The sequence below is a fragment of the Gossypium raimondii genome, chromosome 3 (genome assembly GCF_025698545.1).
Source record: "Gossypium raimondii isolate GPD5lz chromosome 3, ASM2569854v1, whole genome shotgun sequence".
Lineage (NCBI taxonomy): Eukaryota > Viridiplantae > Streptophyta > Magnoliopsida > Malvales > Malvaceae > Gossypium > Gossypium raimondii.
The window spans coordinates 59047369-59118233 of NC_068567.1; the positions used below are offsets into that span (position 1 = coordinate 59047369).

Below are 70865 nucleotides of genomic sequence, written 5' to 3' on the forward strand. Positions count from 1 at the left end.
ATTCCCAAAGCTTTTCTTTCTCCCCTGCATTACTGAATCAATTCTCAATTGAGGATTTCAAAATAGTCCCTCTCCTCTCGGTAGATCGTCGATCTTCTCATCCAAATTTAGGTTTTTATGTCTCCAAATCAGGTGTGGGATCTTAATTTAAAATCATTATATATGATTGATTACATTGAATCATTAAGAAATTAGGATTAAATGCGTAAGGAATAAACATACGAACCCCTCTTTTATAAGTAAACTTGCGAACCCTAATGTGATTTACTGTGCAAACTGCATGAATTGTTAAGCGAACTCTAGGAGGAATATATATATATATATGTGAACCCTTGGAGAATTGTTTGAACTGGATCAGATCGATTAGACCAAGAACTGACAAGAGCACTAGTTCGAAGAAAACCATTAGATTAATTGAATCGAGAACCAGTACGGACTGGTTGAACTAGATTTTTTTTTTGAAAATTTTAATGATTTATTTAATTGAACCGGATGGGTCGATCGAACTGGTGACCCGGTGGCCTAACTAATTTAACCACTAGTTTGGTTTTGAAAATCTTGGTTAAAATATTTCATGTTGACATATGCTAATATTTTCAACTATTGGAAAATTATGATTACTTTATATCAAGGCTGAAACTAGTATGCTATATATAAAAAATTGGAGATAAATTTTAAAAATAATAATAATTTATCAATAAAAATGAGAGGTTGGTCTTATTTGTAGAAGATGGAAAATAACCTGATGATCTTACTATCCCCGTTATTTAATGGTTGATTTTTCAACAACCGTTATTCAAATTCATAAATAACGACGTCTTTGTATTAAATAATATTACCTTAGCCAAATAGCTAAGTTAATATTTACTTTATATTTAGTCTAACTTTAAATATGTTCCGGTTATTACTACGATTTTGTTTTATAATTATTTATTTTATTTGTGTAACTGTGAACTTACTCGTATTTGCATTTACATCTTCTAAAAAAACAAAATACTTTCACCAATTTCATGTCACAAAACAATTAGGAATTTAGAAAATAAATGCTATAATTTTGAAACACAGATTTGATGATTTATGCTATATAAATTCACATTGTGTCTAAATTAATTGAGATTTAATCTTATGTATTTAAAATTTATAAAAATAAATATATGGAAATAAATAGTAGACTTTGAGGCGCGGATGACGCTTTCCAAAGAGAACTATTTGCCCCCACATAAAGTTGCTAGAGGGTTAAGACAAAGGTCTTCCCGGGATACAACGAAAATTTAAATTTCTTTTAATTAGCAAAATTGAGGAATTTCCTAACTCTTACTCTAGTCTCTGAAAATAAGATTGAGCACAATAAATCATCTATTTATATGTAATCAAATGATACTATTTTTGAAGGACCACAACCCTTCATGTTGGACATACTTCTTAGAAGAAATATGTCTCATGAAAATGTATCCATTGAAAGATAAATCATCGCTTTCGAAATGTATCTATTGAATGATAACTATCACTTTTTATTAAAAATTAAATTTGCAATCCATAATTTCCAATAATAATGAGTAAAAAAAATGTTTTATTTTGCGTTTAGGAAACGGAACGAGTTTAGAACGTTGTTGAACTTGAAAATATATATTTGGCACCAGGAGTGGCAGGCCCGTAAAAGGATTTTTTATTTATTTATGTTTTTTAAATTTTTTAAAATTTTAAATTAATAAAGATAAAATTATACTTTGTCTCTTTTAAAAATGATAAAAAATTAATTTAATCTTTTAAAAATTATAAAAATATAAACTATTTAAATAATAAAATTAAAATTAAAATTTAATTTCGAAGTTTTTTACCTTCAACCCTGTTTCCCACACCTATTATAAAAGTTTGAAATTAATTGTGGCGGATAAGATTGAATATTTATAATGATGAAACTGTGCGTGGGTGTGTTTTTCCGAAATGTGAAACAGTGCTTGTTTGATAAAGAAAGAAAGAAATTGGCATGCATGAATGTATGATGGAAGAGAAAAATGGTGACTGAAATTATATTATACTTTTATTTTCAAAATTGACAATTTCTTTCGAGTAAAATTTATTGACTGTACATAATTTTGCATCCATCTTTGATGTTTTATTACTATCTCGCTTCCATCCATGACGTTACTGATATTTTATTTTTATCCATGTTGAAAAAATAAAAATAAAATTTTATTTGAAAAATACAGTAGTTTTCACTCACGGTTTTAGTGATCAAATTTCCCATGCACTTCCAGCACGCACACATATCTAATCTTTACCAAAATTTGTAACACTTCTTGTTAACTTTTACCAAAATTTTTAATGTTTCGTTAGAAATTAGCATATTAATTGGAGCGTACCACACAACTTTTCAGCTTCGCTTGCTTGTGTCACATATGTCTTCACATGGAATGCTTTTTTTTCTTATATATTTTTTTAATCCTTTATAATTATGTCTAAATTGAGGTAATATGTAGATATTGTGAGTTAAATTTATTATTATATCAATTTGTAAATTAACTTCGCCTTCCATTAAATACTTAACACAAAATTGACCAAAATAAAAATAAATATGATTAATTAGGTGAACATTTTGAATATTTTAAAAGTAATAATTATATAATTGAACAACTTGCAGTAATGTTTTTAAAGAAACCTTGCTCGATATACCTATGACATAGTTTTGAGCAAAAATCATATGTAAACAAATAAGATATATGATATATAAAATAAATGGTTTTTTTAAATAATTTGAAGAAAATTATAAAATATTGATTTTGAAAAAAAGAGTTGAGTTTGGATTAAAATTAAGTATGCTAATTATAAATTATATCAATACTACACAACTTTTTTCCAAAAACAAAAAAAAACAATATATATTAAATGGAATCTGCTTGCGGAATTATTTATTATGTTATATCAATTAATTATTCATATAATTATTTATTATCACTTATATTTTCATAAATAATATTTGAATTTGATTATCTATAATATTAATAAAATCTCTGATATTGAGTTAGTATTACATGTTAGCTAGATACATTTCAGTTAGAAAATGATTAATATATTCTTTTTATTAAATGGTTATTGTTATTATTTTGATGATTTTTTGTCTTTTCATATTTTTATATAGTTTTTAAATAAAAGAACTGAAATTAACATGTCTAGAGGTTGAACCTATATGGTTAATGAATTTATAAACAATTTTTTTACCATTACATCAATAATAATTTTTAAATTAGCTTTTAACACAAAATGTTTTCTCTCACCAAATGTTTTAACACAAAAGGTCTTCACTAGATTGATGTCACGAGCCAACCGAGCACCAACTTGGTTAGAAAAATTACAAAAATATCCAACTTGGTTAGAGAAATTAGAAAAATAACCTTCAGTATTTAAAATAAGTTATATTTTTCGAGGATACTTTAGTCTTTTTAATTTAAAAAACAATAAGAACATGCATATGATGAGATTTGAATCCATGCCAATTACATTGGAAAAACTTTAAATTTACCATTTAACCAAGACTTTGTTTTAAATTTTTTACATTTTAATTTTATTATGCACATTCTATTACCTCAATTAATTGTATATATTAATAATTAAACACTTGTAGTGCTTTTAATATTGTTAATGTGATATATTTACGTGTTTAAATTTCATTTTACTCACAATTTAATCTATTTTTATTTTATATCATACATATTTCATGTGTTATTATAATTAATTAATTTCAAACCACACATTTATTTACTTATTGTATATTATTTTAATTACGCATTTATGTTCTAAACTTATAATTTTCACATGCACTGTAATAAAGTTTCTTATTTGTAATAAAAACTTTAATGTTTGATAATTAGTATTTTAAATATTTTATTAAACCATCTTTTACAAAATTTCTCTTCATTCAAGATGTATGAAAGGTGTTTTTTATATTTTAATGTTTAAATGGAAAAAAATTAAACTTGAGTATGACATTTTAAATATCAAATTAAGAAAAATTATACCATAGACCTTTGTGACCACTTAGGATATAGGCTCAATCAATGAAAATAATCCATGTCAGCTTTTTTACGTGTCATCTCTACATACAATTCTTAATTTTTAATCTTAATAATTAGAAAAAAATGTCGATTGTGTAAAAAGAATAGTAGATTACAAAGTTTTTATTTTTTTAATAATTGGGTAAAAAAAAATCAAGGATTACATGCAGAGATAACATGGTAAAAAAACGAATTGTTTTTATTGGTTGAGACTAGAGGTGCTCATGAGTAAGGTTGAGCAGGGTTCGGGTCGTGTCTAAGTATAATATTAACATATTTTATATTTGCCTAAGCTTGACCTGACCCAAAACCTAGGCCTAAATTTTTTTTAAACTTGCCCATATTAGGCCTAAATTTTTTTTAAACTTGCCCATATATGTGAAAGACTAATCTAAACCTATTTTAAGTCCACTCATATTATTTTAATTTTTTATAAAATATTTATATTATATTATTTTAATATTTAATAATTATATATATATATATTATTTATTTAAAATTTTTATATAATCATCTTAACTATTTTAATGTTTACATTAGAGTAGTATTATATATTTAGTATAGTTTAATGTATTCTAAATTACATAATATATAAAAATAACATAATATAAAATATTATAAACTTCAAATGGATCAAGTTGGATTCGAGTCTTGAATGTTCAAACCCGAGCTCAACCTATATTTTAAACGGGCCTAATTTTTTGTCCAAACTCTCAAATTTTGGGCAGGCCTTCGAGTCTGGGTGGGTAGCCAGACCCATAGGTAGGTCTAATTGGGTCTATATCTTAGGTGGTGTGAAGGGCTTATGATATAATTTCTCCATAGTATTTATGCAATTAAAAAAGTAAATTAATTTAAGAACCTTATTAAAAGGGTCAAATTGGGAGGCTACATAAAATAAGGTAACTATTGTTAAAAATATATAAAAATTAAAAAAATAAGAAGAGAATTGTAGGGATCACTTTTGGCATGGTATTGTCATTGAAGGGAAATAAAAACAATAGTAGACTTGGATCTACTTTAGGGACAGTGAGATCAATTTTAATAAATTTTAGATTTGAATTCAATAATTATAAGTTTGACATTTCAATACCATAGTGATATATGTATAATTGTTGGAAATATATAGATATTAAATATATATTATACAAATAATTAGATATTATTGGTTAAAAAATAATTATATATTATTATTTCGCATAATATATAATTTGATATTTTAAGTTTGACTATTTTTCTAATGTGGTATATGTGTTATTTTTGATCCAATTTGGTATCTCAGTATTTGATAAAAGTTATATATTTTGGTACCAAATGTAATAAGATTAACTTTGTAGTATTTAATTCGAGTTTTAGGAGTTGATTTGATAAAAATACAAAGTTAGCTATTAATATTAGTAATTAACTTTCATCAAATAAATCCAAAACTCATATTAAAGTACATTCATCGGATTGTATTTGATAAATTAAACGTAAAATTAATCAAATTCACAATTAACACTAAATTTATTCTATTAACAAAATCATGAAAAAATCAAACTCAATAATATTATCGATTAAATTTCATCAAATTAATCTTAAAACCCGAATTAGACACTAAAAGTTAACACCATTACATTTAGGTACCAAAATAGATAGCATTTGTCAAATACATGTACCAAATTGGATAAAAAATAACACAGCACCGTGTCGAAAAAATAGTCAAACTTGGGTACTAAATGATATATTAAACCTTGCTTTTTACTATCATAAAAAGTTAGTCTAAATTAAAATAACCAAATACGATTAAATTTTATTGAACTTTAATTATTAAATAAAGTATAGATAATTATATAATTAATTTCTAATTGATGGTGAATTAATTAAAAATTAAGATTAATATACAAAAATTATATGTTAAAAGTTAAATTCCAAAACCATGCCAAATAACAAATTATTGTTTATCAGTGTATTATGAAAATTATTACCAACAAAATGCAGAAGTTTTGCCTACCATCATTTTCAGCAATCAAAGCACCTTTATGGAAGGAAACTTGTGAGTAATGTTTTGCTTAGGTGATTAATGGTTATGGTAGAAGGAATTTGTTTGGACGGTGTGCTTTGAAAATTGACTTTTAGGAAGTATTTGATTTTTTGAATTAATAATTTATTCCTTATATTTTGAGAATATTTGGGTTTTAAAAAGTGTCTCAAATAAGATTAAAGGTTTGATAAATGTATTATAAGGTGTAATAATTTTTAAAAAAATTAATCATATAAATAAATGTGATACTTGTCACACCCTCAATCCGCATGAGGTATAATTTAAAAGATTAGACACTAACAGTTGACACATAAATCTTTTTTTTTTGTTTAAATTGATATTTTGATTTTTTTTGTTGTTAATTACAATGAGAGGGTAAAGCCTTAATTAACAAGAGTATGACTTGAACTCAGACCATATTTAAAACAGTAAACACCCTAACCATAAAGTCAATACATGAGATTTAAGTCTTACCCTATTTCGAGACACTTTTAGATACCCATATACTCTCAAAATTTAGAGAATAAATTAATTGAAAAAATCAATGCTCTCTTAAGGTCAATCCTCAAAGGACACCGTAGAAACTAATTCCTTCTACTATAACCATTAATCACCTCATGGGCAAGTAAAACATCACTCACAAGTTTCCTTCCGTAAAGGTGCTTTGATCGCTGAAAATGATAGTAGGCAAAACTTCTGCATTTTGATGGCAATTATTTTCATAATACACTTATATTTTTTAAACTTAATCTCTCAGCCTATACTTTTAAGAATTTAGTTTTTATATTTATATTTTTTTCACTTAAATAACGTTTTCTTTTTAGAATTTACGAAAATAAATATAATATAATCATAATTGTATATACGTATTAATAATTACAAATTAAAATCAAATCAATACAAAACACAATTATAAAAGAATCAAAATCTTAAAAAAAAAATTCATTAACTATTACAAAAGACTTAAATTTTAGGGCCAAACACAATTTACCTGACATTCCTTTATTGATCCAAAATATGTCAAAATACTAAAAGAATTGGAGGGGGCCGAGGCCCCCCTGCAATCATGGTGCCAAATGTTATTCACCTAGTGTATGCCCAGAAAAGCAGCGAGAGAGTGAATGAGCCGTATGGCTTAAAGGTCCAAACTCGACAAGATTCCAAACATAGTACAATAATTTGTCAGTTCCCGACGCTTCTTTATTATGTTTTTTCTCCGGAACACAGTTTTGGAATTTCCAAAATTCATGGTTTTTTTTTTTTTTGCATTGAAAGTTGATATACAGGCAGAGCAGCTCCCCACCTTTTTTTTTGGATAATAATGGAAGACCTATTCAAGGTCGGAAAGTGGAAGATGATTACAAAGCACTCCTGCAATCGGGAAAACACTGGTGAAATGTCTCAATCTTTAGCTTTTGTCTCTTTTTTATTTGGTTTTGTACGATACTTTCCAGGTTTATGATTAGGTGCTTAGTTGTTTTCATTTTCCCGTCATTTTTGTTCCTATCTACTATTTTCTACATTTTTTGTTCTGGTTTTATGCAAATTTCTCCGTTTAGAAAATGCATAATTTAAAATGAAATCTAAAACTACTTGGTTCTTGTTATTTTCCATGTTTCAGATCCTGGTTTCTGTCGAATACTAATTTATTATTCCTCAACTTCAATGACCCTTTCCTTTCATAAATATTTTAAGCCATCTCTTTTATCTTTATTAATTGGAATGGGTAGAAAGGTAGGTGTTTGCTCATTGCCTTCCCTGAAAATGCTCTTCATACCATCAACATGTCGTATTCCATATAATTTCTTTGTTATTTCAAAGCTTTGATACATTAAATACTATAGGGTTGACCAAATATATGGAAGTCAAAATGGGATTCTTTTTCCACAATAATTTGGGTAGACTAAAATTGCATTTGAATATGTTGACAGTTTTAGTCAAGGTTTTTTTTTTTTTTTTCGATTGATGGTTGGTTGTTTGAAGTTTCTTGGAATTTTGGTTGTGGCATGCGAGGATGACCTTTTAAGATATTGTTTTTTAAAAACATTTGGAGAACTTATGAAATTTAGATTGGAAAATTTCAACTTGATACTTGGAATGAACTGTGTGGTTGTAGTGGAGATTGGTAGATACTTTCTCCTTGAATTAATTTGGAAAAAATCGGTTTGAAAACGGTGTTTTATAAAACGGAAAAATAAAAATTTTAAAAATATTTTTTATATTTATAATAATAAATTTTTTGAAATAATATTAGTTTTTGAGCGAGATTAATCCTTGTCATTTTTATTTTAAACCGAAATGACCTTTTTCACTATTCTCATACCACAAATTACTTCTCTCTTATTGAAATCAATAGAATTTTATTTTCGAAAATATAATTTACACCTAAAATAAATTTCAATTATTTTGGGGTAAAATAATATCTCAAAAGTTGTGTATAATTTATCATATTTTTAGCACATCTATTTATAAGGAGAGGAAGTAAAACATTAGTTGAATTAGTAAAAATAATATTTATTTAATAGGAAAAGGCAATGCCCTAGTTGAACTAGAAGAGAGGAGCGACTAATAGGGTGTGCTTCCCTTCATATGTATTATAATAGAGATTCAAGTCTCTCTTATATTGGGTCCAATTATATGTGCTTTTTAGACTTTTAACCAAACACTTTATAATTTAACTCAACTGAATACATGTTTTTCTATTTCCCCAAATAAATATTATTTTAATTTTTCCAATTAAATAATTTTCTTAACTCAATTCTAATTCCATTAAAATCATAACAACTTTACATAAAATTTTTTTATGAAAAATATGTTTAATTTCCATATTCAATGGATTCATAATGAACAATTAATTTCATTTCATTTTAAACTTCAATTATTTAAATAATAATTTTAAAAAATTAAATTAATTTTCAGGTCATTTCCATACTTAGTAAAATCCCACATTCATTTCCGAATGTAACTCATTTATCTAATTTTATCATTTCTATCCATTTCTGTTCATTTGATTCAATATGCATTTCATTTCTGGTTTTAACAAGTTAGCGGAGGGACCAATTGGACATAAGTAATTAGGGCTCAAATGTTTTATAATTAAATTCCAGCTTTTCGCCTATTAATTATAAACTCATTTAATCACGAAGTCATTCTACTTTAGTATCATGATTGAGCTCTCCTTAATAACATACCATTACGAAAGCTACTCAGTCAGTGCTCGTCCAATGTGTTGGGAAATGTGCCCATTTGTATTAAATATGTAACTGTTTTCTATGTATTTGAATGATAAATAAATAGATAAAGTTAATTTCACATTTCACTATTATACCTTTTGTGTTTCTACCTTTCATGTTTTGCATATATAGCGAAATTGTGACAAGTAAATATTAGCTCATTGATTGTCTAAGTTCAAACTGATGATAAATGACACTATAAGAATGTTTACATTGCAAGAAGAATAACTTACTTCAATAGATAATCTAAACGAGTTCATAATCCCGTGCAATAATCAAAGTGAGCATTTGATTCAAATACTTAGAATGATTATTATGTCATTTGCAATTTCAATTAGGGAGATGACTAATCTTGGTTGAGCCGTTGACTTCACTGGTAAATACATAAATATACTAATTGGAAGAATGATACATTGGACTAGATCCAAGTTGAGTTAATCTTGAATTCGTTTGTAAATTGATTCATTTGTGACGTTCATGGTGTGACTTACCTAAATCCCAAGTTAGTAATTGACTATGTGTGTGTAACTCATGTGCTTTGATATAAGTGGAGGCTTATGCTCTAAAGATGATCGTGTCGATAACCAATATGTTGGGTACATAACTTGTGTATTGTATGACTTTACTAGCAACAATAGAATTCATAGCTCGATTAAAGAGTTAATGATATCCTCTCATCGACATTATGTGGATTGATAAATATGGAATGTAGCCACGTGTTGCTTATTTTGGAACAAGCAATTTATCAAAGTTATTAGTTGGCAGTGATCATATTAATCATTAAGAAGACACAATAATGACAATGAGATAAAATAAGATTGTATTTAGTGAACATATTTAACTTAAAGGAATAAAGGATATCATATGAGGGTAACACACACATGACAAGGTTATCGGACAAATCAATTGGATGAATTCAAGGGCAGAGCCATGTAGAAGCCCAAGGGGCCATTGCACCCCCCAAAGTTTAATTTTTTTAATTTAGTCCTTTGTAAATATATTATGGTCTTCCCAAAAATATAAATAGGCCCCCAAAGGTTTAAGATTTTTTCAATTTCTCCCTTTATATATATATATATTAAAGCCCTCCTCATGAATTGTTTTCGTAAAAATATACAAAAAGAATTTTTCAATCATGGTACTTCTTGTGGACTGACTCTACGATTAAGTAAATTGCGAATTATCGGAGCGATACTTCTAGACATAACTGCAATTACTCAAGCTTAATTGTATATGTCTGATTGGTCCCTCCGCTAGCTCAACAAAAGCTCGATCGGACTGCATTTGAATTAGAAGAAAATTCTACGACTTTGAAAATAATTTAATTGAATTGATTTATTCGATGGGGAATTAATTTAGACGATCATGAGAATTTTTTAAACTAGAGATTTCATTAAAAAATATCTTAAAAAAGTAATTTGGAAAATCTTAATGATTTTTAGAAAAATTAATTTTTATCATGTAAAATTGAATTAATAAAATTAACTAAAATAAATATGATATTTTTGAAAATTATTTTTCAAATCAAACAATTGGCTCAATGGGTAATTGGACTTAAAAATTGGACTCGAAAATCAAAAATCAAGATTGAGACATTAAACTAATTGAACCGGGTCTGGCATATGAAACTGGGTCGACGGTCCAACCGGTGGCTGGACCGAATTGTTCAGGCCATCACTGGCCTAGATTGAACTGGCAAGAGCCGAATCGACTATCCCACCAGCCAGCCAGGCATGCAAATGCCTAGCTGATGATGCCTCGACCATGACAGCAAGCTGTTCGAATAGCCTGCTAGGGGTCTCGACCAACCCCATCAGCAACACCGGGCCAGGCATGCAAACACCTAGCTGAGGGATGTTGCACCGCGTTCGGCTGGTCATGCGAATGACCGACTTGGGCAGGCACCTGTTGATCGGGAAAAAGGGGATATCATTTACTCATGTCTATTACTATTATATAGTAATTAAGTCATTTATCATAAAGACAAATGACATGTTGCCACACTTACTTTTCATTTATTATGTAATGTCAATGAGAGGATATCATTTACTCATGTCTTGTATTATGAATTCCACTATTGTTAATGATGCTACATACTGCAGAAGTCATATGTCTGAAGCACCAGCTTTCGATTAATTATTTTTTGAACTCAAACTTTTATTTACATCAAAATATACGATTCACACATGCATAGTCCATCATCCACTTAGGATTAAGGTATGCCACACTATGAACATCACAATTGAATAAACCCATAAATGGATTCAGGATCTATTCTACTTAGGCCTTATCCGATATATTGTTAATCCAGTTAGTCACATTTATGTTTCTATCTTCTGGGAGTTATCCGCTTCGATACGCAAATCCGCTTCGATACGCAAGAAAAAGTATCTCTCCAATTGGACTTGATAGATAATATATTAGTCTTTCAATCGGTTTGCTCATTTCAGATTAGACTAAGGACATGTTTAGATTCGTTTACTAATATAAGTTATCTTTTCATATTACGGTCCGACCACATAATATTGCATAGTATTAATTAAACATTAGACAACTAATGAGCTAATATTTGTTTCTATTTTACTTTACATACAAAAATTACGTAAAAATAATATATAAAAGGGTATTAATATAATTAATGAATAATTTTATTAACAAATTTGATCGAAAAAATTACTAATATACAAACGAATATATTATACTTAGTACACCAAATCCAAAAGTTAATATTAGGAGTAGATATGTGTTGTTTTATTTGAATGACAAGAAACTTTTGAGTCAAGATTTTCCTATGGTGCATGCATTTACATGACGCGAGACATGACGGAGGGAGTGCTCACTTGACTTATCAAAGAGGATAAAGGACTCTTATCAATTATGGAGTCAATCCCTGTAGTTGGCTTCTAGATTGTGCTACATTGCTACTTTTAACATTCAAGTGGCAATATGGTTTTTCCAACAAGTAACAAAGTAATCAATTAGACAATGGTTGCATGTAAATATTTAAAGGTTGATTCAACTGGCAGCTCTGATGAAATAAGTGGAAGCAGTCCTTGCCTAAACTCTAATGGGAGTTAGAATAATGTTTAGGGGTGACTTATCATTCACTCTATAGGTAATAATATATTCGAAGACTAGAGTAACTGAGAGGCCATCATGCATAAAACTCTGTAGATTCTAAGTTTTAAGTGATGGTCGGTGAAAAGAAAGATCTTATTGACAAAAAGGAATCCCTATGTTCCTTTTTAGAACATTTAATTTGGACTGGTATATTGTGCTTTTCCTTTCAAAAGAGATGGTGGCACTTCAGTTGTTTCAAATGAAACACCTCGGAAAATTTTGGATCCTCGTATGATAAAAGGCAAGTGCATCATGGAGATGAGGAAAAAGGAAAAAAGGGAAGATATTAGGCGAAGCTGTGGAAATAGACATGTCACTCTTTGCTGAATTAATATTGAAAGATCAATGCATGCTGTAGTGCAATAACTACTATCAAAATGAAAATCTCTAAATAATGACTTTTGAATAGGTCACCTCCTCGATATCCATAATAAATCTAGGCTGAGGATGAAATATACCCTTCAATGTTAACTTTTAGTTGACTGACTATGTCTATAACAAAAATGTATAAAAATAGCTTGCTATTAGAGGTTGATTGACCTTTCTCTATATAGAAAAAAATTTTGAGACTAAACTATACATTTGGGCACCTTGTATAAGTAAAGAGCATCACGCAAATGGGGAAAAAGAAATAAAGGACATTAGGTGAAGGTGTGGAAGATAGACCTCTCTCTCTATGTCCAACCACTACTACCAACAAATTAAAAGCTATGAAAATTGACATCTGGTGTGAAATGATCGATTTCACACGCGTCTTCTTCCTGGAACTGGCTTCTGCATGGGTCACTTCCTTGATGTTTTTAATATATCCAGGTTGAGGGTGACGTATGGCTTATTATATGAACTTTTAGAGTGTTGTTTGACTGTGGCATGGATCTATATATTTGTCAAAGCGGATGGGTTGCATTCTTACTACTCATCCCGCATAAAAGCAAGAAGGTTAAAGGAGCTTGTGTTTTTGCAAAATATCCGGAACCAAAATGAACAAGCTATCAGCTTGCAGTTCTATGGCCTGTGGAATTTCTTTGCAGCCTAAGATGGTCCTGGCGAGGTATATGTTCTTGAAACATGGATAAAATTTTCTGACATCCTGCTATTATTTTATGCATTTCACTCTCTAAAATTGTGCCATTGTTTGTTGATTGGCATACAGTTTGAGAGTACGTAAGCAGGGAAACGGTACGTGCCATGTATTGCATTTGTCTATATCCCTCTTAACTTGTTGTTTTTCTTTTTCATTTTCTTATTAAGGTTTCTTTAGCTACAAACTGGTTTGAACTGTTTAACTTGTCTGATCGCAGGTCGTTGCACAAATGTACCCCGTAATGTAAACTTGGAAAAGCTGCAAAATAACTATTTGTTTCCTGAGGTGTTGTTAAAATCTCATATTAATTACATCCTTTTTTGCTCCGCTTTTAAGTCCGCTATTTTTACCATTTTAAAATTTTAGCTTCTGCATAGTAGCACTTCAATATAATAGGAGGGGAGAATACTTGTAGCCCTTCTTTTTTCACTGGTGATGGACATTTTATTTATTCTCATACCGTAGGTCTTTTTAAATGATCAAATTGATTCTTTAAGGACAAAATATTGTTGCCTTTTCAGCTTGTTTCTTGGTTACATTCATTCTACCAAGCTCTTTACTGATTTTAAAACTACCACTACTTGGATTTTCTCTTGGGTGTCCCAAGGTGACCCAACATTTTACCATTTGATGATTCTAACCAGATTTCAAAGCGGGAGCTGCAGCACCTGGAAAAGTACCCAAATGCAAAAGTGATTAGCCTTGGAATTGGTGATACCACAGAGCCAATTCCCGAGCAAATCAGCCTTAGCATGGCTAATGTAAGTCTTGGTCAATTCCAGCCTGTTGTAATTTGTGTTGCTACGGTCTCTATGCAACTGGCTTATGTTATCATTAACTTCCAAAATTTCCAAACGTATGGCTGTTAAACTTGATGGTTGGCAAGTTGATTGCTGTCTAATTCAGGGTTCGTCCCAGTGCAACCAAACCCATAAAATTGCAACCCTACATACGAAATGTTCATTTTGAACCTATCCATATGTTTTGGCAGTCATCAGTCTGTTCTGAGTTTAAGCTTTAATACTTAAGAGGGCTGCTCCTGATAACGAGTCCATGGGATAAACCACCTCTTGTCCCGCTTGAAGAAAGTGTTTTGTACCTAAGGCCAGCGTTGTCAAGGTGCACGCCTAGGTGCTGCACACATAAACAAAAGCGCCTACGCCTTCTACGGCTATCTTAAATAATCCAATGTCTGTCTTTGTGACGGGAGCAAAGGAAGGTTGCTTCATTTATTGAGAGATAAATATTTCACTTCTTTGTTATTTTGCAGTATGCACGTGCCCTTTCAACTGCTGACGGTTATAGGGGCTATGGAGCTGAGCAAGGGAATCAGGTATAGGTCTTTGTTTCACCTGTTCTGGTTTATTGTAAAGAAGACTTGTTTGTTAGCTGATTACTCTATCGGATTCATTTCTTGAGGTTCATCACATCTGTTACTGCCATTAGTTATGATTCCTAGACCTTTTTGTCTCTTTGTAGCCGACTCATGCCAAGTATTTGACAGTAGTATGACTTTCTCCCGTATTAGATTTGTTTTCTAAGCCTAGTTGGAAATTCAGTGGATAAATCATTTACTTATCCTGCTTCCAGTAGACGGCATTATACAGTTTTGAAACATAATGATGCTTTGTGGAAGTTTAACACTGCTCTAATATACTGAATTCCCTTCTGATGCCTAAGTTGTAACTTTGCGCTTATTGTGCTTTAGTAGGAATTAGACCTGTCCATGGGCAGGGCGGCCCGGCCCGGCCCGGCCCGATGGTCCGCCCAAAATATGGGAGGGTTCGGGTAAAAATATAGGCCCGAAATATGGGTTTGGGCAAAAAAACGAGGCCTGTTTAAAAAACGGGCCGGGCTTGGGCTCAACTTTTTTAGCCCGAGCCCGGCCCGACCCGGCCTGAATATAATAAATATATATTTTTTATTTTTATTTTTTAATTTTAAAATACTTTAAAAATATTTTTTTATTTTTAAAATATTTTTTTGTGTTTATTAAAAATCGGGCCGGGCTCGGGCTTATTATTTTTTTCCCTGGGCCTGGGCAAAATTTTAGGCCCATATTTCGGGCCGGGCCGGCCCCGGGCCTAAGAGTGGGCCAAAATTTTTCCGGGGCTGGCCCGAACCCGGCCCGGCCCGGCCCATGGACAGTTCTAGTAGGAATGATTGTTTAAACAATTATTTATCAGGTAAACTTTTCAAATATTAACGTTGTATGAATAACAGGCATTGAGGAAAGCAATTGCCGAAACATTTTACAAGGATGTCGCCATAAAGGACACAGAAGTTTTTGTATCAGATGGTTCTCAGTGTGATATTTCCCGCCTTCAGGTGACTCTTCATATAAGATTGTTTTTTTTTTATGCCCCTCTTTGTTCCTTCAGCCAGCTGCCTGCATCTTATGCAAGTAATGTTACAACTGAGCTAACCTGCAGATTTCCTGTGTTAAAAGTACTAAACGCTTTTCTCTGTCGATATTTGCAGCTGCTTTTAGGTTCAAAAGTGACAATAGCCGTGCAGGATCCATCTTTTCCGGTGATGTTATCATGCTTCTATTTGTTTAACCTTATGTTCCACTGCATGTTGCTTTTTTAATAGCGGAAAATATCCTCAAGCAAGCTAAATATGGATATAATTTTAGTAATAAACTACCATAATTAATCAATGTCTTGCTTGTAACTTTGAAGATGTTCTATACTAATGTGGGGCACTTGCATTTGAAAATACAAAAATATCACAAAACGTGAAACTAATTTTTTCATAGAAAGAAATTAGAATTCTGCCCAAAGATTAGGTGTTACAGGAACCAAAGTAGTGTACTTTTCACAATTTGGTTGTGCCTATCGTCATCATACTTTTTGTTCTGTCTGTACCATTTTCTTAATTTAGTTTCCCAAAATTGAACTAATCTTTAAATATGATCAAAGGGAAAAAAAAAAAAAGGATATCTGATCATATTTGCCTTTTGCAACAATTTACGATGGATCCTTGAATTAGAGCTGTAATATTTAATATGGAAGATGTACTTTGTAACAGGGTTATATAGATTCAAGTGTCATAATCGGCCAGGCTGGTGATTTTCAAGACAAAACTGGGAAGTATCAAAACATTGAGTACATGCAGCTTGGCCCTCAGAATAATTTCTTCCCTGATTTAACGGTCACTCCAAGAACGGATATCATCTTCTTTTGTTCACCAAATAATCCTACAGGTCATGCAGCTACAAGGAAGCAATTACAGCAGCTTGTAGAGTTTGCAAGGGATAATGGATCAATTATTATTTTTGACTCCGCTTATGCAGCCTATATCTCTGATGACAGTCCTAAATCAATCTTTGAAATTCCTGGTGCCAAAGAGGTACGTTGCTGACATGTCATCTAGCTAAGAAAAAAAGTCCTGCTTCAGTCTTCTGAATGTCAGGGTGTAATGTTTCTATAATTGAGGGCTAACCAACGACATTTGACCCTTTTGCCTTTCAATAGATTAAGCTCTAATGAAGTAGAACTAAATCCTAGACACCAGTCAACATTAGTTCGAGTACAGTTACTTGCAAGGCTTTGGCTAATGATTAGTTATTTACGAATGGTATATAGAAAGCATTTGAAGAAGAATCTCTTCATTTTGGGATTGTTAAATAGACTTGATAAATCTGCTTATGGCAGCTTGTAAAAACTGATTCTCACCATTTTAACAAGGATTTGCATTTTCAAAAGTATAATTGTTTCTAGAGGGTTCATGAGAACATAAATTTTATGTTTATAGATTAATGAAATACCTGGATGGAAAAGTGAATTTTAAATCAATCTCTCAGGGTCCTTGAAACACAGTATATCAATTTATGTAGTTTTGAACCTACCCTTTTGTCTTGAGACTGAAAAAGAAAAAAAAATTTCCTCAGGTTGCAATTGAAATTTCATCATTCTCCAAATTTGCTGGGTTCACTGGAGTTCGTCTTGGTTGGACGGTAGTGCCTGAAGAACTCTTGTTTTCAGGTGGGTTTCCTGTCATACATGATTTCAACCGCATTGTATGCACCTGCTTCAATGGAGCATCCAATATAGCTCAGGCTGGTGGACTAGCATGCCTTTCTCCAGAAGGTTTCCAGGTAAGTCCAAGAAAGCCTTGCACATAAATGTTCAGCTTTTCAGTCAAATGTGTATAAGGAGTATGACGGTGTGCTGGTATTCTGCTTGCGGGAATAGGTATGTTTGATGATGGTAATGAATCGTAATGGCCAAATTAGTTCTGTTGAAATGACTGCAGTCGACTCTGATTTGAGCAAAACCTTTGAGGAAGAAACAACAGTTGGTGAAAGAACATTATTTTGGCATGCAACTCTAACAAAATACAATCTATACTCTTTTAACTGCTCTATGATTGAGTATTCTAGAGGACTGCTGAATTTGTATTTTTTATGATTCTCAGGCTATCTGTGCAGTGATCGACTACTACAAGGAGAATGCAAAGATATTGGTAGATACGTTTGCCTCTCTTGGCTTAGAAGTTTATGGCGGTGTCAACGCCCCGTATGTTTGGGTGCATTTTCCTGGTTCAAAATCATGGAATATATTTGCAGAAATTCTTGAAAAGACTCATATAATAACGGTACCAGGATCTGGTTTTGGCCCTGGTGGTGGAGAGTATATCAGAATCAGTGCTTTTGGGAAAAGAAAGCACATCATAGAAGCATCATGGAGGCTGGAAAAACTTTTCTCCAAGGGAAAACCCCTTTTTAACTGTCTAAAATAAAATTTAAAAAATATGGTGTGTTTCACCGGCCATGCCATCTCATGGTATAATCATTGTGTAAAATAATAAAATTACCAGTGCCATGTAAGTTGGATCCCTTGGACTGATGATATTCAAGTGTTAAATATTGGTTGGCTATAAATCTTTCTTATAATCCTTTATGTTATTTGCAGGAATCCTATTTGTAACTTAAGCTATTCTACAGGAATTACAATATCCATTATCTGGTGGTTCTTTTCAATGTGTTGCATAAACTGGGCTTAATACAGGCGTATGCATAATTTCGAACTACAAATGTGGCTAAATACGTGGGCCACTAGAAAGATCAATTGCCAAGTCACAAGAATACTGAATATTGTACCGTCACTTAAAGGAGCCGTGAAATCAAGGTAAGATAAACAACAGGCACTTGTTTTCCAGTTCAAGAGAATTCCTTTGCTTTATATTATACAAGGATACAAGAGTAAAGGTTATAACTTACATAAATCCCAATTTCAGTGTGCCGCTTGTAAAATCAACAGATCTAGTGAAACAAATAAGGGCAACCAAATAATTTTCGGAAAGTTGAAACTTAGATCCCTAAGTAGTCCAACAGTGGCGCTAGATATTGAGTGCCTGACAACTTACTAGTTCGGAAGATCCGGTCGTCCTTGTGGCAATAACCCTCCAAAGATCCGTTTCAAATGCTGTTGCAGGTTCTGCAGACTCGGGATGTGCACCAGGTGAGCTATCCAATGAATGGTTTTGCACATCAGCCTGCAAGACTGAAATATTGTTGTTGGCATCTTTAGTGATCACATGAAGCTTTCCCAGTAAACCAGAAAGTAAATAGGGAAAATCTGAATCAGTAAAGTCAGGAATGGGGACCTCTCCCACTACAACTTTCCATGCATCATCTTGGTAATCATATACCTTAATCCTCACACTTTCAGGAGAATTAGATGGATCGAGTGCATACAGCTCACCATCCACGGTGACACTCAATTTTGTTCCTGCCTGTCTTGCAGGCCAACCATCACCCATGCCAGCTGGCATTTCAACCCAAGAATTTACATCGGGATCATATACCTCCCCTCCAACATCAACAAAAAATGGCCAGCAATATAAACTTTGAGGCACAAATAACCTTCCCCTATATGATGTCATTCCTGTGGCAATCGGTTTGAGTAGATCAGCCAGAAAGGCCGTGGGTAGAATCTGAGCTTTTGAAAAGGGCATGCTTGGTAGTTGGGACCATATACCAGTATGAGGATCAAACACTTCAGCAGACTTAAGTGGAGTTAATCCACCATGGCCCCTGGTAACCCCTCCAACAACATATAGCTTATTGTTTAAGATGCCAGTCTTACAGTAGGCTCTACCAGTTGACATTGAACTTACTTCATTCCACGAATTTAGAACTGGATTATACTGCCAAACACAGCTCAGGGCTGACGCTCTAGAGAATCCTCCTAACACGTAGAGGCAGCCATCAACAGCACCAATAGCACACCCACAAAAAGGCATTCTGTCCAATGCATCCTTCCTCCCAAGCCAACCCCTAATGGCATCTGCAATTTTTATGCCAGAGTCAACCACATTCCACATCCGAAGGCTAGCTAAACGTTTCCTGGATTCAGCTTCAAAAGCAACATTGGGCATTTGAGGCAACCTCTGCCACCTTCTTGACAATGGATCCAAAGCATACCACAAAAGCTTGTCACCTTCAACCTTAGTCAATATATAGAGCCATTCTTCTGTTGTTCCTAGTTCTTTCCTTGTATTAAAAAGTTCAGTACTCATGATGGCAGCTTTCCAGGCTCGAGATACTAACCTCACATTCAAGTAATTAATCCTCGGAATTCTGGCAAGAATCTGATAAGATATCTCATCCGGAAGGCTAGGAATCAATCTTGAATTCTCTTCAGAAAGACATGATGACAACTTCTGCCTTTTGCATGTTCCATTTTGTGAAACATCTAAGGGCTCACTCATTCCAGCCCTGGAATTGTTTAGACTTAAGAATGCCCCCATCAATATCTTACTGGTTGCAATATATTAGTAAATCAATTCCAGGACAACCTTTGATGGCTAAATATCTTAATCAGAAGAAAAGGTTATCCTAGATGAATCTGCTCAAAACCACCAAGACTCTATCTAGTATCTGAGATAAGAACAGAAAAAAGCAGAGTAAAATGGAAGGTGTCAGAGTCAAATTAAAAGGCCAAAACCTTCAATTTATTTCAGTACAACCATTTACATGAAAGAAGACCATCAAAAAATAATATAATCCACCAAATTGTAAAAAAGAAGAAGAAGCATTTAACAATCAGTACCAATGGGGGGAGATACCATCCCCTCGGCCAATTGTATTAGGAGCAAAGGAATTGGAATGCCTTGTGTACAGTTGGAAAGCTTGATAAGAAAAGAAATGCAAAACAAAGAGACACCGCACTTTACCATAAAGCTGAGAAATGGAATAGAACTGTTCCCAGTTAAATTAGTTTGTTCTCAATGGCGGCAAGAAGTTCTCAGCTTAATATATATATCTCACCAATCAAAACCTCACGTCCTCCTGATAAGAAAATATGGGAAGTGTAAGAAATATCAAAGACCCTCTCTAAAAAACATCCAGTATATGTTCAACAGGAAAGAGCATAGAGCACGAGGGTAACTTAAGAGTTACGAGTGACCGTCAAAAAATGGTATCCCTTTCTTAATTTGATCAAATAAATCAGTTTCAGAACAAATACTCATCAAGAAATTGGGAGGTTAATTTTTTGTAAGTTTTTCCTTAGTATTCAATAGATTATAATATCTTTCTTCCTATAAGGTCATCAAGATCAGGACAATGATAAAGAAAAGATTTAGAAGTTACTTTTCCTCGCGTATCCTTAATTTTTCGCAGTGACCAGATAAAGTCAAATAAAAAGGTCAATGTTTTGATCACTTCCCATCCAGCAAGAACAACAACAACACTAAAATCCCCAAATTCCCAATTACAACGATTCAAAAAGGGCTCCTCACTTAAGACATCAATTAATTAAACAAAAAAACTGCATTAATCTAAAAGAAGAGGGAGGGAAAAACAGCTAAATTAAGTACATGTATCTACAATCGATCTAATAGTAACACTGATGAAACAAATTGAAGAAAAAGAAATGAAAGAACCCACCTTCTATGTTCTATTCCAAGGGATAAAATTTCCAATAAAACAGCTACAAACAAAATCCTAAGCAGTAGAATCCCAGAAAACTAAGCTAAAGAGCAAAGTTTATTTCTTAAAAGAAAAGAAAAGGATTGAAACATAGAAAATTGGAGGAAAAAAGAACCTTAATCTTTACGGCAAGACGAAGAGACCCAGAAGACGAATCATTTGAGGTTTCCAAGCGATCCATTCGTAGTTCACCTTTGGTACAGGGATAGAGAGTTTTCGTCTCTTCTGCGTGAACAACCTTATATTCTTCCTTTAGTTTTCTTTTCTTTTTCTTTTTTCTGTCTAACTATGCCTCCAGTCCCTGTAGTCTTGAAAATTTGAAATTTATCTCTCTTTTTAATTCTTGGACCTTCTATTTGTCACTTGATTGTTCTTTAAAATAATTAGTTTCAATGATAATAATAAAATTAAAATGTTACGTATTATCATTGGATTTCAATTTGTAATTTAGACAAATATAGAAATAAATTAATTATAAGATTTAATTTAGAATTATTTGTTTAACAACTTGAAATAAAATAAAATTATGATAATTATACATTTAAAAATTATAATTTAAAGAAGTTGCGGTAATTAGACATTTAAAAAAATTAGGATGTACGAAAGAGTTGTTCTAATTTTACAATAAAATTATTATTTGAGGAGAACTCTAAGTATAAATATAGGAACAAAATTGTGATTTTCATAATTATAATTCATAATTTTAATTTTTTTTTTGATGAAAAACAAAGCTGTGCTAATTTTTGGATGAAATGTAATCGAGAAAATGACCAAACGATCTAGAATTAGTAGAATCTGTGGACTATATAAAGGTATTGGGATAGTCAAAGCGCTTTCATAATTCGAAATCCCATACTTAATATTGGGAATATAATTGATCTCTACTAAGGGTGGGTTTGGATGGGCGATTGGGTGCGGTGTGGTGCGTTTAGTTTACTTTTTGTCTCACGCTACAGTATCGCTACAGTATCTAATCTCACCGCCACCGCTGTTTTTACACTAACCGTAGGTAAACGCACTGCCCATCCAAACTCACCCTAACACCTCCATTGCAACATCCTTGCTTTTTTTTTTTTTTTGTGTGTGTGTTATTAAACACCATCATCTCAACATCATTATTGTTGAGATCACTTCAATGTATTTAAACACTTGGAGCTCAAAATCTTATATTTCATAGTTCATTTTGGATGCCCACTTAGTACTTTCAACCTATCTTAAGGATTCCAAGTTAATCCGCTTTGAATGGAGCAGATTTTTTCTTTTGAAAAGTGGATGTAAGACAAGGTGAGGTAGATTTTTACTTCTGGACAATAAATTTGGAGCACTTATGGTAATTGCTTACCTACCCCAACTCGCCCCACTATATGAAGTTATCATTTTATTAAATAATATATTTTAAAAAATTAAAAAATATTTGCTAATTAAAAAATAATCTATTTAATTTAAATAATTGAGAGGATAAAATAATATTTTAAAAATAATGAAAAAAGAGTTGGACAACAACTGATAGTAAAATGTTAAGTAATTAAAATAAATAAATTTTTATTTGAATATGAGTCAAAATTTCACCTACAATCTTTTTGGTGATGAAAACAATGCCTATTAAATAATGCTAAAATATTATTTTTCTAGTAATTTTAGATGTTATTTTGAATAAAATGTGTTACCAATGCATATATTTATAGTGGTAAATATTAGTTTTAATTGATATATAATCGTAATATTAATTAAGTGAAAATTAATCTAAAATTTAATATGAACGGTTAATTAAATAATAAGTATTACATTAATAATGAAAGTATTATTAATAAATAAATAAATTTATACATTATAAATTAGATTAATATTATCTTTATATATATAATGTTAATCTCACACATTTAATTTTTATTAATTATAAAATATTGATTTTAACATTATTAATTATTATTATCGTAATATATTATTTTTTAATTTAATTTATCTAATTTATTTAATAATTTAATTCACGATTTGGCTCTTGAAGTATACTCATTTCTCACTTTAGTATCTAAATTTTCTTTTATCTCAATTTAGTAAATAAAGTATTATTTCGATAAAAATTTAATAAAAATTTTGCCAATAAAAATATTACATGTGACATTCCATCACCATTTTGACTGAAATAAAAATAATAAAATAAATAAGGTTGAAAACTCACTCCTCTCCATGTTTTCTTTCATCTCCTTCTACCCATCAAACTCCTCCCCCTCCATAATTTATTATTTTTCTCTTCTTTCATTTTCTTCACTGTGTACAACTCACATTGACACGCTTGCTCAACTGTTGGAGAAAAGCTTGTGAGCCTCTTCATTGATAGAAAAGCTGAGCCTAAGCTATATGTTTCTTAGTTCAAGATTGCACTGTCTTTGGCTTAAGTCTCCATTGAGTTCTTGTTATTGTACAAGAATAAATTCAACTCATATTTTTTTGTTTCTGTAATTAACAAAAGCCACGAGGCTGGTTGCAAGAGTTACACGCAACAGTTGGTATCACTATATTCTGACATTTTATTTATTATGCAATTTAAGGATCAATAAGAAATGCAAAGACTTGATAAAAAAAGGAAATGTAAGGACGATGGCAGTTCATATTAACAACAGTGACCATGAATCAAAATGGAATGATGCTTGTTTTCATTAAGATACAACAAAAGAAAAGAAAGATCATGTGATGAGTGATGACAGAGCCAAATAGGAGTGCCATTGCATTACATACTTGGAAAAAAAGCACAATTCAAAACTTTCTACCATACATGAAACTCACATGTTTGGTTACAACAATCACCATAATTGTGATTTTAATATGTTGAGAGTGTAAAACTGTTGTACCAGCATTTGTATAGTTAGTTAGAAATTAAGTAACAGTATGTAATTAGTTATAGTGTTAGTTACATTTTCTGTATATATTTACTGCATTTTTACTCAAAGGAATTAACAGTTATTCATTCAACTCTTTAAGCTTCTTTTCTTAACATGGTATCAGGCTAAACCTTTTTCCTGATCATCTTTGATCTAGTTTTCTTCTTCATTCTTCTCTTCTCTTCTTTCTTTTTTTCTTCATGGCTAATCCTTCCTCTTTCAATTTGCCATTTGGCCATCCTCTTTATTTGCATCCTTCCGACATGCCAGAATGCTTTTGGTTTCTCATCACTCACCGAACCGAAAACTATTGCGTTTGGAGCGGTCTATGCGTATCGCCTTCTTGCCAAGAATAAGCTTGGTTTTATTGATGGTTCATGTTCCGTCTTGACTTTGATGCTTGATCTAATGCCTCATTGGGATAGATGCAATGCTTTGGTTCTTTCTTGGATCCTTAACATCATTACTCGGAACTTTCTGCTGGAATTGTTTTTGCGTCCAATGCTTGCCATTGTTTGGAAGGATCTTCGTGAACGATATGACAAGGTTGATGGTTCTCGATTTACTATCTCCATCGTGCTATTTCCACTCACACTCGTGGAGCTTATTCTATTTCCACTTACTTTACTAAGCTTCGATTATTTTGGGATGAATATGATGTTCTTGTTCCTTCATCTACTGCGATTGTGATCTTATTCAATAAATGCTCAACTTCAACAACAACGTCTTTTTCGCTTTTGATGGGTTTAAATGAAACATATTCTAATGTTCGATCCCGATCCTTTTGATGCAACCTTTGCCCACGCTTAATCGAAAGCTTACTCGCTTGTCATGCGTGATGAAACTCAACGAGAACTTGCTTCTCCACTACCTGTCTCGGAACCTCATCGCTTTCTTAGTCGAAGAATCATCAACTTCTACGGTTTCCAAGAAGCGTTCTGATTTGTCTTGTAGTTATTGTCAAAAACGGGGTCACATTCGAACCGACTGCTATCGCCTCAATGGCTTTCCTGCTGATTTCAAGTTCACCAAGAAGAAATCACCAACTGTCAATCAAGTTGTTGTTCCTTCTTCTGATTCTCCTGCTATGCCTGCTTCTTCACCATCTATTGTTTGGCTCCTACATTTCTCTTTGAACAAGATCAACAGATCTTGGACCTATTACACAAGAACTCTTCTGTGCAAGCTGTAGCTCACATGGCAGGTATATCTTATGCATCTGATCCGATTCATTGGATTCTTGATACTGGGGCTTCTAATCACATGACGCATGCTTTTAATGCTTTAATTCAACCTGTTGCATGTGCTAACAACACTTTTGTTAAATTGCCTACTGGTAACACAGCCACCATCACTCATATTGGTACTCATAATCTTACACCTCATCACACTCTTAAAGATGTTCTTTACATTCCCTCATTCAATTTTAACCTTCTCTCCATTTCTAAACTCACCAAAGATCTCAATTGTTTTGTTTCCTTTTATCCTACATTTTGTGTTTTACAGGACCTTTGCAGTGGAAAGATGATGGGGATTGGTAAGGAACAAGATGGTCTTTATCTACTCCTCCCTCAACCCTCCTCAACTCCCACTTCCCTACCCGTACCTCTTCCTGTACATTCTTCAAATGTTACTTTTTTATCTGTTTTTAAGCATGTTGATTACACTCTGTGGCATGCTAGACTTGGTCACACATCTTTTTCAAAGATGAATAAAATACGCTTTTTACATAATGGCTCTGTGCATTCTCATAACATTCAAACATGCACTGTCTGTCCATTAGCAAAACAAACACGCTTACCCTTTCCACAAAGTACTTCAAGAGAATCAAAACCTTTTACTCTTGTCCATGTCGATCTCTGGGGTCCTTATCGCACTTCAACTCATTCTGGTCATAAATATTTTTTAACCATTGTTGATGACCATACTCGAATGACGTGGATATATCTTTTAAAACTTAAGAGTGATGCCCTTTTTTACCTTAAGCGCTTTATTATGTTAGCCAAAACACAATTTTCGGAATTGTTAAAGCTGTCATGATGACAATGGTCATGAATTTTTACTAAAGAAGGTACTTTCTTTTTCAATCCTTGGAATCATTCACCAATCATCTTGTGTCCACACACCTCAAAGAAACGGTGTGGTAACGCAAACACCGCCATCTTTTAGATGTTGCCCGAGCATTAAAATTTCAATCGCATGTACTGTTAAGTTTTGGGGAATGTGTTTTAACGACTTGTTACTTAATTAATAGGTTACCTTCTGCAGATTATTGGAAAACACCTTTTAAGTCTCAGATAATAGGCCACCAAATCTTTCTCACCTTAAAATTTTTGGTTGTCTTTGCTATGCCACAGTAACCAATCTGCATGATAAATTTTCTCCCAAAGCTACACCATCCATTTTTATGGGTTATTCTCAAGTCCAAAAAGGATATATCCTGTTCAATCCTGTTTCCCAAAAATTTTTTGTTAGTCGAGATGTTCTATTTCATGAATCTGTCTTTCCTTTTACAACACCCTCCAAAGATCAACCCCTCTTTCCCTTGGATGACAATACATTTGGTTCTTTGCATGATCCTCATTTTCTTTTTACCACTTCAACACCACCACCACCACCTTCCCTCCCTACTTCCTCTATTTCTTCTACCCTACCAACATCTTCCTTACCCTCTTATCCTTCTCGAAGAAGCACCCGAAACACCAAACCACCTGTCTGGATGCAAGATTACATTTGTCCTACTTCTTCATCATCTTCTACTACTGCACAAGGTCAGTATTCAATCTCCAACTTTATAACATGTCATCACTTACCTTTACACACTCAATGTTTCGTTGCTTCCATCTCTACCACCTCTGAACCTCGAACCTACCAAGAGGCCATTCAACATGATTGTTGGAAAGTCACGATGCAACAGAAATTCAAGCTTTAGAAGCAAACTCAACTTGGGAGGTTGTTCCACTCCCACCAGGAAAACGTCCCATTGGCTGCAAATGGGTGTTTCGAATCAAATACCATTCAGACGGCACTATTGAACACTATAAAGCCAGATTAGTGGCTAAAGGCTATAGTCAAAAGGAAGGTATTGATTTTCAGGACACGTTTTCCCCAGTTGTTAAGCAGGTTACAGTCCGAATTGTTATTGCTCTTGCTGCTTTATTTAACTGGCCTCTCATTCAAATGGATGTCTATAATGCATTTCTTCAAGGTGACCTTCATGAAGAAGTTTACATGCACTTACCTCAGGGATTTGGCACTCTAGGGGGCAATCATGTATGTAGACTGCTCAAATCCCTTTATGGATTAAAACAGGCCTCAAGACAATGGAATTTGAAGCTCAGTGAGGCTCTCATCAACACCGGTTATGTTCAAAGTAAGCATGACTACTCTATGTTCATCAAATCATCTGGTAGCAAAGTTGTTATTTTGCTCATTTATGTTGATGATCTCTTGATCACTGGGAATGACAAATCCTTAATTGAAGACTTACAAGCAACTCTTCATCAGAATTTCAAAATGAAGAATTTGGGTACTCTCAAGTATTTCCTTGGCATAGAAATAGCAAGATCTAAAGAGGGTATCATTATGAATCAGAGAAAATATGTTCTTGAACTTATTAATGATCTTGGTTTGACAAATGCAAAGCCTGCAAATACACCATTGGAGTAGAATCTAAAAATGACAAGTCTGGAATATGATGCAGCACTAGACATACACGATGCGAATCTGAAATTAGAAGATGCAAGCATATATCAAAGATTAATAGGAAGACTCCTATATCTCACCAATACTAGACCGGATATTGCATTTGGAGTCTGACACCTTAGTCGGTTTATGCGAAGCAGAAGAAGGAACATTATGAGGTCGCTGCGTGTGTGAGATACCTCAAGAAGAATCTGGTCAAGGTATTTTTCTCACAATGAGAAGGAACGAGCAGATATACATGCATATTGTGACTCGATTGGGCTTCATGCAACATGACTAGAAAGTCGATTCTGAGGATATTGTGTCAAATTGGGAAATTCTTTGATTTCTGGAAATCCAAGAAATGTATCACGGTATCTAGATCATCTGCAGAAGCGAATACGTAAGTATGGCTACCACGATTCTTGAGAGCTAGTCAGTTGAAAGGTTTATTAGTGAGTTGGGAGTTAAAATTTCAAAACCAATGTTGTTACATTGTGACAATCAAGTCGCCTTCAAATAGCTTCAAATCCGGTCTTCCATGAAAGAACAAAGCACATTGAGATAGATTGTCATTTTATTCGAGAGAAAATTCAAAAGGTGACGTGGAAACAAAGCACATCTCAACAAATGAACAAATGGCGATTTACTCACTAAAGGATTAAGCATTCCTCAGCACAAATACTTAGTGACCAAGTTGGGAATGAAAGACATTTTTCATCCTCCAACTTGAGGGGCATGTTGAGAGTGTAAAACTGTTGTACCAGCATTTGTATAGTTAGTTAGAAATTAAGTAACAGTATGTAATTAGTTATAGTGTTAGTTACATTTTCTATATATATTTACTGCATTTTTACTCAAAGGAATTAACAATTATTCATTCAACTCTTTAAGCTTCTTTTCTTAACATAATATCTTTTCTCTTCTAGAGAAATAACACACTATAGCGGTATTAAAATCCTCATGACGGAACGCTTTCTTACCTCCAACATATCTCTCATTTGTTCAGTCCACTCTTGAAGAATAGTTGAAACCAGTCCATATCAAATGTGATTTAGCACAACTTTATCAGAGAGTTTTAACGTGAGAAAAAGAGAAATATGTCGTGGTTGAAGGATGTTGCCGGTGGGGACGCTCGGTGCTGTTATGGCGAGCCTTGGTGGTGAAGGAGCTGGAACAAGTTTGGGAAGTGCGCTGGTTTAGGCGTTAGGATGGTGCGATGGTTTAGGCGTTAGGATGGTGCGATGGTGTTGCACAGTAGAGCTGGTGAGAGTTGTTGAGCAGTTAATAGCAGGGTTGGAACAGGGCAGTGAAGAAGACGAAAGAAGGGAAATAATAATAAATTATGGAGGGTGACGAGTTTGATTGGTGGAAGGAGATAAAAAAAGATTTTGATTGGCTGCCTGAAAATCACAAACTTCATTAGACTTTTTCCACCATGTTCAAAAACCTTAACTTGAGAGATTAAGCAAACATGCAAAATCGGGGGTCCATGTTTATGCTCCTCCAAATTTTAAGCATCCGCACAACGACGACTTGCAACTCTGAGCAGTTAGTAATCTTATTTTACTTTAGTAACCCATAAAAAAATGAGTTAAATTAAAATTTAAATTATTCAAACTATTTGATGATCTGGATAAATAAATAAAAATAAAAAATGATAAAACCCGTAAAAATTTAACTCCACAGAACTTGGAATAATAAAACCTATATTGATGTAATCCAAAACTAGTGGGAGTTAAGGTGGGGGGTGGTCCTTGTTTGTTTCTGACATTTAAATGGAAGGAACTTAAGAATGGCAAATAGTAACAGTTTCACATGCCATTCCCATTTCCCATCACTTTTGGGTCCATTCTGTTTGCTTCGCAATTATTGTATACTGCATGTTGTACGTTATTAAACCATCATTCTCTGACCATTTCTTTTAGTTTCAACTATATGCTATTATATATATGAATTTTGTTATTTTGATTTAATTTTTAACGGAGCATCTTCGCTTCTTTCACTTCTCTATTTAATAAGTCGAGTTGTTTCGGTTCTCTACCCTTGACGGCTGGTGATGAAATATTCCTTTTCGGACGTCTTTATATGAAAGAATGGACGGCCCGTAGGCCTCCACGTTTGCCACCCCTTTGCCCTTAATTGGGTTATTAAATCATTAGCATGGAGTCAAAACTAAAAAAAAGGAGTCTTTTTGGGGTGAGAGAGGCTCGAACTCTCGACCTCAGGATCACTCAGTAAGCTATGAGACCTACGCGCTAGCCAACTGCGCCACCACCCCGCCGTTGGTAAATCTTGTCATAGTAATTTAAAATATATATCGATTCGCAAGATTTTAAATACAAAGTAGTAGCATCAGAGCTTAATAGGGAAATTTATCAAAATAATACTAAAAATACAAATAATTTAAAAAATGATAGGTTTGTTATAATAAAAATAGAAGCCACCTAAAACATAAAAGGAATAACTTATGTTATGATCATACTAAAAAATATTATTATACCCATCTATATCTAATACTTTCTTCAACTTAATTTAACCTTTAATTAAATTATTTAAAATAATTATTTTTAAAATAATAAACAAACCTCTTTTCTTCATTTTATTAATCAATTTTAATTTCTTTTCCACATATTAATATTTTTTATTTTTGTGCAACCAATCTTTTAAAAAATTTATTTCTAAGAAGTTGATTTTTTTCATTTTAAATTATTTTCTATTTCACTTTTTAACTTTAACTCAAATAACATAGTTTGATAATTCAATTAGTGGTGGCTATAATTTTTCAATTTCCTACTAACGTATTTTTAGTTTTTTTTTTTTTTAAATTGTTGGTTTCATTTATTTTTCTTTATTTAAAACCATGCTCTCTTATGGAACACGCACAACAGAGATGGACAGTGAGAGATTGGTCTGATTCTGACATGTTAGTTGGTTCCCACCTCTGTGTTTTTGCAGTCCTTCACTCTTTTTATTTCCCGCAAATTATATATAAAAGCTTAATTTTGAAAATATTTACCGAAATAAGCTCGGTAAATAATTATTTACCGGAATGGCACTATTTTCCCAAAAGTGCGTTCACGTCAGCGCGATGTTAGGGGACGTGGCAGGAAAACGCGTCCCTGAGGAAGCATTTTACCTACGTGGACAAAAATCGCTCCCACGCTTCCTCAAGGACGTGTTTTGCCCGTGTCTCCTGGTAGGGTTTTGGGTTATTGGTTTAGGGTTAGAGTTAGGGTTAGGGTTTTAGTATTTTTAAGTTTAGGGTTTTAGAGAAAAAATTAAATAAATAAGGGATTAGAGTTTAGGGTCTATCAATTAAATTAATTAAAAAATTTTCAAAATTGGATTAGTTTTCATATTTATTATTTTTAAGAAAAAATCAATTAAATTAAGGTTTAGGGTTACTTGAGTAATATAATTAAAAAATTTTAAAAATCAGATTAGGATTTAGAGTTAAGGGTTTTAAGGAAAAATTAAATAAATTAGGGTTTAGGTTTTTTTATTACCGGGCTCATTTCGATAAATTTTTAAAAATTGAGCTTTTTTTAGTGTTTTGCCTGGTTACTTGAGTAAATTAATTATAAATTTATAATAAATTAGTTTAGGGTTTAGTGTTTAGGGTTTTTAAGTAAAAACTCAAATAAATTAGGGTTTGGGGTTTACGGTTACATAATTAAATTATTTGTTAATTTAAAGAAGCTCCCACGTGGATGCGCTTTTGCTACAGTGGCTCCTGAGAAAATAATTTTGAGTAGATGTTTCTGAGCAAACAGTGTTAAAAACGCTTTAAGCAGGATACTTTGTCAGTAGAAGTACTGAAAAAACCTTCCACGTGGACGCACTTTTGCTACAGTAACTCCTGAAAAAATAATTTTGAGTAGACTTTTCTGAGCAAACAGTGTCAAAAACGCTTTAAGCAGGATGCTTTGTCACCAGAAGTACTGAAAGAAGCTCCCACATGGACGCGCTTTTGCTACAGTAGCTCCTGAAAAAAGCTCCCACGTGGATGCGCTTTTGCTACAGTGGCGCATGACCTGAGGCTATAAATAAGGCAAAATTTTCCCTCAAATTGCATAAGTTATTTACAGCAAAAAAATTTAGAGAGGCTAAGAAGGATAGAAATTGAAGATGAGTGAATGTATTAGTGCTGTTATTTACTATGATGGTGAGGTTTGCCACACCGAGAATGGTGTTTTTTTGTCGGAGAATACAATGCGACTGGTTTTTAACCAGAACATAGATTTGACAGAACTTCGTAAAAGAATTAGGCGTAAAATATTCGAAATGACGCCAATGAAAGTTCTATCTATTACGTATCGATTTTGTTCTTTTGTTGATCCGGTGACATATGACTCGTTCGACATAAAAGGTGCTTGTAGCTTGGAGGCAATGGTGCAGACTCATCTCGCTAATGGAGCATCCTATATTGAGTTATATGTACAATTTACATCGTCAAATGATGTACTTGCGAGTGGTGTTCGAGAGGTATACGCGACCCTTGCCCGACACTCGGTTAGTGGGTTACAAAACACGGAGCAACCCATGTTTGGTAGCAGTGTGGAATACACAACCCCTGCACAACACTCTGTTGGTGGATGGGACATGCACCTCGGTGGGTCGATGTTTGATGCTGAAAATACATACTGGGGAACGGCATCAACTTCTACTGGTTGGCAATCTAAATCCAATTAGGGACGTTATGAAATGCCCAAAAGAAGGAATGATGTACTCCCTATGACGTCCAATGGTGAGGGGACCTCGTATGTTGTAGATGATAGTGGGTTAGAAGGTGACTCTGATGTGGATCCACCTCGAGAGCCAGGGCCCGATGGTGTAGAAGTTGGATTATTTTCTGAACCGGAGCCTATTCCAACCGAACCTGAAGATATTGAAGGGGATTCAAATGATGAAGAAGATCCACGATTCAGGGCATACTCACCTGCAGTCCACATGCATAATGTCGATCTGTCTACAGATGATGAGTTGGAGTTTCCAAACCTACCATACCGGTTGCGTGATCATACAAGTTCGGTACTGGATTCGGGTGAATTTGAAGTTGGTAATCAGTTTTCTAACAATGATAGTTTTATTAGTGCTTTGAAACAACATAGCATCAATAACAGCGTTAACTACCACGTCGTTAAGTCCAAAACTGATAAGTTTGAGGCGAAGTGTGCAGAGCAAGATGATACATGTTCATGGAAAATCTACGCCTCGTTAAGGAAAAGAAAAGGGTTGTGGGAGATTAAAAAGTACAAAGATCCACATACATTTGCTGCAGGTACAGTATTTAGGGTTTCTGAATAATACTATTATTATGTAATGTTGCATTATTTAATGTACTCCATTTATAGGTATTTCACAAGATTATCCCAAGATGGATTCAACTATGTTAGCTAGCTTGATACTGCCCACGGTGAAAGCAGATCCCAAGACTTCAGTACCGGTGTTAATTACCAATATTCATAGCCAAATAGGGTACACGCCCTCTTACCGCAAGGCTTGGATCGCTAAGCAGAAAGCATTGGAGAAGATGCATAGTAGGTGGGACGCTTCATATAATGAAATATGGCAGTGGTGTCAAGTGCTGGAGAGATACGTCCCAAGTTGCATAACGGACCTTCAAATCGAACATACGTACTACAACGACCGATTGTTACGTGGATGTCAAGTGTTCAAACGCCTGTTTTGGACCTTTAAGCAATGTCAAGACGCATTTCTATACTGTAAACCATTGATACAAATTGATAGTACCTTTATGTTCGGTAGATATACCCATCGGCTATTGGTAGCAGTGGCACAGGATGACAGTGGGAGAATTATTCCACTTGCGTTTGCAATAACACCGGGGGAGTCAGCTGATGATTGGGATTTCTTTCTATCTAAGTTATGAAGGAAAGTGTTCCCCCAACCTGACGTCTGTGTTATTTCGGATCGGGGTACCGGCATACTAGCTGTAATTGATCGACAGGGAAGCTTATGGCAGCGCACACACCATCGGTATTGCCTAAGGTATGTTGCTTCCAACTACTATAGGCAATATCCATCTAAGAGTGAACGACTATAAGTGACCAACATGAGTATTTAGTCTCAATTAATATAATTTCGTTTGTCATGTTTAATTTATTCTAATTGAAAGAGTGGTATGTAATATTCGCTATGAACTTATATTGGCAAGGTATGAAATAAATAAAGATCGTTTTCATGAGATGTTGGCAGTTTTGCATTCAATTAACGGCGAAGGCACGGATTACCTTTGCAACATACATTTCGAACAGTGGGCACAAGCATATGACGGCGGCCTACGATATGGTCATATGACTTCAAACCTGGTTGAATGCATAAATTTTGTTCTAAAAAGAACGCACCATCTACCGATAACATCGGTTGTGCGAGAGACATATTTTCGTTTAGCGGTGCTATTTCCAAATCAAGCAGGGAGTTATGTTGGCCAGATGCAGGGAGGTAATGTGTGGTGCAGTAAGGTAGTGTAAGAAACTAACAAAGTCAAGGCGCGGGCGAACACCATGCACATAGTCTGTCACGACCGAGACAATTTATGGTTTCGCGTGACAGAGTTTTACAGACCGCACCAAGGTGTTATTGGCGGGCAATATCGAGTACACTTGCGAAATAGGACTTTCGACTGTAGGATATTTGACACACTTCGTTATCCATGGGCTCATGTAATTGCAGCTTGTCAGAATCTCAGTTTGGATCCGATGAGCTATGTCGACGAAGTCTACAAATTAGAAAACATGTACAACGTCTAGAGACACGTATTCCCACCGGTTCCAAATGAACGTAAGTGGCCGTCTGTATCGTTTGCTCTCTTTAAGCTGTTACTGGATAGAGATCTACGTCGCAAGCCAAAGGGTCGGCCTTGCTCGACTAAAATACGTAACAATATGGATATCCGAAAAAATTACCAGTCAACATAAGTTGTGCGGATGGTGTAGGAACCAAGGCCATACAAGCCGATCATGCCCAAATCGTAATAGTTGAACGTTATTGTAAAGAATTTTGATTATATTAAAAATATTAAAGTAAATTACAATTACTTTATTCAACATATTACCGTATTTAAAAGAATTTCTATTATATTAAAAATGTAAAAAAGTACATTTCTATTTTAGTACATGAAATAATATAGAAGAATTTCTATTTTATTACATCAAATAATATCAAATTATTCAAAATGTTTGTACAAATATATTAAAATAAAAATTAATCTCTGTGTCCACTGGATTCAGTGCCAGATGGCGGTCGTCGACGGTTACGTGCTGGATTCCTCCTTTGTCCAACTTTTGGCGGGGGTTGTGGTTGCTCCGGTGGGGATCCTGGTTCTTCCAATAGGGTATCTTGTTGTCGGTGTTGGGACGATAAGCCACCTTGATAGAATAGTGACTGTGGAAGTGTTTGCATGACTAACGGCGAAGCTGTTTGAAGCCCATACGGTGATGGTGATGGCGATTGGTAAAAAGAATAGCTCCTCGACGACCCCTCTTGCGATCCCTCGTGCGACGCTGGCATATACATCGGCAGTCCACTCGGTGTAATGGAAAATGGAGATGAACCGGGCCATTGACTCTAACCTGTTATAGGATTAGAAAAAAGAAACATATAAGGGTTAGGATACAAAAAATGGCTAGGATATGCACCTGGCATCATCTGAAAAGGCTGTTCCGTGGGTATCATCGATTGAACTGCTGGGTCGGGTGATTGTGTCGGTGCTCTCACTGGGCCTGGTGATTGAATGGCCACTGATGATGGCCGGGTGATTGTCTGGGCCTCGTTGATGGGCTTGCGTCGTCGACCCTTCGTCTTGGATTTAAAGGGCCACGTCGTTCCCTTTAGACACGTAATTACCGTTGCCTCTCCTTTGCCAACAGTTAATACTGCTTGCCATGGATCCTAAACCATGACATATATTTCGGCACGCACACTAACTCAGGAACGATGATCGATTCTCGAGTAGGTATATAATCATACCGATTTTCCCACGTTTGGATGTAGTGTGACCAGAATCTCGGCCAATCCGTATGCAAATACCGTAGGTCAATTTTGTGATGATTATCCAACACCTCAGGTGCCACGGGGATCGGTTGTCGGAATTCAAATTGCCGTAATACTCTGTCTGACTGGTGCATCTCCACGGTCGCATAGTTGGCCAACGTGACTTTCACGTGCTAAGCGTTTGGATTTTGCAAGTATTCATCTAGAATTATTGCCCGAATTGCCGGATCCTCGTATGGTGTCCATTCAAACTATATGAACATGATGGAAATATTAGTTATATACATAATACATAATACTAAATACCAATCGACTAGCTCATGATTGAAACATCAATTTTATTTAATACTTTCTTGTGCTTCCGACTTTTGGTCTAATAGAAGCCGTATATCTTCAAGACAGCTAGGTAATCCAGCATAACTTTCCAGATGGTTCCACCTAATTAATTAAATTTTTAGCATACTATTATATTTTAAATCTACGTAATAATTATAAAATCGATAGATAAAATTTACCTCGTTATGAGTGGGAATGTATATGGGTAGTCCACTCGATGACGTAAAATAGAAAGCGAAACCGTGCCCATTACTACAGTAGTGACAGACAACCTCCGATTTTCGCTTTATTGGGTTGTGTCGTCCTGCACATCTCCCGGTACAGTGTTGCCAACACGATCGACCCCCAACTCAATTTACTGGCTGCTCTAAAATCAATGAGTTTCAGCAGCCATATTAGATGTATGAGGTTCCGTGACAAGTCCAGCATCAGATAACCTCCAATTATCTGAAGAATGTATGCCCGAGCATATCGGATTCTTTCTAGTTCGGTTGAATCATCATCCGGATCCGAGAATATGTCTCGTAACCAGCCCATCTTGATCCGACCTCCGTTAATATTCTCCGAAATAGCGCCCAAAAGCTTGTAGCATACGGCTCCCCAATCGCCAGATTGAACAGACCCGGTGACTGGGTACTCGTCCACCGGCAATCCCAATTGTAGATTCACATCTTCAAAAGTGATAGTGCACTCTCCACATGGAAGATGGAATGTGTGCGTCTCAGGTCTCCACCTCTCAATCAACGTAGTGATAAGTTTCAGGTCTAACTTGCATCCCCGGCCTACCATCGCCACGTGCCAAAAACCCGCTTCCCACAGGTAATTCTCTACCAACGGTGATGGAGGACCATTCATATTACGGATATAGCATTGCAATATCCGATCTACAGACTTTTATAACAAATAATAAATTAATAATTATTTAAAATTGCATAAATAAAAAAATCTTAAATAATATTTAAAAATTAAATTTAACACTTACCATTTTCATTTGTTCGACAGATATGTGCTTGTCATCAAGACGAATCAATTCTCCGGCCATTGTTAATTTTGTACAAATTTTTATGATTTAAAAAAAATTCAAAAAAAATTAAATTTTTTTTGAAATAATTAAAAAATTAAAGCAATTTTAAATAAGAATTTGAGAGAAATTTGAAAGGAAATTGAGAGCAAATTGAGATTAAATAGGGATTTGAGAGAAAATTGAGAGCAAATTGAGAAGAAATTGAGAGGAAATTAGAGAAAGGATTTATTTGTGAAAAAAAATGAAAGGGTGGGGGGTTTTATAATTTTTTTTTATCGTTAGGGGGGTCATCAACGGTCAAAAAATTAACCGTTGCTACTGTTTATGCGCGGCCAAAATGCGTCCCCAAGGGAGCACTTACGTGGTAGGAAAACTCGTCCTTGAGGGCGCGCTTTGTTACCACGTAGGCAAAGCGCTTCCTTGAGGAAGCGTTTTCCTGCCACGTCCCCTGACATCGCGCTGACGTGGACGCGCTTTCAGGAAATTGGGTCATTCCGGTAATTAATTTTTTATTAGGTCCATTTCAATAATTTTTAAAAAAAATGGACTTTTATTGGTATTTTGCCCTTCATTTATTGTTCTGCCTCTTTTAACTGAATATTTCCTTCTTTATTCCTCTCTCCTTCTCCACCATAATTTGCTATATCATTCTTTATTTATTGCTCAACATTTTGCCCTTTTGACTTAACCCATTTAAGATTTAACCCTGCATTGCAACCAATATACTTTACCACCTGCTACAATTCTTAATATTGAAGGTTTCAACTCCAAAATCTTTTACAAACATAAATTTTGATTTCGTTAATATACATATAGTCATCCACGGACAACTTTTAGAGATGTTTTTGAGTACAGTCCATCGATCTCTCAACATAAGTATGTTACCATTTGATCTATTTTTTATTTTCCATCATTTAAAACACTTTTTCTGTGTTTTTTATAAAATTTTCAACAAAAGAAAGGATATAATTAATAATAGAGTGGGTATAATTCAACATTCTCAAACTCCACCGCACAATAATTGATCCTACGATATATATACTTTTATATTTAAATGTGTATTCATCGTAAATATGAAGAGTTGATAAGAATAATACTATCACTGCCCCAAGAACCCGTTAGCTAAAGTCATAAATGTGCGTATATGCATGCATATTTCCTTTTCTATTTTTATCTACAGTTCCTCACATTTTTTTACTCATTAAATCAGAGCCTACTTTTGATTTCCATATGTAAAATAGCTCTCTCCCCTTAGCTGTTTATGTTGAAAATTCTTTCCTTTCCTCCCTACTCCTCTCATTGTTTCAAAGATGAAGAATGGGAAGATGATGAGAGGCTTCATGTGCCATTCCACGGCAGTAAACACTGCGTGCATGGCGGCCGATCCTCGCTCCGTTGTGATGCCGAGAAGGGCCGACAGACTCCGTGTAGGTGATGATGATGATGATAAAAGAGTAATCAACAATGCTAGGTATTCTAGGCTTGTCGGAGCTGACAAGAGGCCAATTGTCACCACTTTTGTAAGAAGGGAACAAAATCAACAACAGAAGCCGAAGAAGACCCTTGAGAAACCAGTTCAACTAGGTTCATCGAAGCATGTTTTCCAGGTGGTCATCATCATGTATTCGATTATGCCAATAATATTTGCTTCAATAAAACATAGACACATACGTATACTTCAAAAGAACCGATGTTTAACAAACAGATCTTGTAAATGGCTGTATAACCCTTTTTTATGGCAGGTGGTTGTCATGCGGGTCGCCATTCATTGTCAAGGTTGTGCTGGTAAAGTGAAGAAACATTTATCCAAAATGGAAGGTATATACACATATATAGGCGAATCGATGCATGCTCTACTTAAAAATTCATCATGTAATTTCAGTTAAACCTTTTTTTTATCACACAACGTTAAGATCATAACATGAAGCATTGGTATCTCCACCTAATATGACCTATTTTCAGTTAAACCATAGCGTTTCATTTAAGTACAAGATAGCTTAAAAGTTAACCATAACATACCTTGTGATGCTTTTTTTCTTTATTTTCTTCACCCAATTTGGAGGTGAGGTTATTTATGAAGAAATGAATCCGCATCGGCCCACCACTTATTTCGTATAAAAGAGTCAAGGACAGACCTTATTATCTTTTCGTCATATCATTTTCAACTTGTTTTACAAGTTGCATGTAGCACCAACCACCAAGAGGGCATTGAATGTTACCTTCAACCTCAAAAGCTGAGCCAGCCAACCAGTTGTTTAAAAAAAAAAAAAACATATAGTTAACTAGCAATTGTTTTCACATGGATTAAACCAACAGTACATAAAGGTCCCATGATATTGGTCAACAAGCATCGATTCAGCTACCTTTGCTAAAACAATAAATACGATGAAATTTCATTTCGTGATTTGTTTCTTTTTTCTTTTGTGGATTGGAAAAGCAGGGGTTACATCATTCAGTATAGACATTGAAACCAAAAGGGTGACGGTGATGGGGCACGTATCGCCGGTGGGTGTATTGGAGAGCATTTCAAAGGTGAAAAAGGCTGAGTTCTGGCCTTGTTAAAATGCCTCTTTGGGACGAAAATGGAAAACAAAGCAAAATTCATTTTAATATTTAGTGTGTGGTAATAAAAACGAGGGGTAAGTAGGTGTGGGCTTTGGAATATGTGAAAATTGTGAAGTGATGATAGGTATAGGGATGTCGACGTTCCCATGCATGGCTTGACACTGAATTTTATTATTATGGGCGAAGTATTATATTATTCAACTTGATATCATGAAAATTATCTGTATTTATTTATTTTAAATAATAATTGAAGTTACCTAATCTAATTCTTCACTATCTAGCCTATCAAATAAAAATTAGATTTATATTTTTGATGTAACATGTTAAAATAATAATTATATTTATTTTAATAATTTTTAATTTTTATTAATTTATTGATGATATATTTTAATATGATTATTTATTTTAGTGTATTAAATACAAATATAGAAGCTCTTGTTATCGTGGTTTTAAAGCAACAATATATCCATGTCATGCGCTACACATCGTATTTACTTAAATGCAAATATAAAATTTAGTAATAATAATAAATTTATTTTTATTTTGATTTTAATTTTTTAAAATTTATTTTACCGTTAACTTTTAAATTTTAGTTAAAATGCTATGTTTAGACACCAAAGTGAAAAATGATAAAAAATTAAGCTAAATTAACTATGTATCCTAAAATCTAAATCAAGGTCATTTAACTAAATTGAGTGATTATAAATTATAATAATAAAGGTTAAATTCTACTATCAGTATTTGTAGTATGACTGGATTTTAATTTGACCAATTTTAGTTCCTGTACTTTTTGAATTGATCAATTTTAGTTCTTAAATTTTTCAATTTTGAAATTTTAATCCTAACCCAAATAGTAGTTGTCAAATTTGTTTGTTTAAATTCAATTACTAATCTTTTACTATACATACAGTTATAGATTTAGTCTATATTTTCAATTGAATCATTCTAAGTCACAAAATTCAAATTTCAGTCTTGACGCAAATAATCCATTAACTGAATTTTTAGTTAGTAATATATGGAAATAACAAATTGACATGGCATTAATATGCTTTGCACATCAGATTTTGGAAAAAAACAAAACAAAACTTAATGATGACTGAAATTCTAAAATTTGAAAAGTACAGGGACTAAATCCATAGCTTTTGCAAAGTATAGGGACTAATAGCAGCATTTAACCAAGAAAAAGCGACACACATTAAAGAGGTGATAAATGGAAGGGGGGAAAAAAGCATACTAGCCCAATTTCGTAGTCAACTTCCCATTTTTTTGTTATAAATTAATTTCGAGATCAATGTATTCAACCTAGTATATATAATGACTAAATTAAGAAGGCATTAAATCTCGAATATACGAAGAAAACGCAATATTTTTCTACATTTTCTTTTGACTTGGTCATTAATTTACCCAACATTTCATGCTATGTTCACATCTCAACTGTTGTCTTTCCTAAATAGAAAATATTTTGGTTTTTTCCCCCTTTTGTTTCCAGTGGCTTAGATTCCACATAAAAACTATGCAAGTGCGATGAATCTAGACATCTTTTTATAAGAACTGTTCAATTACTAAATCTAGAAAAATATACATGTATTCGACACAATTCTAACAGAATGGCTAAGAATGTGAGTGATGAGCATGGCTCCAAGGGTGTGGAAACGATTAGTAGTTCGTCGTCGTGTCAGAGTTCGTCGTCGCCTCGGAGTTCGCCGTATGTTCACGAAGTGGGAGTGCCTCCGAAGCAAAACCTGTTAAAAGAAATTGCAGCAGTTGTGAAGGAAACTTTATTTGCAGATGATCCTTTGCGACATTTCAAGGATCAACCGAGCTCAAAAAAGTTTATTCTGGGCCTTCAAGCAATATTTCCTATATTAGAATGGGGAAAACACTATAATCTTTCTAAATTCAAAGGCGACTTGATTGCTGGACTTACTATTGCAAGTCTTTGCATTCCACAGGTATCCCCCAATCTGTGAAATAAATTAAGGGTAAACTATACTATTAGTCACTAAATTATGTGTAAATTTTTGTTTTGGTTACTTAACTAAAAAAGTTATAATTTGGCCACTAAACTATTCAAAAGTTTTCATTTAAATTATTGGGTTGTTAAAATCGATGTTATATGACTTTTTAGTGCTTGCTCCAATCGAAAGCTCTTCTTTTTTCTTTTCTACAATTAAGTTTTTTTTTTCATGAAACAACTTTGGATGTTATAAATCTATGAACCAGAATTCAAACAATTTTTTTCTCCGATCTTTGACATTGACTGTTAGATCGATTTGGATTTAAGGTATGTTCTTCTACTCATCGAAGGGTACTGATCCACCGTACTTACCCTCAAATTGACACTTGGAGCTTGCTAGCTGAACTTCTTTTTAAAAAAAGACTTAACAGTCTAACGACTTAAATAAAAACTTTTTTGAATAATTCAATGACTTAAATAAAAACTTTTAAATAGTCCAGTGACAAAATTGTAACATTTTTAGTTAAGTGATCAAAACGAAAAGTTGCCCATAGTTTAGTGACTAATAATGTAGTTTACCCATAAACTAATGTAGTAGAAAATTTTCTCTTTTATACAACTTTTTTTATTCAAAACAGGACATTGGATATGCAAAGCTTGCCAATTTGGAACCCCAATATGGACTATGTATGTTTCTTACAAGTTACTAAGCTAGGAACCAATCAATTAATCATTTAGTTACTGATCAAGGAACTTGATTTCAATTCCATGACAGATAGTAGCTTTGTTCCACCTCTGGTATATGCATTCATGGGAAGCTCACGGGATATGGCTATCGGACCCGTGGCAGTGGTGTCTCTTTTGCTTGGTAGTCTCCTGCAGGATGAAATCGACTCGTCTGCTAATCCGGTCGGTTACCGGCACCTTGCATTCACGGCTACTTTCTTTGCTGGCCTCACTCAGTTCATACTCGGATTTTTGAGGTATATATATATATATGAGCACATATTTTTCGGGTTACGTATATCATGCTTAATGGTTGGTATGATTGGTTATAGGTTGGGATTCTTGATAGACTTCCTATCTCATGCCGCCATAGTTGGGTTTATGGGGGGTGCTGCAGTCACCATTGCACTTCAACAACTTAAAGGTCTACTTGGAATAAAAAAATTTACAAAGGACACTGATATTGTCTCTGTCATGAGTTCAGTATTTAGTTCAGCACGTCATGGTGTAAGTAATTTACTATTTCTGTGGTTAGTCATGTTTTTATTTTGCTAATAATCCTAATGTTTAACTCTGATTCTACAGTGGAATTGGAACACTATTCTAATAGGAATCTCCTTTTTGATCTTCCTCTCGGTTACAAAATACATTGTAAGATCAAATCCTTTTCTTCATCATCTATGAAGAACATTATTAATTATTCATCTAATATAATGATCATATAACAATGGAAACAGGGGAAAAAACAAAAGAAATTCTTTTGGGTGCCAGCCATTGCTCCATTGATCTCTGTTATCATCTCCACCGTTTCAGTGTATGCCACACGAGCCGACAAGCATGGGGTTGAGATCGTACGTATACCGTTATCTTTTTTACAAAGCAATGAAGATTCCTATGGTTTTTTTGTGGTTTCTATAGGTGAAAAATATCAGAAAGGGGATCAATCCACCATCTGTGAAAGAAATATTTTTCTCCGGACAGTATGCTGGCAAAGGTTTCAAGATCGGTGTCGTGTCGGGTATGATAGCATTGACGGTACGAAAAAACGCAGCCCCGGATTTCATTGCTTCAATTAAGACGATTCAAGTAGCCTTAATTTTTTTTATATTTACTTTCATTAGGAAGCTGTTGCAATTGGAAGAACATTTGCTTCCATGAAAGACTACCAGTTGGATGGTAACAAAGAAATGATAGCATTAGGAACCATGAACATTGTTGGTTCAATGACATCTTGCTATGTCGCCACAGGTGACAAAAACACAAACTTTTCGACACATATATATACATATAAATCATTGTAATGTTCTTTTTTCATGTATGCATGCACATTGCAGGGTCCTTCTCTCGGTCAGCAGTAAATTACATGTCTGGTTGTGAAACAGCTGTTTCTAACATAGTGATGGCCTGCGTTGTGCTGTTGACATTAGCGCTCATCACACCGCTGTTCAAGTACACCCCAAATGCAATACTTGCTTCCATTATCATATCAGCAGTGGTTGGATTAGTAGACATTGAGGCAGTGACTCTAATATGGAAGATCGATAAATTCGATTTCATTGCTTGTATGGGAGCCTTCTTTGGTGTTGTTTTCTCTTCCGTTGAGGTCGGCCTTGTAATTGCAGTGAGTGATTCGTATCAATCACATATCTATATTCAACACTCACACTTGAATCCAAATAACATGGATGTTGCTATAGGTTTCGATATCATTTGCAAAGATCCTATTACAAGTTACAAGACCTCGGACAGCAATTCTTGGAAAGGTACCAAGGACTGCTACTGTTTATAGGAACATCCAGCAATATCCAGATGCAACAAAAGTGCCAGGGATTCTCATTGTTAGAGTTGATTCTGCAATTTATTTTTCCAACTCCAACTATGTAAAAGAAAGGTAACAGTCAGCGTTTCCACGTTGGGATCTCCATTTTAAATGTGTTTAAGTATAAATCCTTGCAGGATTTTGAGATGGCTGGCTGATGAAGAAGAACATGTGAAAGAAAATTCCCAACCCAGATTTCAGTATTTGATTATTGAAATGGGCCGTAAGCATTCTTCCATTTTTTTCCTTTTTCAAGTTAGCCCAATGGGAGATTTCTTTTCTTACGAAATTGCATTGTTACAGCTGTAACTGACATTGACACTAGTGGGATTCATGCCCTTGAAGAGTTGTTCAGAGCTCTTCAAAAGAGGGATATTAAGGTAAATCAACAGTTAAAAGAAAAAGCTCAAAGTTTGTGGGGTAAATAAATCTGAGGTCTTATTTTCTGGAATTGTAAAAATTGCAGCTGGTATTAGCAAATCCAGGGCCAGTAGTGGTTGATAAGCTCCATGCTTCAAAGTTTCAAGAGTTGATAGGTGAGGGAAGGATCTTCCTCACTGTGGCTGATGCTGTACGGACATGTTATTCAAAAATGGAATTAGAGCCCTAAATGAATGTATTCATGTTCATGCCTCTTATCATTCAATATTTGGAGGGATATATTAAAGGGTTTACATGAAAGCTTAATAGAAACTTTTATTTAAGCCCAATAAACCCTGTATAAAGGACTCAGACCTAAGACAACAAAATGGGATGCCAATTACCTTTAGTTTCTGGCCTAAAAGTTTATAAAAGCGAGTCTTTTAAGTAATGGAAGAATACCCTTTGTTGACGAATGTTAAAACATGCACAGGCAAGCAAAGGCCAGTTCCATGGTGGGGACTGATCCCTTGATCAACAAACTCCCATACATCAATTTAAGCATAGAAAAATTTGACAAACATTATGGGATATTAGTATAGAATACGAGTTCCAAATATCAGACTAATATATAATCTAATATGCTCACAAGGATGGTCCAAAGCTCACAAAATCAATGCCACCTACTCCACCCTCATCATCAATACAAAAGGGGAAGTAAATCAACACGAGAGGATAGCTTAGTACATAGAGGTTAACATAATTATGAAGCCTAAGATAAGAGATCCCATTGAAGCAGAAACAACTTGAGAGCCTGAGCTGCCGGGAGATGGTGCCGGTGCTGCCTCATTTGCTCCTCCTGAGAATGCTGCCGGCGCACCTGCTATTGCTGACGGTGCCATACCTACAAGTTAAATTGTTCAGTAAAAAGGGTCATCACCAGAAAGGTTCCGAGTTATATTTCTGGTATGAACAAGCATCAGATTTATCAGAAAATAATACCTGGTGCACCAGTAGGACTGAGAGACACTGCAAAAAAAAAAAAAAAACATCAGTGCTGCTAAGACTCAAAATCCTGTTCTTTTCTATTCTTTTTTCTTTTACTGTTTTTCCATGTTAATGAATTAATATATGAAATTCACCATTTTTTACACATGCAAAAGCAAAAGCAAAATCTTTGCAGGGGATTTTCTCCAAAAAGATGACAACTTCGGTGAAGATTTTACAATTTTTTTTCACTATTTTAAAACGCCCATGCAATTGAAGAATCCCTTCCCCAACAACATACTGAACAAACATTGATTACATTTTCAACCACAATACAGGTTGGTAAAGCCAAAAAAAAAAAGTTACGGAAACAAAAGGCGATTTAACTCACATGCACACCGAGTGGCAGAAGGAGCAGAGACTTTGCAAGCAGCGGGCAAAGTCATGGCCTTGGTGACATTCAAAGTGACACCCAGAGAAGCACTGCTCTTAAAAGCCTCACACAAGCATTGGGGTCCAGCTTTCAACACAGTTTTCAAGCCAGAACAACAGGTTCCTTCAGGCTTCGACGTCTTGCTCCCGCTCGACACAAAGGACAAACAATCCGCCATGTTGAGAATCAGAGAGGAGCAGTCCACGGGGGAAGAAGGAGAGGGCGCCAGAGCATGGTGTTGGGCAGCATCAACGGCCCAGATTGAAAGAATAGCAAGAGACAAAGCAAAACAGAATTTTGACGCTACCATTGTTAGATGGGTTATGGGGCGAAGCGTCTTAGGGGGAAGAAGAAAAATGGGAGATTTGTGGAAGAAATGAAAAGAAAAGGCGAGGGGAAGTGGATGGCGGAAGTGGGGGGAATTTATTAGAGGAGAGGCATGTGGGCACACTCGTCGGTACAATGAAAAGGAGAAGGGTGTAGGTGTCAAGGTTCCCTTCATCCAAATTTCTTACCATATCGAAACCCAAAATAAAAAAATAAAAAAAACACTTTGAATTTTGAATTTTGATTGCAAATAAAAATTTAAATTTAAATTTTATTTTATGAATAAAAGATTTAAATTTATCTAATAATTTGATAAATTTAATAAAAATAATCGGTTTATATTTTAACTTTTATAATATTTTTTATTTTTAGGATAAATATCAAAATTATCGTGAATTATAGTTTAATGTGTAATTATATAAATGAATTTTAATTTTGTGTAATTTTACATGAAATTTCGATTTGATCCAATTCTTGTAAATTATTAACACAATTATTCATATAACATCATTTTATGTTTATATATTGTATACATAAAAATTATATTTATCCAATATAAGAATAAAGTTATGTATTTATTTCTTTAATATGCATATTAAATCAAAATTAAAGTTTCAAGTATAAATTTGAACCATAATCGAGTTTCACGTGTATAATTGTACCAAATTAAAGTTCATGTATATAATTGCACATCAAATCAAAATTTATGTATAATTTTGAGATTTATCCATTTGAAGGATGCTTTACTTGTTTTTCCTTTATAAAAATAATAAACATTACATTTATTTGTTATTTTACATAATTTATCTATTTAATGTAATAAAATTTATATATCATGAATTGTAATTCATCTACGTTGGTGTAAAATTAATATAATTTTTAATTTTTATTATTGATATTTTAACAATTCAATCGTTAATTTTATTAATATAACCATTAAGGTTTTGAATCGATCGATATCTCTATCTCTATTATATTGATTTAAAATATTGTCCATATTAATATATATTTAATGATTAAAAGTTTTTTTTATATAAAATAATTAATTAAAAAGAAATTATTTACATCAAACTTAATACGTATAATTTTAGATAGATTTTAAAATTAAATTAATTTTATTGAAATTATTATAATTTTTAAAAAGATTTTTAACTGAAAATTTTATGGTTGTAATTCTATAATTTCCATGAGAGTGAGGCGTGGGAAAAAAGGCTATGGTTGGACCACTCCTTTGCACAGCCAAAAATCATTTTTCTTTTTCAACAATTTTCGTTCACATTTACTTTTTGGTACTACAATTTTAGACAACTTTGGCCAATGTGGTTTCTTACTTTCCTTCACCTAAACAAGATTCGTACAATTTTGGAGTAAAAGAAACAACATTATTTTGCCTTTTTTATTTTTCAAATATTTTTTAATAAAGTAAACAATTTTTCCTTAAATATTAAGAACTGAAATTCTGGAATTTATTTATATGCAGATTTCACCATAAATATCGTGATATTTTATATATATAAAAATCCTTTTTCACCCATGATTTTCGTTTTATTTTCCCTTTTCATTTATTTAAACTATTTCATCATTCATCTTTTACTATCCAATTAAAAATATTAAAATCAATGAAAAAGAAAATAAATATATCATTCTCCTATTAAGAAGGGATAGAAATGACGTGAAATCACAGTTTCATACAATCCCTTAGAGGTGTTCGTATAAATATATCTATACTTCATAAAAATTAACATAAATAAACAGAATGAATTTTCGATCAATTAATTTAAACATATAAAATAAAATTGATATTGAAAAGGAATGAGGCAACAAGGGAATAACCTTACCAACGTTTAATTATCCTTTGAATAGATATGTTGCTTAATATGTTAAGCATGGTTGCCCCAAATTCCAAAAGTTTGATGTAGGCCTGCCCAATGAGCTGTGCCTTGTTATAATTCACAATAACTAGCCATGTTCATTCATATATATTAGTTATATAATAAATTACGTTTTTTTTATTTTTTTTAGCTAAATTTAGTCATTATCCTTTCAAAAATATTCAAATTACATTCTTTTAATGGAAATGCTAATTAAAATAGTAATTTTTTAACGATGTTGATGTGACAACTCCCGTGTAGACCTGATGTAAAATTTTAAGCATGTTTTCTAGGCTCAACCTAACTCAAAAAATGGATCTAAAATTTTTTCCAAGTTCGATCCGGCCCGCCCGTATTAAATTTTTTTATATAGAAACAAATTTTAAAAATATAATACATCAAATACACTAAAAACATTAAAATAAATGTTTCCCAACAAATTAAAAATACATTAAAAATAATACTAAGATAGATGCAACTTAACAAACAAATATCTTTAAAATAGTAACAAAATTAACAATAAAATAAAAGTTATATAATATCTAAAAAATAACAAAAAAATAGTAGCAATATAATAGCAAAATGACATTAAAACAATAGTAAACAACATCAAAATAGGAGGGAAATTATTTTTAGTCAAATTCGGGTCAAGCCCAAGTCAAAAAACTCTTACCCAAGGAAACGGGCCTTATTTTTTGTCCTTACCCATTTTTTTGGTCTATATTTTTCTCAAAATTCTCCTACTTTTTTAGTAGACCTTCGAGGCTAGGCGGGTGATCTAGCCCATGATCAAGTCTATTAGCGTGACACTCTACATCTATTGATCTTATATGTCATGTCAACAAATAATTTAAATTTTATAAAAATATTTAAAAATAAAAAATTCGAAATCTGAAAAAATAATAAAATAAAATAAATATGAATTGTCATGCAAATTATCATATTTAAAAATTTAATATTTTATTAAAAATGATATGATTTTTTAAAATTAATGATTAAATTCGATAATTTTAAAAGTTGAAGATCAACTTTAACTAAAAAGGAAATAAATTATATTAGGATAATCGTAAAAAGTATTGTTTTAGGCACCAACAAAATAGTGACACGTCATTAAATTTTAAAGATAACAAATTATTATTATACACTCATCTATATCTAATATCTTTTTCAACTTAATTTAACTTTAATTAAATTACTTAAAATAATTAATTTTTAAATTATAAACAAACATCTTTTCTTCTTTTACAAATTTTAATCATTTTATCTTTTTTCATAAGTTAATCTTTTTTATTTTTTGCAACTAATTTTTAAAAAAAAGTAGTCATTTTTGTGCAATTTTTCCATGTTATTGACACATAATTTTGGTAATTATTTTACCATGAACCCCAAACCTAGAATGTCGAGCCTTAAACTCAAACCCTGAACCTTAAACATTGAACATTGAGATTTAAGGCTTGGGTTCGGGATTTAAAGTTTAAGGTTCGGGTTTGGGTTCAAGGCTACGAATTTGAGGTTTGAGATTTAGGTTTAATGGTTTAAGGTTACGAGTTACGAGCTTGGATTTAGGTTTAAGGTTTAACGATTCAGAGTTACGTGTTTGGTGTTCAAGTTTAAGATTTTGGGTTTAAGGTTTTGGGTTCATGGTTTGGAATTCTAGATTTAGGGTTCATGATTTTGAGTTTAGGGTTCAGGGTAAAATAATTACCAAAATTATGTGTTGATCACATGAAAAATATTGTTGAAATGCTATTATATAATTCGAAATGGATCATGAATAATGTAATGGTGAAAGGTTTATAAATTAATTTTTTTTATGAATGAGTGTATAATAATAATTTTATGTCTTTAAAATTTGATGATATGATAAAATTTTATTGATATCTAAAAACCTTAATATTTAAGATGATCCTAATATAAATTATTCAAAAAAATAAACATCAAGGTAAACATTTAAAGTATGGTTGGAACTTGGAAGTAGAGGATTGTGTTAGTGTTTGTAGGATGCACGCCAACCGGTGAAATGAAAGGATTCCAGATGCTTACAAGTTACAACCCATGTTTAAAGGGGGACCGCATCCCAGTCAAATGTCGTCAAAGAAATGCCCTTCCCTTCCTCTTTCTTTTATCACCTTCCATTTGAATTTAATTTTGGATTCAATTTACCTTATTCCATTTGTGCATTTTTTATTTACTTTTTTTCACTTGGGATACGCCACCTCTAAATGTAAAATAAAAATCCACTTCCCATAAAAATACCAAAATGGTGGGGTTTCTTTTTTTAAAGAAAAAAAAAATGAAAGTGGTGAAAGTGGTGGGGTTGTAATAGCCTTCAATTTTGAAATTTTGTATATGCTTTTTTTTGTTGTAAAACTATCATAAAAGATTTTCTTTATTAAAAGTTAAATTATATTTTATCCGTTTTATTTAAAAATGAATAAATTGTATCTTAGATTAAATAGTAAATTATTTTTATTAGAAATTTCATCAATATTTATTATTAAAATTTAATCTATATATATTAGAATGAGGTACATATAACACGTACGTCAAATGTTAATGTCTAATTATTCTGTCAGTCACGCTAATTTTTAATTTGATGTATAAAAATTAATTCTTTTATTTTTTAATAAAAAGGAATAAAATTCAATACTCCCAATTTATTGTTATAATTTTGGTTGGAAGACTTTTATTGGGTAGTGGTGAGCAATGGGTAAGACTTTTAGTTCAGGCATAGGGCGTTAGTTCATAATGCATTAATTTATGTTTCCAAAATTGCTTATTCCACACTTCTATTAATAATTATTCAAAAATTCAATAATATAATTTAAGAAATCAATGAATCGATTCTAGATTGAACTAGAAGACTTGAGTTAATGGCTCAATGCCAAAATTCAATAATATAATTTAAGAAAAGGAAGAAGAAAAACTCACTAGATTATATCCCACTCACCGTGTGAGTGAGAAAGATATGTAATATATTCATAAAATAATTGATATAAAATTTTTATATGAAAATGGTAAAGTAAAATTAATGGTAGTTGGGTTTTAATCTTCAAGTCCCATTAATTGTATATATTTTTAAGTTTTAACAAGATATCATTTTGTAAAACTTGACTTTTATTATTTTATAATTAAATTGAAATCTGATTAAAAAGTAATATTAACTAGATCAAAAATTTCATTATAAATATATAAAAAAACTTGATAAAACTACAAAAGGTTTTGTGAACTCAATCAAATATGTGTGGAAGAAAGAAAATTAAGGAAACATATTTTGAGGAATCAATCACTTTTCTTAAGCTTTTAATTTTACCTCAAAATACAATAATAATAATAATAAAGAAAACAGAGCAGAGTAGTAAAAATAATACATTAAAATATGTGTCTCCTGGTACAAATTATGTTTCTAATATATATTGTATGTCACAAATTATTCGCACCATTTATAGGCTTATTGCTTGGTCCAAACAATTAGGTATAACATAATCAAATTCTATTGTGTTATGAGGAAAATACAGGTTCTTAAATTACTATATTCGAGCCATCTTTGTCCGAGTATTATTTGCTATTTTCAACTCGTTATACTACACCAATTTCAAGCTGAAATATATGATATGATCGAATGATCATTAAATAAGGTTATCAAAGGATTCAGGATAAACGGTAGGTACGAAGGTATAAATAAACTTAAATCTAAATTTTATATAGCCTCCCATCCATCCCTTGTATTATTTCTCAAAGATCTCCATGTTATTCGCAGGCCAACAAGCTCTATGTCGATAATCCAAGTCAAAATATCTGCATTTACAGATGCAATTAATCCCCCATATGCCTGCATTTCATGTATCATTCAAAAATTGAAGGTGCCAGGGTGTTAGGGAAGTTGTGCTGACCTTCCTAGGTGCAGTGCCAACTCAAGTTCAATTATTGTGTTATCAGCAGAAGGCTAGACGACATATATCCATGGCAGCCCATGGCCCCCAAGGAATGGCTGTCTTAGCTTCTTTGACAAGAAAGCAATTAGAGGGAATGAAAGTTAGGAAACTTATTGCTAACAGTTTATTAATAAACTACATCTGGTAATATGCAAATATATGAAAACCAATCACTTCAACCACCCGCATGCTTGGCACGCCTACATGTTATGTTTACCCACACTTCCCTTTTTCCCCCCTTTTGTCCTGAAGTAACATATTCATGCATTGACACATTTGTATTACACTCCCGAGTTAGTGTAACAAACATGCATGGATGTCTTGTGTAACAAAATACATTTGGTCAGAGGCAATGCATGTGCACAGAAGGTTGTTTTATTATCTAATTAGCTCTCTAGTTGTTAGTCAAGTTGAGCAAGTGGATCCTGTATGGTCCTCCACATCCACAGATGATATATGAAGATATGAAGAGACCAGAGGTGACGGTAGTTTATTAGAAATTCATCCAAAAGGGAATAATTAATACCGAAGACATCTACATATGCCATTTTTTAATTCAATTCCGTCAGCATAAACTGTATCTCATCATGAAAATAACTTGAAGTATTCTATGAAAGAAAACCTTCTGGGTCACTTAAGCAAAAGAAGACATGGTGTATATCTGTCGGCCTGAAACTTTTACTTCAGGCCATGACCCAATAAGCTGCAGCAAATACGCAGCAAATTTTGTTTTTCAGTCGAGCTCAGGTTCACAAATTCAAGCATTAATCACCAAACAGTTTTAGATGCCAAACTGCTATGACGACTACATCAATATCGAAGTAATCTAATATGGAATAAACAATCCCAACGGGTTGATAGAAATTAAGACAGCTGGTCAACTGAACTCGCTTTAACAGAAAAACTTCTACCACCTTGTCACAACGACATTTACTATAAAGAGGAACCGATAAACCGGATTAGCACTGGTCCAATATGAAGACACTTTGCCTAAGAATCAGGTCAATGAATAATTTTCACTCCTGTTGATAAATTATTTAATGAACAGGAATACGATAGCATTCTAAATGGACAAATAAGGGTTCACCTTTGAAAATCTTAAGCCTGCAACAGTCAGCCATATTTTTCTATGATGATCTTATGATGAATTTCCACATGATATTAATCAATTTAAAACTAGGGCAAAGATAACAAACTTACTGTGCATGATTACTGAATCGCCTTTTCACCAATGACACAATAACAGTAACATCATCAAGCTTGCCGCCCCTATATCCCACATACCCAGCTGCCTGCACTTCATCTGAGAATGGGCTCCTCACCAATGATAACTGACCAACCTCTTGCGCTCTAGTTGCCAAGAGTTCTGCTATTTCCTGCCCATTAAATAAATGTTGGGGTTACCATGCACATAAGACTATCTTATCATGTCACACATGCACCTTATGCATTTTACTACTATATTTGGGAAAGGAGATGGAAATGGAAAAAACCAGTGATAAGCACCTGGGGCCTTAAACTCTCTTGCAATGATTTGGAGACAATTGAAACTATATCTCGCTCGTAAAGATTATCAAAAAGTCCATCAGTTGCAGTGATAATCACATCTTTTTCATACAAGTCAACTTTGTAAACCTGAACCAGCAGCCATGTGTAAAAAGATTGACCCATATTATTTTACCTCTATACGAGGAGGAAATGGGAAAGGGGGAGAAAAGAACCTTTTACCTTCACCTTCTAACATAAAGGAAACTCAATATATGTTTGAAAAAGAAGATATAGGATCATATCAGCTTTTCAAAGTGCAGGAGGCAATTACAAATATATTTTTATCTTTTGTATGCAATAATAAGATATTTTATCTTATTAGAAATGGAATTCAAACAGTATACCTCTACAAAGTCAGAGGGTTGATCTCCTCTTGCAATCTGTACAGGAAAAGCCAACTCATAAACCATCGGAGAAGACCTCTTAAACACAGCACCGTTTCTTATGATCATGAAGCCTGAATCACCAATATTTGCCACATGGAGAGCCTGCAGATTTATAGAGGCATAGCCTTCCAAGTATGAGTTGTAAAAAGGAACACCAAGTTCATTATCAGCCTCTTCTTTTTTGAATTATAATTAAATCAAGCCATTATATCATTGAGAAAAGAAATATATTCATTCCCACAAAGTAGATTGACTAGCTAATAATTAGCATCAGTCGTCAGTTCATGCATATTTTGACAACAGTAGTTTTACTAATCATAATACACAGAAGATAAATTTCAGTGTAAGCATGAACATTATGAACTTTTGGAAATATGTTGTCTTTAGATCCAATAGCAATATAAACTACTCTGTTTCAATCAGACTAGTGGAATATGAAGAATCTTTTTTGTATATGATTAGTAATATTCCTACGTCAAGAAAGCAATCTTTTGGAAAAATCACCATTCATGCAAATAACACTCTCAATAAAAATTTGAAAATGTTTTGTTAACTCATTAACCTTGTACTTTGCGCAGACAAAAAGTTCAGAGAAAAAAACATTCAGAAAAGTTGAGCAATTAAGTTTTCATCAAATGACAAGTCTATTTGTATATCAAGTTACCATTCCTCTAGTGAAGTTAATTAGGTTTGCTTATATTTCTCGACTCAAGGTTTGTTAGTAAAATCCTAGACTTGTTTGCAAACTGTGAGTCTTAGTTTGGTTAGGATTAGGTTGTAAGTTAATTCTACGATATAACGACTAATTGAAATTTGCATAGGAGAAAAGCGTGTCAAGTTGAAGGACAACATACCTGATCATCAAAGTAAGCAACCAAAACCGTAGACGAACCACAAGATTGAGTATTTGCTGCAGCTCTATTAAGGATCTCAACTGGGTCAGTTATTGGAACTCCATTTCTATCAGACACAATTCTTTCACAGTTTTCCATAAGTTCTTTTGCATATACTCCAACACTAATCCCTGAAGGATAAGATAGGAAACAAATAATTCAGTCCAGACATTGCAACATACGATGACATTTATTATGCGTTCCAGTATGCTGCCAGGGATTCAACATATATTTAATGTAAATTTGATATATTTCCTAGCAACTCTTTCCTGGTTTGCAGTGCAAGGATAAAAATGAAACATAAACTCATTCCATACAAAGAATTGGTCCTGGTGAAAACAAAAATGAGGATAATCAAAAAGAATAATACCTTCAAATGACCACTGACCAACTCCATCAGCAACACCTAGCCAATTCTGGCAGGCAATAAAATAAGCATCCTCTCCACCTGCGAAGGCCTGGAATTATTACTATTTGAATTACTCAAACAGAATTCTCAAACTCAAGTCAAATATACATCAAAGTGCCCAAGCAACTGATATCTTTCAAAATTAAAAATTTCTAAGGTATTAATTGTTACTTTTACATCCAAAGTTCATTAAGCTACTCTCAATAACGAGAGATGCATTTTTTTGGCATTATATTGATCTGAAAATGTTAAAAAGTCAAGCTAGACAAAACCTAACGGTAAATTTAACAAAGAGTTTTGATTTATTTTTATCCACTTTGACCATAATTCCAAAGTTTTCATGATTCTGGCAAATTAAAACAATTAGTTGAAGAGGTAAAACTGATTATGACTATCCCAAGTACCTTAGTCGGATTTGGCAACAGAGCAGCACCAGAATATAAGAAAAATCCTGCTGTTGAGATTTCCTCCCTGTTTGAACACATTTAGAAAAAAAAAGTTGAGGATGTAAGAGAACTTGTCAAAATGTAGAAGGGAGAAAGATCAACCAATTATTTAAAAGAGTAAATCATAGAGAACAGCAACAATCTGGCCAAAAGGCAAGCATAAGTAGAAAAATTTCAACCTGAACTCGATGCAATGATCTATAAGAAATAATTGATGCAGTGATCTATAAGATAGACAGGAACCTCTTTGTGTATTCGTTTGACAATAGAGTAGTTTACCTTTCCAAAGTTCCACCAGACTGTAACTCTACACCTTTAAGCATTGTCAGCTGTCTGACTTTGTTATCACTTTGTGCATCAGCCTCAGTTATCTCTGCTTGGGAAATTGAGAAAGCCACACCCTCATCCAACTACAAACAACAAATATACATATTACTCCAGGCAATTTGATTTGAGAGCACAAATAAATTCAGATCCTCAATGAGTGAGTTCTTTGCTTGCGATGATAATGCAATAGGCTTCAAAATAAAGTATTATATAGACAAAAACCGGTGACATGCACAAGCAGGCAGCATTTGACAATTAGGGCGGAGAAACCCTATGAAGCCCAATCAATATTTTTTAAACGTAGTTATGGGTTTCTGGAACTTAATAAAGCATAAAACTCTGAAGAAAATAAAAATATGTTACCAACTACTAGTCATACTCATGAGAATTCCACAATTTTAAAGACGTTTTTCAGAAAATTAAACCCAAAACATGCCTAAGTCTTGTATTGTAACTCTATATTAGACAGTTAAATCCTAAATCCATTTGTATTGCTTTGCTGATAATAACAGAACTTCTCTAGCAACTAGACAGCCAGAATATTAAGATAAAGCACATATTTTATATTTGAATCTTGGGTTAGTCACACAAAAACAGGATCCTCACTGTGATATTCTTTAGGCCTTAGTCTTAACAGCTTTGATGGCATAAAAAAGCAATAAGGATTACTGATGATTACTTTCTATGTAAAATTATTTGACCTAGGAGAATCGGGAAAACCATTCAATATCCCATCATCAATTTTGTTATTATTTATAGTATTGCATTTATATAATTTGACTGGGATATCCAAATTGAATATAAACACCAAGAAGGGACAAGTTGTAGCTGCTAATATAAACAAAAATAGAGAACTAACCATATTTGAGCTCTTGACTATGTCACTATCAACAGATTGATTCATTGTTGTATGGACTGTAGCCTCATTGAGAATTGACTCAACCTCAGATAAAGTGGAGTTCAACTTAATTTCACCAACTTCACCTTCAGTCGCATCCTCTATCATCACTAACATTTTTGATGCATTTATGCTTTGTTCATTGCTATGTTCTTTGGAAGACACAGATTTTTGAGCAACTTCTTCACCAGCATCATCCTTTCCGCTTTCCTGGAACTCAAGATTATTAGGCATTTCAATATTGAAGCAGGCTCCTAAAGAAGTAGATTGAATTTCAATTTCACTTTCAATGCTATTTTCAGAATCTGCTACTTGAGCACAAACCTCTTCCACTGCTAAGTCCATCTTAGGTTCCATATTCAAAGTAATACCTTCAATTTTACCAATTCTCTCACCATTTTCCCCGGCACCACTATTTTCTTCCTCCTCCAGCTTCACACTGTGAGGAACTTCGCTTTTGGAACTAAGCTCTAAAGAAGCTAATTCAGTTCTAGTTTCACTTCCACTAGCAGGAGCTTCCAATGGAGGAGAAGCCTTTTCTAAATCAGGAACTAAAGCCATCTTAGACTCCATATTCGAAGTAGTACACTCAAATTTACCAATCCTTTCACCTTTTTCCTCAGCACTAGTGTCTTCTTCCTCTTCCAACTTAACACTCTGGGGATCTTCACTTTTGGAACCGGACTCAAAAGGAGCTAATTCAGTTGTAATTTCACTTTCAATGGCAGAAGCTTCCAGTGGAGGAGAAGCCTTTTCTGTATCAGCAACTAAAGCTATCTTAGACTCCGTATTCAAAATAGTACACTCAATTTTGCCAATTCCCTCACCTTCTTCCTCAGCACCAGTATTTTCTTCCTTTTCCAACTTAACACTCTGGGGAACTTTACTTTTGGAACTGGACCCTGAAGGAGCTAATTCAGTTGTAATTTCACTTTCAATAGCAAAAGCTTCCAGTGGAGGAGAAGCCTTTTCTGTATCAGGAACTAAAGCCATCTTAGACTCTGTATTCAAAATAGTACACTCAATTTTACCAATTCCCTCACCTTTTTCCTCAGCACCCGCATTTTCATCCTCTTCCAACTTAACACCGTGGGGAACTTCACTTTTGGAACTGGACTCTGAAGGAGCTAATTCAGTTGTAATTTCACTTTCAATAGCAGAAACTTCAAGTGGAAGCGAAGCCTTTTCTGTATCAAGAACTAAAGCAATCTTAGACTCTGTATTCAAAATAGTACACTCAATTTTACCAAACCCCTCACCATTTTCCTCAGCACCAGCGTTTTCTTCTTCTTCCAACTTAACACTGTGGGGAACTTCACTTTCCAAACCAGACTCTGAAGGAGCCAATTCAGTTGTAATTTCACTTCCAATATCAGAAGCTCCCAGTGGGGGAGAAACCTTTTCTATATCAGGAGCTAAATCCATCTTTGATACCATATTCAGAGCAGTATCCTCAGTTTTACCATCATTCTCACCACTTCCTTCAGAACCACCCTTATTTGTCTCCTGTAACTTAACACCATGGGGCACTTCAACTTCGGAACCCAACTCTGGAGAACCTAATAGAGTAGTAGTTTCACTTTCAACAACAGAAGCTGTCAATGGAGTAGAAACCATTTCTACATGATGAACTAATTCCTGATCTAATGCCACATTCAATTTACTAGAACCCTCAGTTTTACTAATGCACTCACCATTTTCCTTGGGGACAACATTATTTTCTCCTTTTACAACATCCCCAAGCTCATCGGGTTGATCTTTAGTATTTATATTCTTAGAAGAATCAACTGATTTTTTCTCAACCATTCTGTCATCACTGACAACAGAGGCAGGTTTCTCTTTAACAACTTCAGTTACTTTGGTTGCATTTCGTCTTAGTTTTCTCTTAGGTTGAGATTTAACCTGAAAATTACGGCCAACTTTCTTCTTCATAGGTTCTACAGCTGCAGCATCTCCATCAGAAACACCAACCGCTTTAATACTGCTCTTATCTACCTTGTCCAAATCTTTGCCACCATCTTTGGCAACAACCTTAGCACTTTCATCGGTTGTTTGCGTTTGATCTTCAATTATTGCCATTTCACTCGCATTTCCAAACCGGAAGATAACGCTGCCATCAGAATGCTCTGCACATTTCACCAACGCTCACAATTATCCTAACGAACAAAATTTAATCTAAGCTTCTTTTACTTGAAATTCACCAGTTACTAAAAATGCAACACACTTTCAAACATCATAACATTATGCTGTTCTTAACAATAGTTGATTCAACAAACAGTAGATTCGAATTCGATCATTCGAAAGTAAACAAAAAAAAAAAGGAATTAAAGTGATCATTTTAAACGGCGTACCGGTTGCTGAAAGGATATCTACATCAGCAGAAACGGAATCGGAACTTGAGCACTTGGAAACGACGAACTGGTGATTGAATTTAAGTTTGGGAGGAGAGAAGCGAAGTGTGTGAAAATGCAATGGAGGGAAGCGGAAGCGCCAGAAGAGTGAGTTGTTGCAGCTGGGAAAACTCATGGAGCGAGCTTCAAGAGAGGCGAAGAAGAAAGGATCGGCAGCCATTGCATAATTTATACTACCATTTTACAAAAGACTAAACGCAACGGTGAAAGCTTATTTAGAATGAGTTTAAGCTTTAAACCTGGGGAATTCATAGCTTATTCTACTGTTCTTAGCGTGATATTATGGATAAGGAGAATGATTGAAGGCGGGGATCGGCTGTTGATGACCAGGGATTCAAATCTACAGTTTTACACGTGTCAGAAGAAGAAAATATTAGTAGGAAAAAATTAACAAAAGAAAAAAAAATTAGAGCACATATTTTTTTTTCCCCCACATTTTCTTTCTGACGCCACAAATAGTAGTGCCTAGTTGGGGGATGTTGTTGCGATTTTGGTGATGAGGTCCCTTATTCTCAGTAGAAATGGCAACAGTGCAGATCAAAATTTCTTTTCGAGTATAACAGTAAGAGTAAGTTAGATAATAAATTACCAGCGGTTAAAATTTTTAAGATTACTCGTGTTCATATGCTTTAATCATGAATTAGTTATAAACTATCATAATTTTTAGTCACTTATACTATTTGTTTATGGTAAAAAAGTATATTTTTGTTTATTTTGAAGAGGTTTTATTTTTTTAAGAGTTTTTACTAACTTTTTAATTTCAAGTTAAAATTTGGGTTTTTTACAATAATATTATAAAAAAAATAAAAATTTACCAAAATATTATAACTTTTTTTTATTTATCAAAATATATAAAAAAAAATTATTTACCAAAATATATAAAAAAACATGCAAAAAAAATCAGATCGATGTGACAATTAACTGGTCACGCCAATGGGATTGGCGGCACCAAAGGTGCCAAAACCATTGGCGGCACCAATGGTGCCAATGCCATTGGCGGCACCAGTTAATAATAGGGGGGTCGGTGGTGGGGGGGGCAGAAGGAGAGGGAAAGAAAGAAAGAAAGAGAGAAAGAAAGGAAGAAATGAGAGGGAAGAAAGAAAAAGAAGGAAAGAAAGGGAAAGGGGAAGAGAAAAAAAGAAAGAAAGAAGAAGAAGAGAAGGAAAAGAGAAGGAAAAGAGAAGAAAAAAGAAAGAAAGAAGGAAAGAAAAGGAGAGGAGAAGAGAAAAAAAAGAAGAAGAAGAGGGAAGGAAGGAAAAAAAAGAAAAAAAAAGGTAATTTTATTTATAAATTTAAATTTTTTGTAATATTTGTTTATTTAAAATTTATGTTATTTCATTATAGTTATTTTATTATTTTATTTAGCATATATATTTTATGAAATATGTTTAGAAAGAAAAAATAATGGTATGCACATTGTATGTTGATTAGGATTTTTTATGAAATTTATTTAGGAATTTGAAATTAAAATTTTAGGAAAATAGCATTAAAAGTAAAATGACAAAGAAGTATGTTTAAGAAAACATAAAATACGAAAAGAAAAAACGGAATTGTATATTTATCGAAAATAATAAATGCGGAAAAATGCAAAAATGCACATGTAATAGATTTCAAACATAATAAATTGAAATAATGTAAAATTATAAAATAAAAATTACGATATTTTAAAAAATAAAATACGATAAAAAATACGAAGAAATGACCAAAGTAAGAGTGTATTACTTTTTTAAAAACATCAATAATATAATTTATACAAATAATTGAAACAAAATGTACTGAAATAATATAAAATTATAAAATACGAAAATAATATAGTTTTATTGAAAGTAATAAAAATCGGAAAAATAATAATACGACCAAAGGGCAGGGGAAAGGGTTTATTGCGGCTTTTTTAGCAAAATATTACAAAAAAAATACCAAAATTTTATAAACTTTTTCTTTATTTACCAAAATAATAGAGGGAAAAAAAAAGGGTGATGGAGGGGAAAAAAAGGCGGCACAAATATGTGGCTAATTATCTTTTAATCCCTGCTTATTTATTATTTTCTTTTATTCCCCCTTAACACACTAAATTAATAAATTTCAAACATGATGCACTGAAATAATGTAAAATTATAAAAGACTAAGTTTATGATATTTTTTAAAGTAATAAAATGCGGAGAAAAAAATACGAACAAATGGCAGAAGTAAGAGTGTATTACTAACTTTTATAAAATTCAGAAATAATTAATACAAAATATTTCAAAGAAAATGTACTGAAATAATATAAAACAATAAAATACGATAATAATATAATTTTATTTAAAGTAATAAAAATCGAGAAAATAATACGAGCAAAGGACAGGGGTAAGGGTTATTTTTTACACCAAATTAATTTAAACAACACTCTAGAGTAATAAATTTCAAACATTATGCATTGAAATAATGTAAAATTATAAAATTAGAAATTATGATATTTTTTAAAGTAATAAAATGCGAAGAAAAAAATACGAATAAATGGCCGAAGTAAGATTTATTTACTAACTTTTTTTTTCAACTTGCAGGCATCGCAATGGCTCGATTGATACGAACCGATATTAGACACATATCTGATGCGGCTAATAACGCGGTATGATTTATTATTTGTTAATCAAGAGTTCTATTTATTTAAAAACGATATACGCAGTATATACAAATAAATTATGTTATCGTAATATTTTTCTGTAATTTTACACTATCAGGACTCGTTCCGAGTATTAAGGGGCCGTGTCAGTGCTTTAAAGATAGCTCCGGATGCACGATTTATGCCGTACCTAGAGCTAGCCGGATTTGGGTCAGTAGCATTGATCTGGTCCTCCGACTTGCGGTTTGATTTATTATCTGCGCTGTGGAGCGGTGGCGTCCGGAGACCCATACTTTACATTTTCCGTGCGGGGAGTGCACGGTGACCTTGGAGGATGTTGCAGTGCAACTTGGGCTCCCAATTGACGGGAGTCCCGTAACAGGAGTATCTTCATTCACCGATCCGGCTGCAGTTTGCTATCAACTCCTAGGAGAGTCACCAGAGGATGGTGATAAATATTTTTCCGGCGTCAATATCATCAGTTACATCGTTGTTGACATCTTCAGCGTCAATATCATCAGGTACATCGTCCACATCGGGATCAGCGTCACTATCGACCTCTTCATCCCAATTATCGCCACCACCTTCTTCTTCGTCGGCACCTTCTTCTTCATCACCAACCATGTCAACATCGGCTGTAATATTTAGGTCGATATCGATCCCACCCATAGTTGATTCACTATCAACGTATGATATTGGAGCCACCATCCGCGGTTCTTCAGCCGCGTCTTCTTCATCAGATGCATTTTGCTCCATACCGACTAACTCAGCAAATAAGTGAATTTGTGCATTCTTCCCACTCCCATTCCCACAGTAGAGATCAACCATTGTCTCCACGTCTTCGTCGTCTACAAGTTCCATTTCGACGAATTTGACTGGATTTGTCGAAACTGGAAACTTGTAGAAGATTTTTGATATCCTTCTCCCACAACGTCTATGGATTTTTGCATTAATCCTTGCCTTCATTTCATCGAACGATACATTTCTATTAAATCTCATTACTATTTGTTGCCGACATTCAAATACACATCCAACACTTGTTGTCAATATGACTCCATCGAAATAAACGCATACAAGAAACTTAGCATCCATCTTCAATATTTAATCAGTCAAATAAAAAAAAACAAAATCTCATAAAAATCTCGACGATATCGAATTACTTAAAAAATTATACTCAAAATAATACACAAAATAATACACACTAAAATTATTAATTTTATACTCAAAATAATATTAATAATTTTATACTCAAAATAATACACACTAAAATTATTAATTTTACTAAAAATAATAACTAACTAACTAACTAACTAACTATAATAATAATACTAATTTTTACTAACTAGTTTATTTTCAGAAAATAAAAATAATAAGTAACCATAATAATAATATTAGTTTTCGCTAACAATAATATTACTAAGTTACGACTTAATACATTAATAACATCTTAATACCAACAACAACAACAACAACAACAATAATAATAATACTAACTAATACTATTATTTTGAGTTTTATTAATCTTAATAACTAAACTAAAACAAAAATATTACAAAATATTACAAAATAATAACAACAATATAATCAATTATTTTTAAAAATAACTCCTTTTCTCCTATTTTCTCTTCTTTTCGCTACCAACTCTTCTTCTTCTTTTTTTTTCTTTTGATTTTCTCTCTTCATTTGATGAGAGGTCGATTTATAATACGAGTGGTGCCGCTTAATTAGTATGGCACCATTGGTGCCGCCAATGGCATTGGCACCATTGGTGCCGCCAATGGTTTTGGCACCTTTGGTGCCCCCAATCCCATTGGCGTGACCAGTTAATTGTCACATCGATCTGATTTTTTTTGCAGGCGTTTTTTTGGTTTTTGTATATTTTGGTAAATAAAAAATTTATATATTTTGGTAAATAAAAAGTTATAATATTTTGGTAAATTTTATTTTTTATAATATTATTGTAAAAACCCTTAAAATTTTTACTAAGTATTCTTGTCTAATTATTTTAGAACATATGTGTCAAATAAGCTTTTTCCTCGTGTTATGCAGCACTAATATTTATATTTTTTCTCAATTTAGCTTTTATTTTTTAGCAAAATTTGGCATTAATCTTTTAAAAATAGTCAAATTTGACTATCAATATTTTAAAAGAGTTGGAATTACTTTTTTCACTAAAACCTTAAATTTTAAACCATGACAGCTCACATGGTAATCCACTTGTACTTCATATATTTTTTAAAATTTTATGAACTTTATATACATATTGAATTTCGTTGGATATTTTTATCATTTTTAAATTATTTGTCAACGTGACATATAAGATAAATAGTATCATGTCAACATGAAATACACATAGACTAGCACACGGGTTGCCACGTTAACATCGTTAAAAAAATAATTTTTAGTCGGTGTTTCCATAAAAAAAGGGATTTGAGTTTTTTAGAAGTTAATAGTCAAATTTAGCTAAAAAAAGGAATAAATGCTAAATTGACAAAAGACGTAAATATTGAGGATAAATTTATCATTGTACATTTAATTAATGAAATGTAACATTCGTTAAAAGTTTAATTTATTAAACTAGTTTTTCAACCCACGCTTCACGTTGAGTTCATTATTTTTGGGCCAAATAGTTAAAATTCAAATGTTACAATATATTCTAAGTTTTTGTACTCTCTCTATATTTGACATTTAATCCCCAATTTTTATTTTTAAGAATTTTATCTATCTATTTTTCAAATTTAAAATTCAAGTCCAATTGTTAACTCATTAAATTTATTGATGCGACATTCTAAATTTTTAGAAAAAGTACTTACTAGATAATCATGTTGCAAAAAATGGCGTTATAATGGACTTGAATTTAATCCCTTTTACTTGAATTTACGTTAGCATTTTAATTAGAATAAAATATTTAGATAAACTAATGGCATTATAAACATTGAGGTACCAAATTATATAAAAAAGTTAATTATAAAGATCAGATCTCAAATTTTAACATAGTATGGAGACCAAAATTGATATTTGACTTTTTTACATAATTAAAAAGTAAAAGGGTGCCAAAATTGAAAATTTATTATTATTGTTTAAAATATAAAAATAAAAGTAAACAATGTTTAGATGTTTTAAATAAAAATTAATACGTTTTAGTATACTTAAATCCGCATTTTCCTGAACTTAAACAAAATTTAATAGAAGGCTTTATCCAATGGCAAAAATTTAGCTGCAGTTGGTCTGTTATGCTCATTTGAGCTAATAAATGGAGGTCTAGTTATTTAGAAACTTCCAACATAGAATCTCAAATTCTATTTGCTAGGCAATTCATATGAAATCAAAGATACTTACATATGTTAGAAAAAAAAGCACTAAGTACAGAGATCGTTAATCAAATAAAAAAAAAAAGAACATAATTGGTTAAATGTAGAAGAACCGTGAGAGAGTAATTTCAGCAATGGCGAGCTAACTAGCTAAGGTGAAGAAGACAAAAGGCGAGTGAGTTCATCAGAGAGTGGAGGCCTTGAAAGTGTTGTCAAAGACAGAACAAAATCCTTTGGAACCAAACACTTTTCTTCTATGTAAAGCTTTTCTTGTACCTTTGAAGATGTTACAATTTGCATGCTTTCCTTGTCCTTGCGATTCCCTTCCTTATTTTCCTGCATTTGTAATTAAACCCCTTAATTTGCTTATTTTACCAATCATATAATGGGCAAAATACCTCTCCAATCCCTCTCAATTGGTCCCTTTTTAAAAAAATAGAGCAATTTAATCTCTGTCAATTTTAAACATGAACAACTAAAGACAATTTTCATCAAATCGTACATAATTTTGATTGGTATAACAGTACATTTAGCCCTTGATGTTTACATGTTTTGTCAATTTGATCTTGGTTCTAAAAGATTCAATAAATTTAGGCTCAACATTTGCACATATATATAAATGTTGTAAGCTAAATTTGTCAAGTGAGATCACATTGACAAGATGTCTAAATTTTGAGAGCTAAATTTATTATTATAGCAATCAAAATTGCGTACAATTGATGGAAAACATTAATGTCCGGATTAATGTTTTTAGTTACACACTTTTAAAATTAATAAAATTAAATTACTCTAATTTTTTAAAGAAACTAATTTACATCGAAATTGATAGATATGGGAAAGGTTTCTTAAGAAGAAAATCTAGGTTTCTATATACCTGGGGTAGAGGAAACTGAATTTTTCCTTTTTCCCTTTTTTTTAATAAAAGATGACAGTAATCTAATTAAAAAAATAAAATAAAATAAAATAAAAGCAAAAAAATGTAAGAAATAGCCGAGAAAATTACTGGAAAGGAGTTCATAAGTTGAAGGATTCCAAGTTGAGCTTGTAAATACTTGACATATTTAAAAGCAGCTTGAAGCATTTCAGCAGTGTTCATTTTAGTCCCACCAGGTACAAGCTTGCCAAGTTCTTGAGTCTTCTTAGTTATTTTCCTCCTCCGCTCTCTCGCCGCAATGCTTTGTACCGACACACACTTTTCATCGCTAATTTTCTTACAGTTTCCCACTGTGTGTGTTCCTTCCAAGCTATAAACACCATTCATGCTTTGAGGGCATGAATTTAGAGCAACCCCATCAAAGAAACCAGGCATCAAACAATGATCTTCGATGAGTTTGTGGCGTTTAGGGCATGGATAAGAGCTGAAGTTATCGTATGGGGTGATTAAAGGGTCGTAAGGGAGTAGAGGGGCACTGTAGTAGTTTTCAGGGTGAAGGAAATTGTTGTTTAGGTCAATGCAAGGATCGAGAAAAGTTAAAGGGAGCTCAAATGGTGGATCACAGTAATATTGAAGATGCTGTTGTTGTTGTTCATGATGATCATCAGCTTGAACTGCTTTTGTAATTTGATGAGTTGGTTCCGAGTTAAGATTCTGAACATCGGTTTCGCAGTTGGAGTAATATGAACTTAAAACCATGGTAGTTGTTGAAAAGGAAAACAAGCAAAACCAGAAATGCAAATGGGAAAACAATTACAAGGAAACTTAGAAAAGGGATTTCAAGGATGGAAAATTGTCAAAAGTTTCAGTGGTTCTTGACCTGTCTAGACTGGAGACACAAAGAGATTTTTTATTTTTTAGAAGACAGATACTTGATAAAATCACGAGAAAAAATGAAAAAAACAAAAAAAAAAACTGAATGTGAGAGAAAGAGAGTGGTAGGTTGAGATAAAATAGGAAAGATGGGTTAAGGTAGTTAACTGTCTCCTAAAAACGCTAGGGCTCTTTTTCCCCTTCCTATTAAAGAAACTGAAAAACAAACATCCTTTTCCACGCTTTGGTGGCGGCTGCCATGCATACTTGTTGGATTCATTTATTGGATTAATGGACCCTTTGATACTTGAATTTACTTGAGTTTTTTTAATTAAATTTAAATTTGGCTTCAACATTCAATTTGGTACCCAAACCAAACAGAATCATGTGATTAAAGAATATTTGACACGCGTGCTCTAGTAAAAAGACATAAGTATTAGGAAAAAAAAAATTAAGTACCAAATTAAACGTTGAAGCCAAACTTAAGTACTTAATTGAGACAAAAAATAATTTAAGTGTCAAATTGAAAAACCAAGGTATTAAACTAAATTCAAGTATCAAATTAAAAAAAAAACTCAGGTACCAAATAATGCGTAAGTTATAGATTTAGTTCTTTTACTTTAATTTTGTAAATTTTAGTTCATGTACTTTTGAATTGGTCAAATTTTGTTTGTGTCCTTTTCGAATTTAAAATTTCAATCTGACCCAAATAGTAGTAGTTAAATTTGTTTGGTTAAATTATGTTATCAATTATGTACTAAGCATAAAGTTGTTCAATAAGTTCATGTTTTTTATTGCATCATTTTTAGTTTATATACTTTTTGAATTTTAGCTTCATTAACTAAGTTTCTTTTTAGTAATATGTAGAAATAAGAAAAATACATTTTATTTCATATGATAAAATATTTATCGAATCATATTTTGAAAAAAAACTTAACTAATTTAATATTTATCATTTAGTTAGTATTAAAATATCAATTTTTTTAAAAAAGCATAATTTAACTTTGATTTTATTGATCAATCTAGTCCTTTTTTATAACTATCGTAAATACTTGGAGCCCTTTGTAGCTTCACTATAGCATTGTTTGTAATAACCTAAAATTCACAAGTATTGAAAAAGTACATTATCGGGCCTCCGTCTTAGTAAATTGAGTTCAAAAAATTATTAGAAATACTTATTAGACTAGTTGTGTGTTTAATTAGGTTTTAGATAGGTGAATTTAGCTTAATTAAGAGTAATTAGTAAAATGATTAAATTATAATAGAAGTGAAAGTTTAATTATAGATTAAAATAAAGTGTAAGTTTTGAATAGTAGGGACTAAATTGAAAGAATCCCGAAATTAGGGATTTATGGTGAAATTGAAGAGCTAAATTGAGTTTATAGTAAGAATTAAGAGAGAATATGGAGTTAGAATGGGAAAATAAAATTAGTATTGATAAGGGATTAAATTAGAATTTGGGTAAAGTTTAGGTATAAATGGAAATATTTAGATGAAATTGTGTATTAATGATTTTTAATTGTTTAATTACATAGCTAATGTCGCGCGAGAGTCATTGTCCGAGAAAGGAAAAGGAAAAAGGTGGACAAGAAGGGACTTGAGAGAAATTTCGGTTAGTATTACCATAATTCGAATTTATTTATTCATTGTTGAAATTTAAATTAATATACATGATAAGCAAATTGAGGTGAGTATCACGATTGAATTGAATGAAATATATATATATATATATATACGTATTGGTATTGAATTTATTGATAGTAATTGTTAAATTTTGAATAATATGTTTAGTAAATAAAAATAAGGTGAATATCGATATTGAATTAAATGAATTAAAAATATGAATTGAATAAAAGTGAATTAAATTCGATTATGTGTGAATATGTGAATTGAGTATAGATTGAAAAGTGGTTTGAATTGAATTGAAGTATGATTATATGTGAATATCTGAAATATGTATTGGTACTGAATTGTATATTGATTAGAAAGTGGAAAGTGAATTTGGATTGAATTGTGATTGAATCGAAAGTGAATTTGAAATAGAAAAATGATTTGAATACCCTATTAACTAGTCGGGCTGAGTCGGATATAGTTGGCATGCCATAGGATTGGAAGCGTTCAGGGATACTTCGACCTTGAGTCGATGAGATACTGGGTGTCATACTGTTACTTCGGATAGATTCGATGAGGTACTGGGTACCAACTTACTTCAGCTTGGCCGATGAGACACTGGGTGTCATTTTATTGCTTCGAACTATCCGATGAGGCACTGGGTGCCATTCTGGTGTGTTTGGTTGGATCCGTGTATCCGCCAAAGTCCGAGTCAAGTTAATAGGGGTAAATGAATAATTTTGATAATATAAATTTTATTGAATGATCTTGAATATGAATTGAAATAAGATATTAAATCGAGATATGGAAATGAAATGTATGAACCATGGGTTCAAGAAATAGATAACGATATAGTTCATGAATTGGTTTTGGTAGTATGAGATGATGTAAAAATATACGTAAAGAAAAGCAAATTGAAATAGCTATTGTTGAGAAATGATAAGTGAAAATAAAATGATTTGAAATAGTGAAATAATATGTGAATTTAATTGAATACAAGTTATTGAAATTTATTTATGGATCTAATGAATAAATTGAGTGTTAAAAGATTATAAGTGTAAATTGATTATAAATGAACGAATCAATTAAAAGATAATTATTATTATTATTATTATTGAAACATATTGGTCTAAATGTTTTAATTTGATTATTAAAAGATTTAAAGTATAAATTGGATATAAATAGAAATGATAATGAATGAGTTGATAAATTGATTGAATTTGTATGAATTTGGAATGAGTTATTAAAATGAGATGTTGAAAAATCCAATAAAATTTAGATAGTGAAATAAGGTATGAATACAATTAAATATAAAATTGAAATATTGCTTATTGTTATTAGTGATCAAGTTGTTTTAAAGTATGAGACAATTAATGAATAATTGTAGACATAAATTAAATGTATATAATTTATCAATTAAAGTTATAAATTTGAATTATGGTAATACCACTGAGTATTCCCATGCTCAGCGTACGGTTGTTTCCGTGCGCAGGTTAGTAGAAAACCAATGTTCGGTCCAGCATCCAGAGTAATCCAGATCTTAGAAAAATTTTAGTGATGTACTTTTCTTTTGATAACGTGGCATGTACCTAAATAATGTATATACCTAAGTAATGTATATACCTAAGTGATGTATAGGGATTAGTCATTTTGAATGTTTGTATCTATGATATTGCTAAAGGAAGATGTGTGAGTATGTGATAAAGTTTGGCTTTTAAAATGGTTAAGTGTGAATATGTTTGGTACTATGTATGTTTAGGTGATAAATCATGCATGGAAATCATGAAAGAGTAAAAATTTGCAAAGAAACAGATTTCAAGCAACTACAGTGATGTGATTTTGAAAAATCACCTAGGATAGTATATAATTAGTTAGAAGGTGAATGATATGTATATTGAAA

At 32.8% G+C, this 70865-nt stretch overlaps 7 protein-coding genes and 1 non-coding gene across 19 annotated transcripts; 3 read left to right on the forward strand and 5 right to left on the reverse strand.

The window, feature by feature from the left end:
* Positions 1–13334: 13334 nt before the first annotated feature.
* LOC105795054 (aminotransferase ALD1, chloroplastic) lies at positions 13335–18499 on the forward strand. Of its 5 annotated transcripts, none has more exons than XM_052628630.1 (11): positions 13335–13479; positions 13582–13607; positions 13730–13797; positions 14157–14273; positions 14783–14845; positions 15736–15840; positions 15994–16044; positions 16546–16866; positions 17408–17614; positions 17712–17836; positions 17935–18096. In XM_052628630.1, the coding sequence occupies exons 1-11, from the start codon at positions 13409–13411 to the stop codon at positions 17948–17950; spliced, it is 1170 nt and encodes a 389-aa protein (XP_052484590.1). In that variant the 5' UTR covers positions 13335–13408; the 3' UTR covers positions 17951–18096. The 5 variants fall into 5 exon arrangements, 4 of the variants coding, with proteins under 4 accessions (XP_052484590.1, XP_012479965.1, XP_012479964.1 ...); XR_008194600.1 differs by lacking the exon at positions 17712–17836 and adding an exon at positions 18432–18499 and having other exon boundaries at positions 13338–13479; positions 17935–18342; XM_012624511.2 differs by having other exon boundaries at positions 17712–18078.
* A 105-nt stretch (positions 18500–18604) lies between these two features.
* On the reverse strand, positions 18605–21735 carry LOC105795053 (F-box/kelch-repeat protein At1g22040). Of its 3 annotated transcripts, none has more exons than XM_012624506.2 (3): positions 21570–21735; positions 20698–20812; positions 18605–20401 (listed from the first exon to the last, which is right to left on the reverse strand). In XM_012624506.2, exon 3 carries the CDS (start codon positions 20269–20271, stop codon positions 18859–18861), a length of 1413 nt encoding a protein of 470 aa, XP_012479960.1. In that variant the 5' UTR covers positions 20272–20401; positions 20698–20812; positions 21570–21735; the 3' UTR covers positions 18605–18858. The 3 variants fall into 3 exon arrangements, with proteins under 3 accessions (XP_012479960.1, XP_052484588.1, XP_012479961.1); XM_052628628.1 differs by having other exon boundaries at positions 20574–20812; XM_012624507.2 differs by lacking the exon at positions 20698–20812.
* An 8477-nt stretch (positions 21736–30212) lies between these two features.
* TRNAM-CAU (transfer RNA methionine (anticodon CAU)) lies at positions 30213–30298 on the reverse strand. The gene is given in 2 exon segments: positions 30213–30248; positions 30261–30298. It is a non-coding gene; the product is annotated as a tRNA-Met (tRNA).
* An 8195-nt stretch (positions 30299–38493) lies between these two features.
* On the forward strand, positions 38494–40222 carry LOC105795055 (protein SODIUM POTASSIUM ROOT DEFECTIVE 2). Its single transcript, XM_012624512.2, has 3 exons — positions 38494–39003; positions 39139–39214; positions 39837–40222. Exons 1-3 carry the CDS (start codon positions 38707–38709, stop codon positions 39956–39958), a joined length of 495 nt encoding a protein of 164 aa, XP_012479966.1. The 5' UTR covers positions 38494–38706; the 3' UTR covers positions 39959–40222.
* A 1143-nt stretch (positions 40223–41365) lies between these two features.
* Positions 41366–45086, forward strand: LOC105795057 (sulfate transporter 1.3). Of its 3 annotated transcripts, none has more exons than XM_012624513.2 (13): positions 41366–41913; positions 42557–42605; positions 42694–42901; positions 42977–43151; positions 43230–43295; positions 43382–43495; positions 43563–43679; positions 43766–43892; positions 43979–44265; positions 44342–44535; positions 44601–44686; positions 44767–44843; positions 44930–45086. In XM_012624513.2, exons 1-13 carry the CDS (start codon positions 41569–41571, stop codon positions 45071–45073), a joined length of 1989 nt encoding a protein of 662 aa, XP_012479967.1. In that variant the 5' UTR covers positions 41366–41568; the 3' UTR covers positions 45074–45086. The 3 variants fall into 3 exon arrangements, with proteins under 3 accessions (XP_012479967.1, XP_052484591.1, XP_052484593.1); XM_052628631.1 differs by having other exon boundaries at positions 44610–44686; XM_052628633.1 differs by lacking the exon at positions 42557–42605 and having other exon boundaries at positions 41779–41913.
* Positions 45087–45395: 309 nt separating this feature from the next.
* LOC105795058 (non-specific lipid transfer protein GPI-anchored 31) lies at positions 45396–46656 on the reverse strand. The gene is made up of 3 exons (XM_012624514.2): positions 46202–46656; positions 45826–45852; positions 45396–45727 (listed from the first exon to the last, which is right to left on the reverse strand). The coding sequence occupies exons 1-3, from the start codon at positions 46551–46553 to the stop codon at positions 45564–45566; spliced, it is 543 nt and encodes a 180-aa protein (XP_012479968.2). The 5' UTR covers positions 46554–46656; the 3' UTR covers positions 45396–45563.
* Positions 46657–51794: 5138 nt separating this feature from the next.
* LOC105795059 (probable protein phosphatase 2C 62) lies at positions 51795–59997 on the reverse strand. Of its 4 annotated transcripts, none has more exons than XR_001134186.2 (11): positions 59635–59996; positions 57245–59409; positions 56338–56468; positions 56017–56083; positions 55574–55661; positions 55165–55334; positions 54269–54412; positions 53883–54011; positions 53577–53752; positions 52335–52441; positions 51795–52239 (listed from the first exon to the last, which is right to left on the reverse strand). XR_001134186.2 is itself a non-coding variant. In XM_052628635.1 (11 exons), the coding sequence occupies exons 1-11, from the start codon at positions 59852–59854 to the stop codon at positions 52170–52172; spliced, it is 3246 nt and encodes a 1081-aa protein (XP_052484595.1). In that variant the 5' UTR covers positions 59855–59997; the 3' UTR covers positions 51795–52169. The 4 variants fall into 4 exon arrangements, 2 of the variants coding, with proteins under 2 accessions (XP_052484595.1, XP_052484594.1); XR_001134185.2 differs by having other exon boundaries at positions 52335–52444; XM_052628635.1 differs by lacking the exon at positions 52335–52441 and having other exon boundaries at positions 57245–57493; positions 57608–59409; positions 59635–59997.
* A 5760-nt stretch (positions 59998–65757) lies between these two features.
* On the reverse strand, positions 65758–67240 carry LOC105796222 (transcription factor bHLH52). Its single transcript, XM_012625796.2, has 2 exons — positions 66611–67240; positions 65758–65943 (listed from the first exon to the last, which is right to left on the reverse strand). Exons 1-2 carry the CDS (start codon positions 67238–67240, stop codon positions 65758–65760), a joined length of 816 nt encoding a protein of 271 aa, XP_012481250.1.
* Between the last annotated feature and the right edge of the window lie 3625 nt (positions 67241–70865).

Bases quoted from the DNA above. Each gene is read 5' to 3' on its own strand.
- LOC105795054 (XM_012624510.2), top strand. From the start codon at position 13,409: ATGAACAAGCTATCAGCTTGCAGTTCTATGGCCTGTGGAATTTCTTTG. The intron at 13,480-13,581 runs GTATATGTTCTT...ATTGGCATACAG, and splicing joins CCTAAGATGGTCCTGGCGAG to TTTGAGAGTACGTAAGCAGG. The intron at 13,608-13,729 runs GTACGTGCCATG...GTCTGATCGCAG, and splicing joins AGTACGTAAGCAGGGAAACG to GTCGTTGCACAAATGTACCC.
- LOC105795059 (XM_052628634.1), bottom strand. From the start codon at position 59,854: ATGGCTGCCGATCCTTTCTTCTTCGCCTCTCTTGAAGCTCGCTCCATG. The intron at 56,084-56,337 runs GTAAACTACTCT...GTGTTCAAACAG, and splicing joins TCTGGTGGAACTTTGGAAAG to GGAGGAAATCTCAACAGCAG. The intron at 55,662-56,016 runs GTACTTGGGATA...TAATAATTCCAG, and splicing joins TGTTGCCAAATCCGACTAAG to GCCTTCGCAGGTGGAGAGGA.
- LOC105796222 (XM_012625796.2), bottom strand. From the start codon at position 67,240: ATGGTTTTAAGTTCATATTACTCCAACTGCGAAACCGATGTTCAGAAT. The intron at 65,944-66,610 runs GTAATTTTCTCG...TTACAAATGCAG, and splicing joins AACTTATGAACTCCTTTCCA to GAAAATAAGGAAGGGAATCG.
- LOC105795058 (XM_012624514.2), bottom strand. From the start codon at position 46,553: ATGGTAGCGTCAAAATTCTGTTTTGCTTTGTCTCTTGCTATTCTTTCA. The intron at 45,853-46,201 runs GTGAGTTAAATC...TTTTTTTTGCAG, and splicing joins TTCTGCCACTCGGTGTGCAT to TGTCTCTCAGTCCTACTGGT. The intron at 45,728-45,825 runs GTATTATTTTCT...TTTAACTTGTAG, and splicing joins CAGTCCTACTGGTGCACCAG to GTATGGCACCGTCAGCAATA.
- LOC105795055 (XM_012624512.2), top strand. From the start codon at position 38,707: ATGAAGAATGGGAAGATGATGAGAGGCTTCATGTGCCATTCCACGGCA. The intron at 39,004-39,138 runs GTGGTCATCATC...TTTTTATGGCAG, and splicing joins CATCGAAGCATGTTTTCCAG to GTGGTTGTCATGCGGGTCGC. The intron at 39,215-39,836 runs GTATATACACAT...TTGGAAAAGCAG, and splicing joins ACATTTATCCAAAATGGAAG to GGGTTACATCATTCAGTATA.
- LOC105795057 (XM_012624513.2), top strand. From the start codon at position 41,569: ATGGCTAAGAATGTGAGTGATGAGCATGGCTCCAAGGGTGTGGAAACG. The intron at 42,902-42,976 runs GTATATATATAT...GATTGGTTATAG, and splicing joins TTCATACTCGGATTTTTGAG to GTTGGGATTCTTGATAGACT. The intron at 43,680-43,765 runs GTACGAAAAAAC...TACTTTCATTAG, and splicing joins CGGGTATGATAGCATTGACG to GAAGCTGTTGCAATTGGAAG.
- LOC105795053 (XM_012624507.2), bottom strand. From the start codon at position 20,271: ATGGGGGCATTCTTAAGTCTAAACAATTCCAGGGCTGGAATGAGTGAG.